At 49.6% G+C, this 52,789-nt stretch overlaps 1 protein-coding gene across 1 annotated transcript; it reads right to left on the bottom strand.

Moving 5' to 3' along the window:
* Positions 1–6,873: 6,873 nt before the first annotated feature.
* On the bottom strand, positions 6,874–50,301 carry LRRC74A (leucine rich repeat containing 74A). Its single transcript, XM_007459791.1, has 15 exons — positions 50,265–50,301; positions 48,388–48,516; positions 44,650–44,822; positions 42,272–42,379; positions 41,208–41,304; positions 36,617–36,666; positions 36,185–36,266; positions 32,690–32,775; positions 32,128–32,322; positions 28,712–28,807; positions 26,071–26,217; positions 21,848–21,955; positions 20,782–20,864; positions 7,519–7,621; positions 6,874–6,909 (listed from the first exon to the last, which is right to left on the bottom strand). Exons 1-15 carry the CDS (start codon positions 50,299–50,301, stop codon positions 6,874–6,876), a joined length of 1,530 nt encoding a protein of 509 aa, XP_007459853.1.
* Between the last annotated feature and the right edge of the window lie 2,488 nt (positions 50,302–52,789).

Raw genomic sequence — 52,789 nt, 5'->3', positions numbered from 1 at the left:
GTGTTCAGCAGAGGTCTCGCTTCAGCTGGTCCCGTGAGGAGCTCTGGAATATGAATGGTACTGCAAAGTTTGCCCCTTCCTGAAACACGGAGATTGGCTTATTGTACCCCAGTATCATTTGATTGCTGCTTCTGTCTGGAAACAACCAGCATTTCCAGCCAGGCGTCTCCAGTAGGCTGGGGCAATTCTCAGAAGAAGGAGTCAGCCGAGAGCAACTCACACCAACAGCAGCTGGGGGTGGGTACCTGGCACAGGGAAGCTGGGGCACTATGCCCAGCAACTTGGATGTGCCGCTCCTGGCCTGAAGCTGCCCCTCTGGGTCCACTGGCCCCAAGGTTTAAGGCTGCCTGAAACCTCTGAGGCTGGGGCTTGGGAGCCCAAAGCAGGCCTCCAGTCTGCCTATGGAGCTGTTTATGAAGGAAGGTTTGTAGTGGGTTGAATAACGACCTGCCCCACTCATGTCCATCTGGAACCTGAGAATGTGACCTTATTTGAAAATAAGGTCTTTGCAGATGCAGTAAGTTGAGGATCTCAAGGTATAATTATCCTAGATTTAGGGTGGGCCCTAAATCCAATGACTAGTGTCCTTATAAGAAGAGGAGAGGACACAGAGACACACAGGGCAGAAGGCCATGTGTCGACAGAGGCAGAGATAGGAGGGATGTGTCTACAAGGCAAGGAACACCAGGATCCTCCAGCAGCTGGAAGAGGCAAGGGAAGATTCTCCCCTGGAGGCTTCGGAAGGAGTGGGGCCCTGTGGGCACCTTGATTACAGACTTCTGGCTTCCTGCACTTGGGGAGAATAAATTTCTGTTGTCCTAAGCCACCCAGTTTGTGGTAATTAGTTAGGGTAGTCCTTGGAAACTAACTAAGGTCTGGTGCAGTGGGAAATGCACCACCCTGCTAACCCCAGGCTAGGAGTTTCCCTGACACTCACTTCTTGTGTGACCTTGGCAATTGTTTCCCCTCCCTGAGCCTCAGTTTCCTCACTTGTAACTAGAGAGGAGTAAACAACCTGCCAGGGCACAAGGCTCACCTGAGATTACCAAGCTGAATTTGTTCAATTTATTTAAAGAAATACGGATTCCCAGGTGCCCTCCCACTGACCCCTGCCAAGGTGTGGTCACGTGTCAGGTAACTCTGACCCAGCAGGCAGGCGCCCGCACCTGAGTGCCCATTTGGGCATCCCTGGAAGAGCAGGTTTCTGAGGAAACTTCCAGCTCTGGATCTATGCGAAAGAAGATTCTGAGAGAAGTCCATGAGGGTGGGTGGCTGCCTGCAGATCTGCTGTTGAAACAGAAGAGGCTAAGTGCCAAAGGGGTTTGTGCTGTGTTCTCACAGATGTGAAAACGATGACAGAGATGGACACAAAATACTCGCAGATGCACAGACATCTTCGAAGGGAGGGGAGGAGTGGTTGTCTCCAAAGCGGGGGCGGGGGGAGCGGGGGGGGGGTCCTAGGGGTCTGGTGGGCGGCACACACCCTATCTGATGTCTATTGTCTGTAGGTTTCACATTTTTTTTACCTTGTGAACGTATGACTTAAAAAAGAATCAGGGCTTCCCTGGTGCCGCAGTGGTTGAGACTCTGCCTGCCGATGCAGGGGACACGGGTTCGTGCCCCGGTCCGGGAAGATCCCACATGCCGCGGAGTGGCTGGGCCCGTGAGCCATGGCCGCTGAGCCTGTGCATACGGAGCCTGTGCTCTGCGGCGGGAGAGGCCACAACAGTGAGAGGCCCATGTACTGCAAAAAAAAAAGAATCAGTATGTTTTAAAACAAAAAGAAAAAAACCCTGGTGCTTGGAAATAAATGTTGAAGAAAGAGAAAGGCGTTCCTTTGCTCCTCCCTTCCCCCACTCACTGCCAGCTCCCCGGCAGCAGTTCTGCCACTGGCTCTATTTGTGTATTTGTCTGTGTATTTGTCTATTTGTCTGCTGCCTTTGGTGCCCTGTGCCCAGCGGGGGTAGGGGGGTCCCAGGAGGGTGGGCTTGCTGCCCGGGATCCTCAAAGCTAGGAGTGGAGGATTCCGCACACAGCGGTCAAGTGTCTGCAGCAGAGGCTGAAAAGTAGCCCCAAGAGACAACACAATGGAGATACATGTTTAATGTGACAGCACAAAGCCTTGCACTCAATTATTATTATTTTTATTAGCTAAAGTGCCAAATGAGTGGTGGAGACAGAAAGTCCTATGGATTCCAGGAGAGGAGAGAGAGCTGTGAACTGGATGGCAGGGAGGGCTTGATGGAGGAGGGAGGTTCCAAACTGGACAACTAAGGTCGGGGAGCTGACCAGGGAAGGGGGCGTTTGGCGCCTCCTGCGCACGGTCTTTCTAAGCGGCACATTTTAATGTAATATGCTGATGTGACGGTTGCTAAGACCAAGATGAAAAGACATCTGGAGCAGAGCTTCTCCAGCTCTTTGTGGTCAAGAGCCAATTGTTTTTTTTGTAATTTCTAATCAACAACGGGCCCCTATCAGAATGGCCATCATTTAAAAGTCTACATATAATAAATGCTGGAGAGGGTGTGGAGAAAAGGGAACCCTCCTACACTGCTGGTGGGAATGTAACTTGGTGCAGCCACTGTGGAAAACAGTACGGAGGTTCCTCAAAAAACTAGAGTTCCCATATGATCCAGCAATTGTACTCCTGTGCGTATACCCAGACAAAACTATAATTCAAAAAGATACAGGCACCCTTATGTCCATAGCAGCACTATTTATAATAGCCAAGACATGGAAACAACCTAAATGTTCATCGACAGATGAATGCATAAAGATGTGGTATATATACACAATGGAATACTACTTAGCCATAAAAAAGAATGAAATAACGCCATTTGCAGAAACATGGATGGACCTGGAGATTATCATGCTAAGTGAAGTAAGAAAGAGAGAGACAAGTATCATGTGATATCACTTATATGTGGAATCTAAAATATGACACAAGTGAACATATCTACGAAACAAAAACAGACTTACCGATATAGAGAACAGACTAGTGGTTGCCAAGGGGGAGGGGGTGGGGGAGGGAAGGACTGGGAGTGTGGGATTAGCAGATGCAAACTAGTATATATAGGATGGATAAACAACAAGGTCCTACTGTATAGCTCAGGGAACTATGTTCAGTATCCTGTGATAAACCATAATGGAAAAAATATGAAAAAGAATATATATGTGTATAACTGTGTCATTTTGCTGTACAGCAGAAATTAACACAACATTGTAAATCAACTATACTACAATAAAATTTTTAAAAAATGACGGCTGTCTTCTTTTGTAAAATATAACACAAAAGAATTGCTGAAAAAAAATGAAACGAACAAGAAATACAATTTTTTTTTATTGGATTCAACTGACGTAAATTGACAGTCGAATTGCTAGGAAAGTATCTAAATGCTTGCAGACACTTTCTGTACTTGTCCCTGGATCTGAGCAAGCAGTTTGCAGAAGGGCCCCCGATGGCACTTTGAGCCGCCCTGCTCCAGAGAGGGTCTCACAGGGCAAGAGGAGGAAAACTTCAGAGAAGATGGCTAGTGTGGGACCTTGAAGATGTGGCTTCCCAGCCCCCATCCTGCCCCTCCCACTTCCGGGCTTCTCCCCCAACATTTTATCTGACTACACTTCTGCTTGGAGCAGCCCCTGGGGAGACAGGAGGCCCAGGCAGGGCTGTGTGGCATCCCGGCCTGTTAATAATTCAGAGTGCCTTCACACTGTGTTCTTTAAATATTTTTTGACATTAGTCTGAAGGAGAGGCAGAGCCCTGAGTGGTGGGTGCAGGGTAGAGGAGGGGAAGATGGCGGCAGCCTGTTTCTCCTTTACTCTCCGGGGAAATTTAGCCCTGCCCCGAGTTGCTGACCCCTCTCCACCAACAAACATTCTGCCAGTCACCAGCCCGTCCTCTTTGGAAGGTGCTTAGCAAACAGCTCTTGTATTGAGCATATTCCTTGGCGAGGGTCTCTCTCCAGCCCCCAAGCAGCTTGTCAAAGTGGGTCCTCTTACTGGGAAGTGCTGGAGAGCACAGCTATCCAGTCCAGTTATAGGACCAGTGATGTTATAACACCCAGCATTTGAGCCTCCTCCTGGGTTAGTACCTGGACAGCTGCCCAGCAGGCCTCCCTTAACTGGCTCTGTTAGGGAACAATTTTTTAACTTGTTTCCCTGCTATGATGGGGACAATGACAGTAAGAATAAAAATAACTACCCTCTCTTGACTCTGAACCAGGCACTGAGCTCAGCGCTCGACAGCCATCCTCTTATCTAATTCTCATAACCCTTGGAAGGAAGTGTATTATTCCCATTGTACAGACAAGCAAGCTGAGGCCCAAAGTTTTAAGTGGCCTGCTGAAGTCACACAGGTGGTCCGCGGTAGAGGCAGGTAAAGCCAGTTCTACCCGACTCTAAGCTCCCCTTCTGGACCAGGGCGTGGAGGCCTGGAGTGAGCAGGGAGGAGGAAGAGCCAGAGCAGAGGCTGCAGGTGAGCTTCTCTGAAAGGGGTTGGGCCAGGGACAGTGAAGAAAGCCAGGCTGCTGGGCAGCTGGGCAGCTCTTTCTGGTCTATGGGGAGAAGTTGGGGCTGAGAGCAACCACCATCTGCTCTGTTTCCTTGGAAGAGGAAGGAGGCGTCTCTCAGGCTCTCCCGTCCTCAGCTCTGGGCCCCAGCTCGCAGCAGAGGACACTGGAGGTTACGACCTCAGCACTGGCTCCTGAGGGAGGGTTTTACACTCCACTCTCTCCCTGGGGCCGGGAGACAACAGTCAAGCACTAGCTGACCAAGGAGCCCTAGGACACTCCTCAGCATTCGAGCTGCAAGATGATGAATATTGATGCAGGCTTGAAGCTTTTACATTGTTTTAAAGGTTAAAGATGGGACATATGATCAGGCGAGACTAATTACCGCCTTCCTTTGCCCCCTTTTCCCATCACCCCCAGGACAGAGAAGGTCACTGGGTCAGGGAGGAAGAAGTTTGGGCACGAGGTGGAGAACTTGTTGTGGATCTTCTCACCTCCCCATTGGCTGGGCTGAATCATTGGGGCCCAGACATTAGAAGCCCCAGTTACGTTTGAACGACTAAGAGTAGAGGGACCAGCACCCTGCTTTCTGGCTGTAGCTCTGGGAATGCAGACAGTGCCAGAAATCTAGTGATGGTTCCATGGGGTCCTGTGCAGCCCCACTGGGAGTCCCCAGACCCCTCCATGGGATGCACCCCTAGGTCTTTCTGCAGGAGCAAGGATGATGCAGAGGTGAGGCTAAGGGCTGGCGGGGCCTGACATGGGAGGCAGGCCAAAGGACAGAGTGTGGACCGCACGGGGTAGACCAAAATTGAGCCATGGACCCCAACACACCCATCCTGGGAAACTGCCTGGACCCCAGCGTTAGAACCAGCCCTGGAGGGGATGAGGATATGGAGGGATATCCTGATTTAATGGAGTTGAAGCATGAAACAATTTAGAAATCACTACAGTGACTGGAAGTTTATCTGGAAGTTATTGAATTAAATTCTATGTTATCTGAGATGATAGAGGGGGTGAATGTGACTTATGATAAAAATTAAGCTTAGTAATAGGAAAAAGAAAACGTACATGTTTGTGTGTCAGAGTATAAGGAATGTGGAATAATGTTCCTGGAAAACTGAGTCCAGCCTTCCCCTGGAATTTCTGCGCTAAGGATCCCGGGAGGCTCAGCCTTCCTGCCCTTCCCGGGATGACCACCCTGGGATCTTCACGGATCTCCTGAAGCAAAGGGACCTTACGGGGTGACAACCTAAGATTCACCTTCATGGTTCTTCCCTGCTAAGTACAGGGTGTTCTTTTTGGCTCCTTCTGGGGGATGGAGAGAGAGACAAGCCCATGGGGGATGTATGTCCTCATGGTACCCAGTGCAGGGAAACCTAACACATATTGAACATCTGCTATGTTTCCGAACCTTGTTAGACATGCACACGTCAGCTCAATTCCGCATGAAGAATAGATAGCACGTGCACATAAATGTGACGAAGCGTAACTGACAACTGACCATGCTTGAACCCACTGTCGCTCAAGGACTACCCACGGCACTCACTCCTTACCGCAGCCTGTGAGGTGTGATTGTTCCCAGTTTACAGAGGAAGAAACGAATGCCAGTGAGGTCAAGGTCACGGACCAGCTGAGTTAAGATTTACGCGCATTGGTCTGACACCAAACACCCTGCCCTCTCTTTCCTCAGCTCTCATTCAGGGTCAGAGTTCCCCACCCAGTCAGTCCCCCTGTGCTCTCATCCTTAGGGCTGTAGACTCACCTCACTGCGAGGTGCCTGCATTCAGCTAATCTCAGAGCCAGGAGGGACCCCAGAGCTCAGAGGCTGAGCTGGTCCCCCCTCCCCCCAGGCTCCGGGAGACCCTGCAGAGCCAGGGAAGCGAGGAACCAGCGCGGGGTCACTCTGTACCCTCCAGCAGCCAAATGTGAATGCTGTGACCCCCAAGGGGATGATGACCCCCATTTCTTAAATATTCTTTATTTATTTTCTTTATTTTTCCGTCTGCGTCGGGTCTTAGTTGCGGTATGCGGGGTCTTCGTTGAAGCATGTGGGCTTCTCTCTAGTTGCGGCACGTGGGTTCCAGAGCGCGTGGGCTCTGTAGTTGCGGCACGCGGGCTCTCTAGTTGAGGTGCGACCTCAGTAGTTGTGGTGCGCAGGCTTAGTTGCCCTGCGGCATGTGGGATCTTAGTTCCCCAACCAGGGATCGAACCCAGGTCCCCTGCATTGGGGGGTGGATTCTTTACCACCGGACCACTAGGGCAGTCCCGGCAACACCCGTTTTTATCAGCTGTTTCTAAGCTTAACACACAAGGAGACTAGCACTGGCTGGTGTCAGGGAGACCAGGTGACTGGTGGGAGTGATCAGCGGTCAAAGGTGTAGAGCTCATGGCTGAAGGTCTGGGGCCAAGAGTCAGGCCTCAGGCAGGAACAGAGGTCAAGATAGGAGGGGAGTACAGTTGCGGGGAAGCTGTGCTCAGGGAAAGCTGAGTCAGGGGTTTCTGAGAAGCAGGCAATGGGGGGGCAGTGGAGGGCAGAGTGTCGTCTGGTCAGGTGGGAGTGGCTGGCAGAGTCGCCCTCCAGGGAAGGCAGAGAGGACTGTGCTTGGCTTTCAGACTTTAAAGGCCCTGTGGATGTAGAGGCCCTTCTGGGGGACCCTCTTATTCTTCAAGGAGATGAGGAATGAAGCCTGGTGTTCTGCAGGTTTGTAGACTTGGTGAACCTGGAGGTGAGTCAGGGTATTCCTGGATTCTTTTGACAACGTTAGGCTGGGATCAGGGTCCTTCAGCGAAGGTTCACCTGGCCTCTGGGAATGTGGTGAAGACATGGTACCGAGAAAGGCAAGGGAAGAAGCCTGCCTCCACCGTGCTGGGGGCCTGGCGAGCTCTTCCCAGGACACGTCCACACCCAGCTTGCTAACACCCCGAGTCTGAGAACCAGGCCTGGAATTGCTGCTGGGCCGTGGGAACGTGGGGCAATGAAGCTCGGGCCGGGGGTGGGCAGAGTTACCGCCGTGGAAAAGGGCAGAGTCGGCATCGGGAGTGCATCGTCGCAGCCAGGCATGGTGCCAAGCCCCTCCGAGTACCTGGTGACGACCGCGTTCACAGCGACCCTGGGAGGGGGCGATCAGCTCCCCATTTACATGTCACGCTCTGATCAGGATCCTGCGGCCAGTCAGTGGCAAAGCTGGGCTCTGACTCCTGACCCGCTTTGTGCCGTTGGCGCCCTGTCCGGGATGGGCCTCGCAAAGCTGGAGGCCCTGGTAGCAAAGCCCGCCCGAGACATGGTTTTGAAACTGTCCTGTGAGCAGAGTTCATCTACCCTTTTTGCCCCCTTCCTTCCTCCCCTGCAGAAGCAAGTCTTGCTGCCAGCAGTTTGACCGAATTCCCTCTCTCGCCCTTTTCTCTGGGTTTTACTTGAGGTCAGCTGGCCACAGCTTCCCACAGATGTGAAAAATGAAAGGCTGCCATGAGTCCCAGCCTCTCCCGGCATCTGAGAAAATTTGCATCTTAATGGAGAGGGGATTAGCGGCCTGGGATCCTGGGAGATGCCAGGGAAGGAGTCTCTGGTGGCCCAGTTCTCAGCCTCGGGGACAGAAGATGGGGGTGCTGGGGCAAGCCCTGCCCGGGGCTCCTGGCTCACGCCTGGCCGACTCTGCCAGGGAGGGCAGACTCCGCTGGGCTGGCTTCTGAGAACTGGGCCAGGCTCCAGGCTGGGCCTCAGCAGATCCCCAAGGCTCAAGCCTCGCCGCTTCCCCCATGACACACACAGGGCTGGGCCTCCTCTCCACCCTCTTCCGTGGAGCCTGGCCCTGGCTGGGGACCCACAGCCAGCCCCTCTCCTGCTAGCTCATTTCCCGGCACCATCTGCCCCTGGACCAGCTGGGAGCGAGGGCGCTGTGTGTGTGTGTGTGTGTGTGTGTGTGTGTGTGTGTGTGTGTGGGCGCGGGAGCGGCTGGTCAGCCTCTAGGAGGTGGAAACCAGGCGTCGGCGGGCCCCGCAGGCTGGCTCAGGCTGGGACAGCGAGGCAAGCAGGCGGGGCAGCATTCTGGAGGAATTTCTGAATTACCTGCTGGCTGGAGCCCAGAGGCCAGAGCGGGCCTGGGCCGGCCCAGCTGGCCGAGGCCCCTGAAGAGCTTTCTTCCTGGCTCTGAGGCCTCACCGCCTCCCGCCGGAGTCTCTGCCCGCCTGCCTCTGAACCACCGCGTGAGAACTCCAACCCGAAGCCAGGGGGTGGGGTGGGGGTGGGGTGTCAGTGCTCCCCCTCCCCTCTCCCGGGGAGACAACCAGGGCCTAAGGGGGAGGGACGTATGCTTCCCTGACCCCTGCTCTCACCTGCAAGCTTTTAAGGTCAGGGCTGTTCTTCATCTCTCCTTTCTTCCAGAATCACATATTCCATCTGGCCAAAGTCAAGAGGAGGCCTCTAGTCTCATGTCCACTGGAGCTGTTGCGGGGAGGTGATGGGTTGGCTGCTACAGCTCTCCCCAGTTCTGTCCCCCAGACAGGAAGGCCCTTTGTGTGTCAATGTCCTCTCCCTCAGATGGGACGGGCCACATAGTCTGTGGGGTTTTTGTGAAAAAATTGTTAAGAATTTTAAGAGAGTGACAGCAGAGCATGAAACCAAGCCCCAGGCCCTTCTAAGTCCGGCCCTGTGTGACTGCACAGGCTGCACCCATAACACCAGCCTGGCTCCCAGAAGATCCTTGGCCCTCCTCAGCCCCACCCCATCTCTCTCCTGGACCACGTCTTTGAGAACTTGGCTGGAAGGCGGGTCTGAGCAGACATCCCCCAGTTCTGCTTCTTCACGTCTGACACTGTCCTCAGTGGCACTGTCTGATGCCCCACCCTGACCTTCCTCCCAGGGAAACTGAGGCAGCAGGAAGGCCTGGGGACTCACCATCCTGTGTCCTACCACCCAACCCAGACGACTGGGGAGGGACGGTGGTGGCGGCTGAGTCCGGGGCTTCCCTTAGCCGCCCATGGTGTGCCAACCCCAGGGCTCTGGGTGGGGCTCGAGAAGTCCCCCCCGGCCTTCTGTTCGCATCAGTGCCATCCCCCCCGAGGGGCGGGCGGGAGCGGGGACGTCCAGGGCTGCTTTGCCGGCTCCAGACCAGGCGTCCGCACAGCCAAGCCCCGTTGCTTTGTCCTTTGTCTCCACCGTACAGCGGCTGGCTCAGCCATCACCTGGCAGAGTGACTGCCTTGGGGGACAGTGGGGTCTGGGTCCAGGAGTGTCCTGCTTGGGAACTGCGCTGGGCTCTGCTAGCAGCAGCCAGGCTGAGGTCAGGGAGAAGAGGCAGGAAACCCCACCTCCAGTGGCAGGGAAAGGCCAGGTCCAGAGGGACCACGGCTCTGCCCTGGCAGCCCCTCAGCCCACAGCCTGGGCGAGACACTCCGGCCTGCAGCTTCGTCCCCAGGCTCCCACCAGTCTCAGGGACGAGAAAGCCCACCACCCTCCAGTTAGGGTGCACTTAGTGCTTGGCGAGGGGCCCAAGCAGTCGGTGTGCAGGGTCCCATGTATTCTCCCAAAAGCCATAGGAGGTAGGTCCTATTATTATAAGTGAGAGTCAGATTAGCTGAGAAGCGGGTTCCAGGCCATAGGGCTGCCACGTTTTCCCCCGCGCTGCCCTTCCTTTGCGGAAGTCACCGTGGTGGCAACGTTTGTGTGGCTTGTCTGTTCAACGTGCGCCCCCCTGATCGGGCTTAAGCTCCACGTCACTGAGTAGCGCTGCCCTTTGAATTCACATGTGGCCCATGACACACACAGGGCCTGGCACATAGTAAGAACCCCCATAAAGAACAAGGGAAGGAGGGAAGGAGGGGGTTGAGTCAGGATTGCAACACAGGTTGGCCTGACGTCCAGCCCACACCCCTACCACCTGGCTGCACTGCCTCCGTCTAACCCGCTCTCCCTTGACATACTTCTGCTGGGCCAGGGTAGGGCCGGATGGGGCCCTGCATCCGCCCAGGCTGGGAAGGGGGCAGGACTGAGTTTGGCTCCGTGAAAGGAGTCACCCTGTCCACGCCCCATCAGGGGTCCTTACCACTGAGGCTCTGGGGAGGCTCTCCTTCATGGGAGACCCCACTGGGCTGGCGGGTTCCTGACAGATTTATTGCCTCCCCAGCCCTGTGAGGCTGGGTGGCAGGGAGTGTGTCATCAGGGAGGCCTCTTCTGGGAGAAACACCTGTGTTAATCTCCCAGTGAGCAATCCAGTCCTCAGCTTTCCCGGTGTCCTTGGAACACCTTAGGGTTCTTTCTGATTCCAGAGTTTGACGGGAGCCGCAGCCTCGGGGCCAGTACTCCTGCCGTCTGGAGCATCTATGGGTGTTCACCCTAGACATGTTTGCAGCGGGTGCTGCCAGGCTGCCGGGCGGTGTGTCTGCTGGAACGGTTCTCGGGAAACCCCACGGCTGGGCCACTGAGAGCAAGGATCTGTTCACTCTTTCTCCCATCCTTTGACTGGATCCACTCAATATCTCTGAGGTCCCCCCCACCTCTGCCGCAGGCACGGTGCTAAGCATGGAGAGCCACGCGTGGACAGCTCAGCCCAGACTCCAGGGGCTGACAGTCCAGTTGGGGAGGGCCATGTGTCACCAGTGGACGTGCAGAGTGATGGTGAGCGCAGGGAACCTGGGGAGGGTGGCCGGTACCTCCCAGGAGGCTTTGGGCTGCACGTACCTCAGAGGGTGGAGCCCTGCTGAGAGGCTGGATATTTAGTGGCCACGCCCCCATCCCTTTCTTCTGTCACCTTTGCCCTCAGCCCACCTGTGCTCCCCTCATCCCGCCCCCCTCCACACACTGTTCTTGGGAAAGTCTTGGGGGCGAGTCTTTTTGGCTTGGCCACTTTCCTCAACTGCCTTCCAGAAACCCCCATTCTGGGGCCCCCTCTTCCTCCCCAGTCTCTCCCCCTTGGTCCCCTCTGCTGGTTCTTTTCACAGACGTCGCTAAGGATTCTGGAGCCCCCCAGGACTCAGACCTTTGTCCCTTCACTTCCCTCTGCACTCAGACCCTCAGGGACCTCATCTGGTCTTGTGATGTTCAATATTATCTATATAACGTCCAGGACTTGCAAACACACCCCCGTCCAGGCCCCTTCTCCAAGTCCAGGCTTGGACTCCCAACACCTGCTCCACTCCCCTCTGCAATGTCTAATAGACATCACTAAACTAATTCCCAGTTTTCTCTCTCTCCACCCCCGACACCCAAATCTACTCCAGCAGAGTTCCCCTCAGCCAGCGCAGTGATGAGACTTCATTCCTCCAGCTGCTGGGGGCCTGAGCCTGGGGGCCACGTGATGCCTCTTTTTCTCGCACAGCCAGTGCCCCACCTGATGGGGAGCATGGTTGGTGCCACCTTTAGACACATCCAGGGTCTGCCCACACCTGTCACCCCACCACTTCCTCCTTCAGCTCTTGCCTCCATCATTGCAATAGTCTCTCGGTGGATTTTCCTGATCCCGCCTTTAAATCTCTAAAGCCTATTCTTAACACAGCAGCCAGAACACCCTTTTCAAAGATGTCGGAGTCTGGCCCTCCTCTGCCCCAAACCCTGCAAGGGCCCATCTCACTCACACCCACGTTGCCCACAGGCCTCAAGGCCCCACTTGATCGGGCCCTGCTGCAACCTCACCTCCCGCCATGCTCTCCTTCCCTCTCTGCTCCAGCCTTGGGCTGCCTTACTGACCCTTAGAGGCCCCAGGCTGGCTCCTGTCCTGGGGCCTGTGCTCAGCCTGAAGAGCTCTTCCCCCAGATCCACATGGCTCTCCCTCACTGCCTTCAAGCTGTTGCTCAGATACCGCCCCTCACCCGTTTAAAATCATAACTTCCCTCACCCCTAGCAATGACACTCCTGAACCACCATACGCCACTCTATTTTTTCACCCACAGTATTTATTATCTTTTAACACTGTGTATGATTCACTTATTTATTATATTTATTACTTGTGGTCAGTCTCTTCCTGCTAGAATGTAAACGCTGTGTGAATGATGGGTTTTATCGTTTTTATTCATTGATGTATCCCAAACATACCCACAACAGCACCAGACACATAGTAAGCCCTTAATAAATGTTTATTGAATTTAATTGAAGTCACTTACACTTTAGTGTAAATAAATGTATATGTTTGGGCTTCCCTGGTGGCGCAGTGGTTGAGAGTCCGCCTGCCGGTGCTGGGCACGCGGGTTCGAGCCCCGGTCCGGGAGGATCCCGCATGCCGCGGAGCGGTTGGGCCCGTGAGCCATGGCCTCTGAGCCTGCGCGTCCGGAGCCTGTGCTCCGCGGCTGGAGAGGCCACAGCAGTGAGAGGCCCGTGTACCGCAAAAAAAAAAAAAAAAAGTAACATGTTTTCCCTCCCCCTTACATTGTAAATTTTTCCCCACTAATTCAAGAAGGGTTTTTCCCCTGCATCACAGTGCTCTTGGGAAAAGTATTCGTCGGGGGCGGTGGGGCTGTGAGTTTTATAGTCTTGAAATAACACTGAGTGGATGGAGGACCCACGGTGGAACCAGGACTCATGGAAGGAGAAGCCGGGAGAGCTGCCTGCTGCCTCCCAAAAGGCAGGGTGTGGAGGTGGCAGCCTCTTGGGTGTGACAGAGAGAAAAGCGACAGCGTCTCACACGTGTTCATGGTGTGACTACAAGTGATTGCTCCAAGGACAGCGGTGAGGAGGGAGGTGCAGAGGACCAGACAAGGGTGAATCCTCGGGTTGAGTCCTCCAGCCCGTTTTCATGGCAAGATGGGTCCAGGAAGCAAACTGGACTCTGCGTCAGCAAGGTGTCTGTTCTCTGCGGGACGACCAGCAGAAGCTACTCGGTGGGTCACCCTTGCAAGGCCACGGGGTGGATTTGATGTTTATGCCATTGTCAGCTTTTTAAACTGTGTCATTTATTGTGATTTTTTTCTTCATTCTAAATATACATCCACTTTCTATACCTAACATTATATTTGTAAATTTGTATATATATATATATATATATATATTTTTTTTTAAAGAGGGTCCCCAGATTGTATAAGCTCAGGCTCCAAGAACCTGCATCTTCTCCTGAGGGGGCACATTGAGGGTTCTGGCCCCAGGCTCCCCTGGTGTCGCTGAAGCCAGCTGCATTGCTGCCTTTTTCAGGTACCTAAAAAGAATTCGATTTCCTCGAGCCAGTTTGGAGTCCTGTTTTCTTAGAGCTGAAGCCGCTGTGCGGAGTTAGAGGACTTGTGGGATTGGAGCGCCCTCTTCTGGAAAAATAGAGGTACAGCCGGGAGAGCGGTACACGCCAGGAGTGGCTGCATTGAAACCCCACTGTTAGGATTCTGGCAAGAAAGCAGGCGGGTCTGGGGGTTAGTACGCAGGCAAGCCCCTCCTGTTGGGCATGGACACATTCAAGTACACACACCGTGTCCTGTAATTCAAATGTGAGCATGCTTTTGTGCACACGTGTTCAATTTCCACTGCACCTGGGGTAACACCACCTGGGATCGGCTGCAGTGCCATTCTGACCCTAACCTCCTGGAGGCAGCATCAGACTCCACAGGTTAAGGGCTTGGTCCCCCACAGACTGCTCCCATTTTGCTGCCAGCTACAAGTGGGGTTCCCCCAGGACACCTGCACTTCTGACTAGCCAGCTACAAAGTAGGGGGTTCCCATCAAACTACTCATGTTTGGTAATTCACTGCAATGACTCACAGAACTCACTGAAAGTGCTATACTGATGCTGGCAGTTTTATTATAAAGGTTATGACTCAGGAGCAGCCACATGAAGAGACATGCAGGGCAAGATCTGGGAGGGAGGCAGAGCTTCTGTGCCTTCTCCCTGTGGAGTCGAGGCAAGTCACCTCCCAGGAAGCTCCCCTGGGCCCTGGTATCCAGTGTTTTCATTGGGGTTTCATTACTTTTCATTACGCAGGCATGACTGATTGAACACTGGCTAGTGAGTGAGCTCAATCTCCAGCTTCCTGTCCTTCTATTGGCTGAAAGTCCCAACATCTGCTTACATGGTTGGTGTTTCCAGGAAGCTGTCTAGGTAGGGGCCCACCCTGGGTCACCTCGTTAGCATCACGAAGACACTCCTGTCACTCAGGAAGTCCTGAGGGTTTTGAGGCACATGCCAGGAACTGGGAAAAAGACCTGTTATGCTCTTGATTATACGGTAGCACGTGGACGCATGCGCAAGGGCTAGTCTCATTCAGCCTGGGCACAGAGAAACAAGTCAGCCCCACCCCAGCTCATCCGCAGACCCACTAAGAGGTGGCAAAACAACACAGCAGCCCCCCGCCCCCAGGGGTCACACCACTGTCCCTTCTTAAAAGGCCCCGCGGAGCCCCAGAGAAGCCCCCTCCATCCCACACCACCCTCGGTTTCCCTTCCCCTCCAGGATGTCCGCTTCCTGGAGAAGAGCCGTTCCTTTCCTCTAGTTCAAGGCCACTGGTTGGCAGCCAGTGTTTAGGACACAGGCTTGCCTTGCCAATCATTGTTTTCTCTTGTTTAGAACCAAACCAAGCGAAACCAATACCAAGCCCCTGCTTGGCAGGGCAGCCTGGTCCCCTGAGGACACTGCAGCTGCCACTGCAGCCACATACCAGAAGCTGCAGCGTGCACTGATGACCTGCAGGCCTGGCGCCCAGAACCGCGCCCACCAGCGTCACCGCTGCCACTGCTCAGGGACTCCATCCAGCTGCAAAGCCACAGCTGCTGCACGAAGTTCTCCGTGGTCCTTGCTTCTTCGGAGGCTGGCTCCTGAACCGAGCCCAGAGACTGTGTGTCTGGTGTAGGCATGAGCCTGCGTCCCAGCTGCAAGTCCTAGCTGCCCCTCTCAGGACCTGTAAACTGGGGCACTCCCAGCCCAGGAAGGGGATTCAGACCTCAGGAGCCAAGCAAAAGGCCAGATGTCCACTGCACCCCGGCATTGCCCACACAGTGCTGCTGGCCCCTGGCCCTCCCACCTCCCTCCGATTTTTAAGATTCTGGGCAAATTCTTTCGATTTCATGCAAGTTTTAAGCCAAAGCCCAAGGTTGGAATGCCTCCCACGGTGTTTCAAAGACCCAGTAGTTGGGTGTTTCAAAGATGGCTGCTCAGTTTGGCCCCTAACGCCCTCCTGGACCTCAATCTCCCCGCACTTCTCCCTCATAGGAGAGGAACTCCACTGTCATGAGGTCATGCTTACATTAAGCACTTACTATGTGCCAGGCCTGGGGCTCAGTGTTTCACATGCAACTCTGCAGGGGCAGGGGTACCATTATCATCAATATATACAGAAAAGGAAATTGAGATTCAGGGGGGTTGAGTGACTAGCTCAAGGTCACAGAGCTGATCATTGGTGAAGCCAGACAGAATTCAAACCGAGAACTGTCGAATGACAGAATTTGCATGCTTAACCACTTTATGGTTCTGGAACACAGAGATATTCCACACTCTTCCTTCTCATCTCCCATCTTACCTCCCCTGGCTCAATTTCTGAGCGACATAGTGGGCAGGGAGGGCACAGCGACCTGACCTTGAGAATTCAGTCACATAGAGCATCATCAACTCTGCCTTTTCTTCCCTCCCCACTGGCCAGTCCAGCCTGGCCTGGAGCTCATGCTTGCTTATCAATTGAGTTAGTTTTCTGTTTCTTACAGAAACGATGTAAACAGAGAAAGTGCATTTAAACTTCTCCCTGTAGATACAAAGCTGCGCAGAAACCACAGAGGGGCAGGGGAGAACAGTGGTTAAGACCTCAGGGAACCAGGGTCATATTGCCTGGGTCTGCATCTCAGCCTTGCTGCTTACTAGCAGAAGACTTTGGGTGAGATTCTTAACTTCTCCGTGCCTGCATTTCCCCAGCTGTAAAGTGGGGATGATTACAGACCTCACTGCATAGGGTCCCTGTGAGGATGCATAGAGTTAGTGCACATATATCAGGAGAAAACCATAATTCGAAAAGATACGTGCACCCCAATGTTCATTGCAGCACTATTTACAATAGCCAAGACATGGAAGCAACCTAAATATCCATTGACAGAGGAGTGGATAAAGAAGATGTGGTACATATTGTACCACAATGGAATATTCCTCAGCCATAAAAAAAGAAAAACAAATAACATAGGATATCACTTGTGTGTGGAATCTTAAGAAAATGGTACAAATGAACTTATTTACAAAACAGAAATAGACTCACAGATGTAGAAAACCAGGGGAGAAAGGGAGGGGAGAGCTCATAAGGACCTACTGTATAGCACAGGGAACTCTACTCAGTACTCTGTAGTGACCTGTATGGGAAAAGAATCTAAAAAAGAGTGGATATGTGTATATGTGGATATGTATATGTATATATGTAACAGATTCACTTTGCTGTACACCTGAAACTAACACAACACTGTAAATCAACTAAACTCCAATAAAAATTAAAACGGAACAGAGAGTTAGTGCACAAAGCCAAACTGAGCTGGGCATGCAACGAGGGCACGCCCAGGGTACCATTCCCCTGCACTGCTGCTGACCCCCTTTGGTGCTGGGCTCATGGGCCAGCACCTCTGGGCCATCTCTGACCTGACAGCCTCTCCTACTCCTGCAAGGCTTCTCTCCCTCCGCTTTGGTCTTCAACTCCTGCTGGGGTCCTCCTGCCTGCAGCCTCCTGACGTGGCAAGCAGATAAAGCACGACTCAGCCCATTGTTAGTGGGCGTGTTCCTTGTGCAGTACCCTCACCCGATGGAGCAGGCCTCCTCTGTAGTCTTGCCCAGCCCCAGGGTGGGCTGGCTGAGGGAGGGGACTGAATGTTTATGGAGCTTGTGCTAAGCACCGGACTGTCCTCCTCACAACAAGAGTGCGAGGTAGCTGTGAGTAACTTTGATTCGTAATGAGGACACCAAGCCTTGGACAGGTCTGCCCGGGTGTCAGGCTGCTAGATCCTTTGGGGCTCTGATTTCATGTCAGGCTCCGTGGGGGCAGAAGTTTAGGAGATCAGGGAAAGGGCATAGGAAGGACTGCAAAGCAGTCTGATGGGAGCACAACCTTCAGGTGGATTTTGGAGCTGACGTGACACCTAGTGGCCACAGGTAGAAACTACTCCACAGTAGGGCAGGTTCCAGGGCAACCCGCAGACAGGCAGGGTTCTGGCTGGGCCTACGTGATGGGGGGGTGGCAAGTGTCAAGGGGTGGCCTGGAGGGTCGGGGATGGTGGCTTCCCCATATCTCCATCATTCCCCCAAAGCTACCCAAACAAAAAATAACATTCGATGAGAAAATGTGCTGCTTTTTCTATTAAAGGTGAATAAAAGCATCTTGAGAAAATTTGCTGTTTTTATTGATCCCTAATCATACCCTGATGAGTAGGGTGGACGTGAGTTTCAGCTCACAAACTCTTTGTTGCATTTCTTTATTTTCTTTTCATCATCCTAATTTTGACTGAGTCCATACAACCGTCCAATGAAAATTCAATTTCAAGTTAAGACTTTGAATAAGGGGAGGGAGGGGAAATATGCTGTGGGGAGGGGGACACAGATTATTTCAAATAATGATTCTGCCAGGAGTGAGAAGTCTTAGCATCACCTCCACCCTCGATGAAGAAACAAAGTGAAACCTGAGGGCTGGTGCCTTGATTCCCAGATGCCATTCCAGCACTTCACTGGTGTTCCAAAGTGTGGGTTCCTGGGCACCCCCCAAACTCTCCCAGCTTTCCACCACTTGCCCAAAACAATTGCCAAGTGAATGAGGTTTTTCATTTCACAGGTATTTTTTATTGAGCACTTACTATGAGCAGGCACTGTGCAGGTGCAAAGGAGGCGCACAAGACAGTTCCTGCCCTTGTCCATCCCAAGGGTGACTGGCGAGGTTAATCAAAATCCTTGAAGGTACCCATTCCCCCCACCTGCTCAGTATATGCTGTTCTTGGCTAAACCTTCTCATCTTTTGCTAAGCTCCTCACGCCTCCCCAGTTTTCCAAGGAATTTTACAAAGAGATGCAGAATGGCAGATCCCTAGAACAGATGGGGATCCCTTTTTTCAGCTGTCCCACTTTTCAGGTGGAACCATGAGGCTCCAAGTTCAGGTGGCCAGCTCCTGCCGGGCCACGGCTAGATGCCAGTTCCCTGAGCTCTCTCCACGTGACCCCCTGGCATTTGCTTCTAAAGGCCCCTGTCCTCATTTCCTGAGCATCTGTTCCCTCTGCCACTGCCTCCTGAATCTCAGCAACCTCCCCTTGACACAGTTTACAAGCACTGTGATGACTGCTTTTGTGCACTGAGCTTCTCCCCACTGCTCTCTTCCACCACCTAGCAACCCCACGCTCTCCCAATTTGTTCTTTTGGCTCTTAACGAGGCCACCAAGGACGTGCCCCCTAAAACAGGAGGGTGCTCTCTGGGGGAAGGGCATGCCACCAGCAGCCCGGAGACCCAAGCTAGACTTTATTGCCTCGCTCACAGCCTTGGTGTCTTTCCGCTGAGGTTTCAGCCAGCTCTCCACCTCGTCCCAGCCACCAGCCAACATGCCAGGAGTTCTCTGTCACTGAGACTTCTTTCCAGACCAGATGTGTTGCTATGGCTTCGTCATTTTCAAGAAACTGGTTTGAAAGGTAAGGGGATAATGCTGACCACCAACGTAGCCCCGTGGCTGATCGACAAGAGTGTTGGGACAGGCTCGAGTCCAAGCGAGACCATTTGTAAACCCATCTCTCATCTCGGCAGAGTGTTGAACGTGGTGAGGTTCGGCGTCGGCACAGGGATGGGGATGGGTTTACGCTGTCGGCAGGGCTTTGGTAGCAGACACACTCGATTGCAAGTACGTGGGAAAAGCTATGGAAACGTGCACCTGGGATTGTTCACGAGCACCCTCTGGGAGGCAGCAGGGGCTGTGGGGGCAGGTAAAAGAGGCCCTTCACTTTCTCCCTAGTATACTTCTGTGGATTTAGAATTTTTACAAGTAGATATTATTTGTATCAAAAAATGACAATGAAAAAATCATGCAACAGTAAAAATGACGACCCTGCTCTTCAATTGGAACCAACAGAGCTGCAGCGTGTGACCTGAGGGGAACTTGAGGTGCCCACAAGAGCTCCCCACTTGGGTCCTGAGACCCCAGTTCTGCCTCTCCATGGCCACGTGACCTCATCTGCAAAGCTGGAGGGTTGCTGGACCTGGACCCGGTCTCCTGACCTCTGCCCTGTTCTCTTCCCCACCAGCATCCCAAGGAACAGGAGGCCATACTTCAGGGGGGGCAGGTGGGGAGGTCCAGGACACAGGCACAGAGTAGGGGGGCCTGGGGCGGTGTGCAAGCCTGAGCCACCCTGCGGGTGTCGGGGGTGCTTGCTGGATGATGGTGTCACTCCTGAATGACAGCATCATGTGCCAGCCCCTTATGTGCATCGTCTCCACTTGATTCTTATGAAAGTCTCTCAGGTGCTGTGGTTATCACCCCATTCTAAAGACTTGGAGACTGAGAGCTCTGCACACGGCCGCACCCTTACTAGCTAGAGCAGGGTTGCAGCTGGGTCAGTCTGTGCGGTGGCTTCTCCACACATGAGAGATGCTGATGGGGGCAAGGACGGAGGTATTGGGAGAAGGCTGTGGGGCAGGACCAGATGGGGGCCTCCTCTGACAGACTCCTTAGGGATTCCATGAGACAACAAGCCGCAGGGCCTTATGGACCAGCCTGCAGACCAGCGGGGTCCTGCAGCCTCGGCGAGGAGGAGTGGGTCCTGGGACCACGCAGACCGGGGTGCTAAGGCCACAGCTGCCCCTTTCTGGCCACAAGCACTTGGCTCTGTGCTTTCCTTCTCTAAAGCTCCGATCATTATTCACAGCATGGGCGTGATACTAGTGCCCGTTGGGCGCTGTGAGAATTCAGGCACCCGTCTGGTGACTGGTGGAGCACTTGGCACGTGATAAGGGATCATGGATGTTGGTTGCTGTTATGACCATTATCATGGCCCTTTCCAAGCTCTTCAAGGAGTTCAGCCTAAGTCATAACCTGCCTGGTTGCCTAAACTCCAGCAGCGTTGAAAGACCTGCAGTTCCTCAGTGCAGCATGCTGGCCCACACTTCGGGCTTGGTACTTGCCATCCTCTGTCCTCTTGTCTGTCTGTGTGACACCCCCTTCCCCCCAGTGATACCTCCTCTTTGGGCCACTGTGATACCTGTACACGCCCCCAACTGCCCCTCTCACCACACCAGGGCCTAAACGTTTGCTGCTTGTGTCACCTCCTATCTGCTCCAGGGTGGCCCCAGGAGCCAGGGTGCCTTAGAGGGAACCGGGGGCCTGCCCAGGGCAGAAGGGTAGCCCAGATAGGGCCGGACGGCGGGGCTGGGCTGACCTGAAGTTCACCATATCTGTCTTCTCACCCAGCTTCTTTATCAGCTCCCTGACTTGGTACCGGTTTATGGGGACCTTGTTTTGCTGAGGAAGCAGATAGAACATGCAAGGTCAATGGAGCTCTCTGCTCCCCCCAGACTGGTGTTTGTGTTTATTTCGGGAACTGAAAATTTTTAAAAAGAAACAAACAAACAAAAATCCAATCAAATAAAACAAAGTAACAACCAAAAACCCTTCAAGATCCCCCCCCCCCCCCCCCCCCCCCCAATGCCTCACTGCCCTTGGGACCACGGCTGGCAACAGTTTCCTCAGTTCAGAAGAAATTGAACCCACAACCATGCAGGGCAGGAATAAGCGTCCCCGCCCATGTCTGTGGGCCACTGCCCAGACTCCAGAGCCCCTCTTTTCTCTGGGGAGCAATAGGGGTGAAGGAGATGGGATCCAGCTGGAGTAGGCGGCGACTCTGCAGCATGGGATGTTTACCCTTCCCTCCCTGCTACCGAGTCTGGCTGGCCCTCTTCACCACGGGCCTGGCACCGAGGGTCTTATCCCCTGACCTGGGCCCCCATGAAGTCCTATTCTTGCAGGGCCTGTCCTTCCTAGGGCTGCCCTGGTGACAGACCTCTTCATGCTTGCATTTCAGGCCTCAGCACCTCCATCATACCCCACATGTGAAGATGTGGGATTTCAGGCAAGATGGTAGGACCAAAGGCGAAATACTGGGGTTTCGGGATGTGGTCTCTTCTCCTACTCCCTTTTAAAATCTGCCCAGTAGCCACATGCAATGGGAGAAAGACCTAGAAGATGAGGAATGTGTGTCTTCAGGCAGCATCTTGGGTCACCAGTGGCGCCCAGACACGCAGTACAGAGAATGACTTCAGCAGGCAGTGCAAGGAGGCCTTAGGGGTCCCTCTGGGTCTAGATAAAGCAGTGGATAAGTTGGCTTCTCACAGCCAATCCCAAGGAGCTGTTTGAGGTGCTCACATTGTGTCCTGTCTGTCTCTCTCTCATACACACACCCCTGCGCGTGCACACATAGTGCCTGCGTCCACTAGGAATCCACACACCTGTATCATAGCTTTCCGGAACTCGCCCACAGGCATCGTCGTCTCTCCACTAGGGTTCAAGCTCCTGAAGAAATCCAGGACTGAGATTTTGTGTTGGTCTGCATAGCTCTGAGAGAAGCAGGAGACACCAGGAGCCTTGTAATATCTATACCAACTCCCCCCAACACCCCCCGCCCCCACCCCAGCTTCCCACCCCTGCCCGCCCAGACCGAGGTCTGAGGTCAGGCAGAGCCACACGCCACGATGCTTCTGTGTCTGCCCCACCCACGCTGAGCAGGCTCCCCTCCCATTCCACGTTCCACAGGTGGAGGGACTGGAGTCGACACTGCTGAGCGAACTGTGGGAACAGTTTGGAGGGAATAGGGCGGTGATCATGTTTACATGTATTATTTAGTTTTGAAGTTGTCCTGCTAAGACTAGCAAAGATGGTGCTCTATGTACGTGGGTGGGCTGTTGTTAACTCAGAGACCAAAAGACCGAACCGCAGCCAGGTAGTGGGACAGGCAGGACAGGCTCCTGGTGTTCACAGAATTCTCATCGTTTTATACAAATACTTATATGGAGACATACTGTGTCAGAGTATTTAAAAATAATATTTCACTGTTTTCAATTCAAAGATATTACCTACTCACATTTTAAGGAAAGTATAGATTAATAGAAAGAAGAAAATTAAAAGTAACCCATAAATCCAGTCCCACCATCCAGAGGTAACACCTTGATGTATATTTTTTCATCTACCTGTCTATCTATCTATCTATCTACTAAACATACTGTTTTATAAAGTACACTGTATTAATATATTGTGAACTTTCCAATACCATTAAAATATTCTTTTGGGTCCTTTTTTAGTATCTTTTTGTTTCTTTTCCCCTCCGACTCTCAAAAGGCCGTAGGCAAGGCCCAGCTTTCTCGATAGATATTTCTGATCACAGAGGAGTTCCTTGGGGATCAGTCCCTGGTCCCTGCTCTCCTCTCCCCACACTTCCCTCTCTGGGGTGCACTGCCTACACCAGCCCACCCCGGGGTGAATCCCACCTACGCTTCCAGTTCTGCATCCCCAGCAGCCGCTCACAAGTCCATGCTGAACCCCACCGACACCTCAATCCTACACGTCTAAAGCAAACCTCAGTCAGCTGAATTCTGCAATCTGTTACTGAGTGCTGCGGCAGATACCATGGGCGGGCTCTCAACACCCACTCCGCTTCCTTCACAGCCCGCCTCTCTATAACACAGAGGCTGGAAAACTAAAAACCAGAATTCCCCAAGCCCCCTTGAAGCTACAGGTCAGAATGGGATCGGTTTCGCCAAGCCCTTGGGTGATGCATATGTGTGACCCATGTGATCTGGAGAGAGCAGGCTGCCGGCAGCCATGGGGGTGGCTTCCCAATTCAGCAGGCGATTCCTGATTGGGTGGCTTCCTGACCTAGGCAGAAGCAGCAGCCATCCTGGCTAGCTAGTTGGGGTGTCTGGGGAGCCATTTCTGGAATCTAAACGTAAGAGTCTTTCTTCAGCCGTCCTAATGTCTCTGGGGTCTATAGCTGGTAATAGATCCCTCTTTGCTTAACCTAGCGGAGTGGATTCTGTGGTCAGCAACTAAGAGCCTTGATGAGCATAAGGGCCTGTTACTTTGGTAGGTGCTTTTGATAAGACCCAACGTAGCTCCTGCCCTGGAGGAGTTCAGAGCCTTGCGGTGAAAGGGTGAAGGAGAGGGGCTGCAGGAGCGTGTGGCAAGGGCATATACACTTGACCAGGAAACCTGAGAAGGGTTGCCCGAGGACGTGACACTCCGGTGCAGACCTAGAGAGTGAGGAGGAGTGAGTGAGACACAGAGGAAGGGTGTTTAGGCAGAGGGACTCAGAGTTAATGTTAAGAGAGAACTGTTGCAAAAAGGAATGGGGAGGGACTTCCATGGTGGTGCAGTGGTTAAGAATCCGCCTGCCGATGCAGGAGACACGGGTTCGAGCCCTGGTCCGGGAAGATCCCACATGCCGCGGAGCAACTAAGCCCGTGCGCCACAACTATTGAGCCTGCACTCTAGAGCCCATGAGCCACAACTACTGAGCCCACGTGCCACAACTACTAAAGCCTGCGCGCCTACAGCCCGTGCTCCGCAACAAGAGAAGCCACCACAATGAGAAGCCCGCACTGCAAGGGAGAGTAGCCCCCGCTCGCTGCAACTAGAGAAAGCCCGTGCGCAGCAACAAAGACCCAATGCAGCCAAAAATAAATAAATAAAATTAAAAAAAAAAAAAAAAGGAATGGGGAGAAATCCAGTGGGGCTGAAATGTAGAGGAGGGGGGGAGGATGGGAGGGATGAGGCCAGAGCGGGAGGCGGGGCCAGGGGGCGGTCCCTTTTCCCCATAAGACTTCCCTACTGCTGGCAATGTTTCCATCGTTCTTTTAGTCCACTGGGCTTAAAAATTGGGGGTTATCTTTGGCTCTCTCCTCTCCCCACACACCTCCCTTCTCCCAACACACACACGCACACACACACACACACACACACACACACAACCACTCACCAAGTCCTGGAGATGCTCCATAAAGATATCTCCTACATCTGTACCTCCACTCTCACTGTCATTTTCAGCCAAGTTACCGTTCTAGATCTGGAATACTACAGTAGTGTCCTCATTGGTTTTCCCAGTCTCATATTTACCCCCTCAGTTCATTTCCCTCCCCATTGCCAGAAAAATTACCCCTCAGTCCTGCTGGATTTACATCACAGCCTCTGCTCAACAACTCGCACTGGCTCCCTGCCCCTGTGGACTCAAACCTCAGTCTGAGCCTAAAATCTGAGGACTGCTGCATCCAGCTCTAACCTCTCTTTGCAGCCTTGACTCCCAGGCTTCCCTGTGAGACCAGAGCCACACGGTCCGGTTCCCACGCCCCAGACACACTGCTAGCGACTCCCACTCTGTTCCTTTGCTGGTTGGCATTCTTTTCCCTCCCTCTCTCTGTTGCTCACCTGCATCTTTTCCGCTTGTCAAGGCCCTTGCCCAGCCCCACCTCTGCCAGGAAGCATCCTTTTCTGTTTGCCTGCAGTGACCTCTAGTTTGGATTGTATTTGCTACCTTTGTCACTTGTTTATTATTTATCATATGACACTTTCTATTAGAAATGACTGTATCTGTCCCATCTTCCCAACCCGATTGTCGGACCGCGGAGGGGAAGGACTGTGGTTTACATTGTATGTATTTTTGAGGCTCTCCTCTGGGATCCCTTTTCTACACTGTTTTAAAACAAGGAGCAAGCTCCCACCTTGCATCGGATAACCCCATTCCCACTCTTCTTGCAAAACAGGTTTCCCCTCAGTTCCACTTGACATCATCTTACTTGAAAAGATATAAAGATACTTGATACCGCTTTACCTTCTAGAACTTTTCATACAATGATAATTTTCATGCAAGAGCTCTCCTCTTTGGTTCTGGAAACTCAGGCACAGAGCAGACCAACCAGGGGCAGGAAGCAGCCCCAGTGGTAAACACCATGAAGAACCGTGTTTACAGGGCACCTTTGCAGCCCCTGCTGCCTCAGGTGGTAATGGCCCTGCACCCAGCAGCAGGTGAGAGCTGGTGGTAGAAACACCAGGCCTGGGCAGTCACTGCTCTTTGAGGCTGTCCGACCGGAGGAGCTATAACATCCCTTCCAGCTCTAACATTCTCTGAGTTTTTATTTCCACTGTTACATCTATCTGCCTCCTGTGATTGCCAGACACAATCTAAGACTTGAGCCAGGGGCAAAGTGACCATGAGGTATAAAACACTTGAGGGTTCCTTGTTAGCTGAAGCCACCAAATAGCCATCCTGACCACAGGGTCAGGACGTCTTGGCATCCTTACCAGCTGTTGGAAAGAGCCTGCATGAATTATGTGCTTATTGCCTGCCAAGCATTGTTCTAAGTCATGTGTAGTATAGAATTTAATCTTCACAGCACCCTGCTGGGGTGGGTACTATTATCATGCCCATTTTACAGGCCAGTCACTTGTCTGATTGCAATGGAGGAGCCTGGCTGGTAGAAACCATCCTATTCCAAGGCCCTCCCACTTCAGCCAGTTCTCAGTCCTTCCTCTGGGAGCCAAAAGGAATATTCCACAGCTGAGATGTTCCTTGTCAGCGAGGACTGTGCAGACGCTCTGGGGGAGGAGAAACTCTAGAAAGCTGAGCCAAAGGTCAGCTCTTTCCAGGGGTCCCTGGGGGCTCTTAGAGGAAAGCAGGGCTCACCTGGATCAGTTTCACAGGGCTCGTCCACGGGAAGAGGTTTTTCTTGTTAGAGAGGCCTTGCACTGCTTTGTACATCACGTCCAGCTGGGGGTGGACGGCACACACTCCATCCAATATTTTCACAAACTGCTCTGACACCAGCACATTCTGAAGCAGAGAGAGAGGGGACTCGTCAGGGGGAGGGCACTGCCATAGTGCCATCTCCCAGACCAGCGGACTCTCCCAAGCAAAGTCAGTGTGTTGTCTTTTCTAGTTGGTTCTGCGGAACTGCTCCTAGACTGGGACGGTTCACCGTTTTTAGAGCTTGTGGTTTGACTTGTAAGTTTCCCACGTGATTTTGATCAGATGTCCTAGTTGGGTGCTGGTGGCCTGTCACACACTCAACTCACTCTGCTCTCAGAAGGTGAGCATTAGTGTCTGTGTGTGACAGATGAGACACAGCTGTGGGGTTACGAGACTGGTCCCCAAACAAAGGCCCTGAAAAGCCCATTTCTACACCAGTGTTGGTCTTCAGAGCAGGTGCTGTGGCAGAGAGCATCCCTCATTCCAACCATCCCATCACGGCTCAAAACGCACTGGGAATGCCCCCTGTGGAAGTGGTCTCTGAGCCGGGTTGGAGGCCGCAGGAGAACATGTGATCTGTGAAACAGTGTTTGATCAAACCTGGCCTCCCTCAGTGTGATTGACCTGCTTCATTCCCCAGGTGTGGTTCTCAGTATCTTTTGTCATTTCAAAGAATTAGATCCATGCTTAAGGGCTGAAGACCTACTCCCTCCCCTTTAGAGACATTCTAGAGAAAGTTCTAGAAACATCTACAATGAAGGGATTCCAACACCACTTAGAGTTATGACGGCATCGTTGATAAAAGGAAAGGAAAAGTCCAGTTGAGACCTATTTGTTCTGGAAGGCTGGTGGAGTGGCAGTGAGATCCCAGCTGATGGGTTTATATGCCGTCTTGGGGCCTAAACAGCACCATTTCTAACGTTTCCTCAGACAGGCAGTGCTGGGGTTCATACCTTCCAAACTGCACTGCGGGGGGGCGGGTGGGGGAGGAGCCAAATGCTAACAAACTGGGGACCTGTGGTTGAGATTCAGAGGCAGCTTCACGGGGTGCAGGTCAGAGCTGTAGGAGGAAGGTGGAGAGGGCCTCTGAAGAGGAAGACCCATGAGCGCAGGAAGGAGCCTGGGGCGGGGAGGAAGGGGCGAGGGAACAAAGTGAAAAGAAAAGCAGGTATGGTTTTATAATCGGTGGCAAATTTTACTTATTATTCAGTTCCAAAAAGCTTGGGTTTCAAATTCAAAATATCATCACTGATAGAATTGTAAGGTATTAAAATCTTAACAAAACATCACATTAGTGTGGCATTAAACAAATGTAAAAGGACTTTAACACTGTACCTTTACAGAACTCTAGAATAGGAGGCAGAAGCCCTGCGTTTACTCCTTGCTGTGTTTCTCACTTGCTGTGTGGTCCTGGGCAAGTGACCTAACCTCTCTGTTTCAGTTTCCTTACATGTAAAATGGGAAAATGAGGAAATGTACTTGCTATGGGTTGAATTGTATCCGCCCCCTCCCCCCAAAAATGTTGAAATCCTAACCTCCAGTACCTGTGAATGTGACCTTATTGGGAAATAGGGTCTTGGCAGGTGATCAAGTTAAAATGAGATCATTAGGGTGCGCCCTAATCTGATATGACTGGTGTCCTTATAAAAAAGGGAACACTGGGATATGGAGACAGACACGCCCACAGGGAGAAGCCACTGAGGCTGAAGATAGAGATTAGGGTGATATTTTTACAAGCCAAGGGACAGCAAAGATTGCCAGCAAACTACCAGAAGCTAGGAGAGAAGCAGGAATAGATTCTTCCTCACAGCCCTCTGGAGGAACCAACCCTACCAACACCTTGATCTTGGACTCCTAGCCTCCAGAACTGTGAGGCAATAAATTTCAGCCACTTGGTTTGTGTACTTTGCCATGGCAGCCCTAGGTCATGGATACACTCTACCTACCTCCCAGGGTAGGACTAAATGAACTGGTGTCTATAAAATGACTTTGGGGCTAAAAAAAAGAGTATAGAATAGTAGACAAGTATAGGATATTGTTGGCACCAGCTCCCACCTCTAGGATGATTCCGGCGAGAGCAGCTGGCAGAGTGGAGTCACCTCCTCAGGCTTCCCTCCTCCATCAAGGTTTTTTTACACTCAAATACTACTCTGAGTAGGCTGAGTCATGAAATGAAAACACAGGTCTGCACATGTTTTAATACTCAGAGTCTAAGGATCCTGTGATTCTGGAAGCATTCTAAGGCCCAAAGCCATCCATCGACAAAGCTGACGGTAGACAAGTCTGTTCTGGGGGTCCCCCTGCCTTTGCTTCTGGTGTTCCTCCTCTCTGCCCTCAGGCCCACTGTTGGGGGTGCAGGTCCTGGGTTCCCAGGATCTGGTAAATAATTTCACACCATGATGTTTTTGACCGAATGGCTACTCCTACGGAAAGGACCTCTGGAAGGGGCAGAGTTGTACTCTAAAAGGAGTGGCCTTTTCATGGAGCAGTTCTGTGAGGGCCCTGAGGGCTAGAGCTGGCACAGTGGCCATGGTAACTGGCTTGCTCCCAAGTGCAAGCAAACAATTTGATCACTTACGGAAATGTCAATGTCCTCCATCTTGGATTTGGGGTTCCTCTTGATGGACAGGATAAGTAACACAGCCCCATCCATACTTAGAGGGTTCAGGTAAAGCTGTGGGAGGAAGGGCGAGGCAGAAGGAGGCAGAGATGAGGACAGGAGAGCCTGGCTCAGAGCATGGTTTCCATTTCCTCCCATCAAATCTCAATCTCTGTCTTCCTCCCAGACTTCTCTGTAAGCACCCATCTCCCTGTCTATTTGTCATCCATTCACTTGTCCATCTCACTGCTCATCCATCCATCCATCCATCCATCATCCATCCATCCATCCAAATATCCAGCCAACAAACATCCATGTGCCAGTCACTGGGTTAAGCGCTGAGGGATGCACAGGCGAACATGACAAGATCTCTGCCCTCAGGTAGCTTAAACTCTAGAGGGGGACACAGGCAAACAAGCAAATGACATCTGAAGTGCGATGATGGCAATGACACAGGTACCCACTGGTACCGTAGAAAACGAGGAAAGGGGCATCCAGTATGGTAGAGGGGACACTTGAGCTAAGCCTTGCAGGACTAATGGGGATTAGCTAGGGATGAAGAAGGCAGTCAGGACCAGAGGAGGGAATAAGGTGCATCAAAGAAGACAAGCGGGGCTTCCCTGGTGGCGCAGTGGTTGAGAGTCCACCTGCTGATGCAGGGGACACGTGTTCGTGCCCCAGTCCGGGAAGATCCCACATGCCGCGGAGCGGCTGGGCCCGTGAGCCATGGCCGCTGCGCCTGCGCGTCCGGAGCCTGTGCTCCGCAACGGGAGAGGCCACAACAGTGAGAGGCCCGCGTACCGCAAAAAAAATAAAAAAGAAGACAAGGGAAGGCAAGTGCAAAGGTGCAGAGGTGTGTGGGGAAAAGTAAACGTTTCATGAGCAGGAGCAGAGAGCGTGAGGCTACAGAGCTGTGATGGGTCAGATTGCACAGGACTTTGGGGGATTAGCTAAGTACTCAGGGCTTTATCTCAACAGTACTGTGAGCCACTGCAGCGTGGTATGGAGGTTAACAGCAGGGCACACGGGGCCCATTGGCTCTGCTTACTAGTTTTCTGGTCTTGTGTCAATTCCCTGACTACTGTGTATCTATCGCCTAGGGCTGCACAGGGGAGTCAATACATAACTTCAGGTAAAGCATTCAAAAGAGTGCAGGGTACATAGTAAGCAGCCAATGAATGTTACTTATTATTACTGAAGGCTTTCAGCTGATGGATTCCTGATGAGGCTGACCAAAACTCTATGTCGGTGGTTCCCAGGCTCTTTCAGTACTCCAGTGAGAAAAGACAGCCTGGAGCCCTGCCCTCATAGGGCTTAGCATCTAGAATCTTTGGTTTGACTCACGTGCAGGGGGAATTCCTTATTTTTCCAAGATTAAGAAAAGGAGGGCTTTTATTATCTGTGGAGAGCAACAGATAATTCCTGTGGCAAAACTGATGTGGCTTCCACATATGACCAAACTAAAAGGTATATTTTAAGCTTTTTTCTTTCACTTTTAAAACAATTTAAAAACTTAAAATATTTGGTCATCGTAGAAAAAATTTAAAAAGCAGTAGAAAAAAATGTTAAAATTGCTTATATCCCACTAACCAGAGAAAATCCCTGTTGCCATTTTGCTGAGGCAGCATTTTAGTCTTAAAATTCAGATTCTCTGAACTTTCCTTGGCTTCATTGGCCACCGACAGAGGCTCAGTCCTTTGCAGGCTGGGTCAGTCTCTCTTCTCTGAGTCACACTTGGTGCCCCTCCAGCCAGGCCGGCCTCTGAGCTCCCCCAGTCACTAGACAGCCAGCTGGTCTGGTCTGCAGTCACCATGCTCCCTCCACAGGTTGGAATCTGACTCCCTGTCATCACCTCAGCAGCTCTAAGGTGGCTGTCCTCTCAGATGGTGGCTCACCTTCACTGATTCCTAACTCCCATTCTTCTTCTAAGAGCAGCCCCGTGTCTTTGGTTCTCCCGAGTCATCTCCACATCTTGTGGGAGTTGGAGCTGCAGTGGAAAGCCAGGTAGAGCTGACATCCCTCTGCCTCTTGCTAGCTGCACGGCCTGACAAGTCACACAGCCTCAGTCGTCTCATCTGACAAGTGGGGCTACTGGAGCCCGCTTGGTAGGGCTGGGCCATGAAGAAGGAGGCAAGTCACTTGATATGGAACCTGGCTTGTGGTAGGAGTCCCAGAAAGGGGACCTATTAATAGAAGTCCTCATCTTACATCAGTTCCCAACGTCCCATGAACTTCCATGTTATAAATTAGCATCTATGAGCAAATTGATTTAAAAAGAAATATGTATTCATTCTTTCACTTAATAAATATTCAATGGGCATCTACTCTATGCCCAGGACTCTGCTAGGTATGGGGGATATAGTAATGGGCAAAGCCAAACACATCTTTGTCCTCAGGAAACTTTTGAACTAGTGGTGACAGACAGTCAAATAGTCACTCAAATGAGAGTATAAGGAAAAACTCCGGTGAGTTCTGCGTGAAGGGGCAAACAGGATCTGAGTGTTCCTGCAGGGTCCCTGCGGAATTGCTGCTCCAGCTGTGCTCTGAGGCAGACCAGCAATTAAGGCCAGTGGAGGGAGCACTGCAGGCCCTGTGGGAACGGAGATGAAAAAAGACCCTGAGGCCATGGCTGGAGTGTAGGGGAGAGTGGGGGGTAAACTGAGGCTGGAGAAGCACACAGGGTGAGAGAACGGGATTTGAGCAACGGAGGCCATGGTGGGGGGGCCTAAGTGGGAGGACAGTAGGTGTGGGTGGGGATGGGAGTCAGATTTGCGCTCAGAATCCGCACTCTGGCCGCAGTGTGGAGAAAACCTGGAGGAGCGAATTCCCTGGTGGTCCAGTGGTTAGGACTCGGCGCTTTCACTGCCAGGGCCGGGGTTCAATCCCTGGTCTGGGAACTAAGATCCCGCAGACCTCTCAGCAAAGAAAAACAAAGAAACTGGAGGAGACCCAGATGGGAGCAAGGAAGACCCTACCCTGTGCCAGGTGAGAGCAGAGGGTGACACTGGGTTTACAGCAGAGAGACAGCCAAGAACGTACGCACATATGAAGCACAAGGTAGATTTTCTCTCCAGCAACATCCAGCCCCATCGTCCTGCTGACCCCACGCCAGTACACACAGACACACATGTGCATGCACACACATGGACACACGGACACATACACAGATGCACACACATGGAAGCATGGACACACGTGAATGCACGGACACATACATACACTGATGCACACATACATGGGTGCAGAGACACACAGATGCACAGGTATATGCACTTGGATGCACACACATGGAAACACGGACACACACATGAATGCACGGACACACACACACACACACACACACACACACAAATGCATGCACAAGATGTCCCGTTCCCAGCTCAGGTGAAGACTACCTTCAGAACTTTGAGGCTTTCATTCAACTCCAATCCTTTGCTGATTTTGGACAGCCCTTCATTGTTGATGTTGTTGTTGCTGAGGTCTAGGTAGGCCAGGGAGTTGTTGAGTCTGAGGACCTCCCCTAAGGCTGCAGCCCCCTCGTTCCCAAAGCTGTTCATGGAGAGATCCAGTTTCTTCAGGGACACATTAGCCTGCAGGGAGAAGGGAGAACAGCAGCGGCATGAAGACTGCATGCAACTCATCCAGCCAACGGGCCCCGATTTTTGTCCCCTGCTGTCATCCAGACAGGGTGCTCAGTGGTCCCCAGGAGGGAGATCAGCCAGATCTTTCCAGATCCCTCCCAGCTGGGCTCAGAGTCTCCAGTACTCTTGAGGGTCATTCCCTTTGGGCTGAGGTCATTCCCTACCCCCTAGTTAAACTGCCGCCTTGAAGTACCCCCAAAGATGCCAACTAGGTTTCAGCAGGGTGAATTTACCCCTGGGGAAGGGTTCAAGGTGGCTGACTCAAGGGCTTGGCCGTCCTCACTGGGGCTCAACACACCACTCCCGGAGGGCTTACCCGGAGACCGCTGCACAAGGCCACCACTCCCTGGATGTAGAGGTGATTCCAGCTCAGGTCCAGCGACTGGAGCCCCACGTTGAGGGCTGTGGGAGGGAAGGAGTCATCTCAGCGTCCACCACACCCCAGAGAACCCAGTCTCAGGGTTGGCAGAGGTCCATCACGTTGGGGATAAGGATCGCTCAATCCTCATGCAAAGCAAAACATGGAGGTAATAATTCGTCAGTTATTCATTTAAATACAAAATTCTGAAATGATTCCCAAGGCTGGCAACAATGTAGTAAAATACTCATACATTGCAGGTGGCAAGCAAATCGTATACTCTATTTGGCAAATACTATCTGGTCACAGACATTTTCCTGTTAAAATCTGTTTACTCTATCTCACAGCAATATCACCCCTGAGACTCTTCCTAAGGAGACAGTATAGGATTTAAGAAGAGCGACATGCTTGTAGCTGTTTTCCCTGGCATCACTTATAAAAGTAAGGTTTGTGACTCACAGGGGGAGGGTAAAGCATAACATAAATATCCATCTGGTGGAAAATTACACAACCATTAAAACAGATGGAGAGAGCACGGCAAGCCTTGTATTTACATAGGGACACTATGATGGGCATGGAGTGTGGTATCGCGTGATGTCTTTTTCATGTAGACCTATGGGAGCAGTGGAGGCCCCAGAATTTCCATCCAGGAGAGCTTTAGGGATACAACCAGGTGGAAGTGTGGAGGCATCAGGCTTGTCTAGAAGTTGGGTTTGCACAGAAATTGCACATTTTTTTAACTTAAGATGCTTTTGCTCACGCGCTACATAGGGTTGGGAAAGCATCCTATTTAAACACTTCATCATTGTTATTTTTATCTGGGGAGGGTGGATGTGCCGAGGACAGCACTTGAAGGAGAGACTAAAGTGCTCTTGAAGGATTACTGAGTGGGAGGAATCGCCATCAGGCCCAGGAAAAATGTGTTATTCTGTTTCATTTATTTATTTATTTATTTTATTATTCTTTTAAAAAATCTTTGGCTGCATTGGGTTTTCGTTGTTGAAAGCGGGCTTTTCTCTAGTTGCAGCGAGCGGGGGCTACTCTTCGTTGCCGTGCACGGGCTTCTCATTGCGGTGGCTTCTCTTGTTGCAGAGCATGGGCTCTAGGCACACGGGCTTCAGTAGTTGTGGCTCGCGGGCTCTAGAGCGCAGGCTCAGCAGCTGTGGCGCACGGGCTTAGCTACTCCGCGGCATGTGGGATCTTCCCGGACCAGGGCTCGAACCTGTTTCCCCTGCATTGGCAGGTGGATTCTTAACCACTGCACCACCAGGGAAGCCCCTGTTTTATTTTTTATGGACAGAGCACTCTGTACTGATCGTGTCTTTCTCTTGTGTCAACCACCAGGACAGACTTTCAGGAAAGTGCACAATACCTTCTATTATATTGAGAACAAACTTTTGTCCTGCCTTCATTCTCTCTCCCTGCCTGTCTCCCTCATCCTATTCTTATTTTTCTCTCCTCTTCTATGCCAAGTCCCTCACTGAGGTTAAACCTTTTTTTTTAAAGATTTTTTTTGATGTGGACCATTTTTAAAGTCTTTATTGAATTTGTTTCAATATTGCTTCTGTTTTGTGTTTTGCTTTTTTGGCCACGAGGCATGTGGGATCCTAGCTCCCTGGCCAGGGATCGAACCTGCCCCCCTTGCATTGGAAGGCAAAGTCTTAACCACGGGACCACCAGGGAAGTCCCTTAAGTTAAAACTTGCAAGCCTGCCTCTCTTAAATGGCCACAAAATTAAAATTTTAATTCTGTTCTCAACACTTACTAGCTTTGTGATCTTAAACAGTTACTTATCCCTCCCGTACTTCTGTTTTCTTATTTATAAAATAGAGATGTTAACCAGTACAAGGTTTTTTTTGTGACGATTGATGTAAAAAGCCTAGTATGATGCCTGTCACATAGTAATCATCTTATATTTGGTAGCTTTAATAATACTAAAGATTCTTTTAAAAACTGCATATAGGGCTTCCCTGGTGGTGCAGTGGTTGAGAGTCCGCCTGCCGATGCAGGGGACACGGGTTCGTGCCCCGGTCTGGGAAGATCCCACATGCCGCGGAGCGGCTGGGCCTGTGAGCCATGGCCGCTGAGCCTGCGCGTCCGGAGCCTGTGCTCCGCAACGGGAGAGGCCACAACAGTGAGAGGTCCGCATACAGCAAAAAAAACCCCCAAAACCTTTCTGGACTCTATGCCACCCATCCTTCTTTTCAAACCTTGTCTCAGTGGAATGTCTGGAGTTGCTTATGTGGTCATTTTCACTTCTTTGCATCCCGTTTTCAACTCAACCCAATCCAGTTGGGTTTCCATATTCACCCACTTCCCGAACATGGCACCTGTCAAGGTCACCAATTATCTCCATGTTGCTAAGCCCTGTGGTCACTTTTCTGTCCTCATCTTATTTGACCTCTAAGCATTACTTGACCCAGCTGACCACTTACCCCTTCTTGAAAATACGCCCTCCTATGGCTCCTCGGCTCCTCACTTTTCCTATTTGACTCGCTCCTCCGTCTCGCTCCTCCTCTGCAAACCCTAAAAATGTCGGAGCGGCCCAGGGGCCAGAGGGATGGCCACCTACCTGTCCAGAGCACAGGTTCTGGACGCGAAAGCTCAGCGTCTATGGCTCACGGGCCCAGCCGCTCTGCGGCATGTGGGATCTTCCCGGACCGGGGCACGAACCCGCGTCCCCTGCATCGGCAGGCAGACTCTCAACCACTGCGCCACCAGGGAAGCCCCAATATATACATTTTTGACGTTAGTAAACACTGTCAAATTGTTCTCCAAAGTGCCTTTACCTAGTAGACTTGTGAGTGTTCCTATTTCTTGCTTGTATTAGCCCTTGATATTCTCTGACGGGAAATTTTTACAGCTCTGCTAGATGACAAGGGAGATCTTTTTGTTGTTTTATTTTTCATGTTTCTAAACATGGGCACTTGGCTTTCTTTGGTCACTGTCCATATGCTTTGACCATTGTTTTATTGGGAGTATTTATCACTGCCTAATGGAGCTATAGGAACTTTTATCAATATTCTGAATATATTCTATATTATACAAATGCTGCACATTTCTACTCCTTAACTATTGCTTGTTTTCTATCATTGCCCCAACAATGTCTTTTAACACAAGCAAGTTTTAAACTTACTGTTGTCAAATATATGAATCGTTTCTGTTACAGTTTCTGCCACTATTTTGTTACAGTTTCTGCCCATTTCTGTTTAATAATCCGTAGTCTCCCTGAAGTCAGCAAGTTACTTCTCTCTACGTTCTTCTAATCATTTTAAAGTTTACTTCCCACATTCAGGTGTCTGCTCCATTCAAAGTGTACTTTGGGTGTGGTTTACATCACTTTTTATAATCAGAACATTCAATAACAATAAGAAACCGGAGATGCAGGTCTGACAAGCTATCATACCCCAAGTCCCTCTCCTTTGCTGGCTCCCCCCTCCACAGAAGACTCACCCAGCATCTGCCCCAGGTACTCTCCTGCCTTATCAGAGAATTGGTTGTGACTTAGATCCAGCGACTTAATTCTGTAATTGGTCTAGAGAAAGAAACAGTGCAGAGAGAGGTCATTTTTGTCTTCTTTGTGACTGCAAATACATTTCTTAGAACAGTGTGGGCCCCCATATGCCAAAAATTAAGTAGACTAGCATTCTTAGACTGAGGACAATTTCTTGTTCATTTCCTGCTGAACTGTTGATGACTGCTGTGAGAATTTAGCACCATCCAAACAGTCCTACCACTTGCTGAGGTTTTTGATAGGATTGGCGGAGTCTAAATACTCGCCAGCTCCCTAAATCAGGCAAGTAGCCTCACCTCCCTGTGCTTAGAGCCACCCATCTCCCGGGGCATCTCTCACATGGCTGGCTGCACCCACCCCTTGCTTCTTACCGACAGGGCTTGGCAAAACAGCTCTGCGGATTCTTCCTTGAAGTTATTTCCTGTAGTGAAGGGGGGCATTAGCAATGTTCTCCAGACTACGGCTCCCTTACTCTCCATATCCTAGCCCTGCTAGTCTCTTGCCTTTGGAACAATCAGACATAGAAAAGATGGCAAGTACTTAAAGCAAATGTTTGGGCATAGGCGAACACAGGGGAAAAAAGGCAACCTGTTACCATCTCTTTAACAGTCCTTCCCTTCTCTCTCTGCCATGACTGTCCAGGGAGTTCCAGGGGTTGGTACACCATACCCTGTGCATCCATTGACAGCATCAACCCCTAGCCTAACACCTAAATGTGTAACATTATAAAAATGCTAATCCAAGTCTGAGCAGCAGGGTTGGAACTAGGGGGATGAATGAGGCACTTGAAAATCTCAGTAATCACGATGGGTAATATCTTAATATTTTAAAACCCATATCAATGCAAAAACATCTATGATGAACCAAATTTTAAATAAAAGCAGGCTCTGACCCTGTACTTGCATGGCCAGGCCTCACTCACCTCACCCCAATCTGTCCCTGTTGGATCCTGTTTTTTATAAAGTGCTGATTTTTTTTTTCATCATGGATTTGTTTTTGCATTAATTTTCACTTTCAAAAATGTTGCATTATGATATTATTTACTTGGTTACTGAGTTTTTTTGTTGCCCCTTAAGTTTTGTGGCTGAGGTGAGTGCCTCCCTTATCTTACCCTAGCCCTAGATTGCTAAGCAATCTAAAACATTGGTGATTTCCGGAGAATAAATGACACAAACACTTACCCCCAAATTTCTCCTTTGAAACCTTAATAAGCTCTATGTCTCTAGCACCTAAAAAGTGCTTGGCACATAACAGGTGCTCAGTAAATCCTTACTGAATGAATGAACAAATGAATGAACCCACTGAAACACAAGTATTTCTTTGGCTGTTTCTGATACCAGTGCAATAAAATGAGATAATAATCTAGTCAATGTATAAAATTAAGCAATCTATTATTCAAATTGTTGTGTTTATACCATTGGTTACCAACAGTGCATTAGCTGTAAGAAATCATTTGGGAAGCTTGATAAAACACAGATTCTTAGATCCCTCTCCCTAAAGATTCTGATTCAGCAGGCTGGGATAGGGCTGGGAAATTTGTAGTTTTGCAAAGAGCTTTCTGTATTAATGTTATATTAGAGGTCTTAGCCAATACAACCAGAAACCTCTCTAGGAGCTATAAATATTGGAAAGAAGAGACAAAAACTTCCGTTGTTTGCAGACATGATCACCTACCTAAATAATCCAAGAAAATTAACAAAATGTTAGAACTAGTAAGATAATTCAATCAAGTGACTGGTGGCTCAGTGTACAAAAATTAATAGCTCTCAAACATACCAATAATAAGTATTGCTAATTAGAAAACGTGATAGAAAAACATTCTATTCTCATAAGAATAAAATGATAAAAGACCTAGACATAAGGCTAATATGAAATATGCATCACTTATAATGAAGTAAAACTATAAAATTTATTGAAGAACATAAAAAAGACCTGAAGAAACCATGTTCTTAAATGAAGATATTCAATACTTTAAATATGTCAATTCTTTCCTGAATTTACCTAGAATATTAAATATAACCCCAACCAAAATCCCAGTAAGTTTTCTTTTTAATGGAACTTGACAAAATGATTCTAAAATTCAACTGGAGGAAAAACCACACAAGAATAGCCAAGATTACTTTGAAAAAGGTCAGACTTTGTCCACTCAAACATAAAATATATTATAGCATATCATATAATTATAAAACTAATATATTGAATATTACATACTTGATATATCATTTTAGTTACAACTAATTATTATATTATATAGCATATTATAATTTTAACATTCTAAGCATACTAAAACAGTACAGTGTTGGCATAGTAATAGATTAATGAGGTGGGATAGAGACTCTAGAAAGGAACTTATATTTATATGGGAATTTAATAGACGATGACATTCAAATTAGTTAAGAGTAGATTATTCAACTAATGATGTTGGGGCACCTGGCTATGAGTTTTGGAAATAGAATGTTTGACTCCTACCTAATGCCATGAACAAAAATAAGTTCTAGGTATATTGAAGATCTATGTGGAAAAAACCAAAATTACAAAAATATTTGAAGAAAGTAAAGAAAAATATTTAAAAATCTGAAGTAGGAAACCATTTTTTAAGCAAGACTACAAAAATTAAATCCATAAAAGACTGATGAACTTGACAACAGTAAGTACACAAACTTTCATGTAAGAAAACACCATGAAGAAAGCCATATGTAACATTCAAGTATGAGTATCTGTAGTATATAAAGAGTGCCTAACACTTAAGAATACAAACAATCCCGTATAACAATTGGCCATTTCTTAGAAGAAGAAATTAAAATGAAAATAAGCATCTGAAAAGATGTTCTATTTCAATAGTAATGTGGGACTGTAATAAAGATAATAATAGTGGTGAACAGTTATTGAATACTTGTGTCCTATGTACTGTTCTAGGTGATTCAGATTTTAATTAACGTAATCCTCACAATCACTGCCTGAGATAGGTAACATAATTGTCCCTAGTTTATAAATGAGAAAAGTGAGTCACAGAAGGGTTAAATAAATTGCCTAGTGTCAAAGCTGGGATCTGAACCCAAGTACTGTGACTTCAACACACTTAACTGTCTGGTTCACAAACAGCTTGGTAATAACCCTTCTGGTGGAGATATAGGGGAAACAGACATTCTACTGGTGGAATTATAACCTGGTATAGTCTTCTTAAGGGAAATTTGGAAATTAATTTTTAACTTCACTAAAACAGGTATACCCTTATATTGAATAATTCTGCTCCAGGGTGTCTGTAGAAATACGAGAACATGTGCTCAAAAGATGCATGGATAAGAAAATACTTTAAAAATTATCTGGAAGATTGAAAAACTAGAAATGACCTAAATGCACTCCCCTTCAAAAAGGGGGATATTAGATAAATTATGCTATAATCATACCATGAAAAACTACCCAGGAGTTCAAAACAATGAGATAAATCTATTGTTTCTGCCATAGAAAGAAATCCAAGATATATTTAGAGGGGGAAAAAAGGAAAATTGGAGAATAATATCTAATATGTAGTAAAATTTATATTAAAAAATACATAACCTCTGTTTCTGTATTTTCTCTCTGGATACTTTTAAGATCTTTTTAGCTTAGGTGCTTTTACTATGATACACTCAGGTGTGGATTTCTTTTTACTTTACTGTACTTAGGACTCACTAGGATTCCTGTATCTGAGAATTCATCAGTTCAGGAAACATGTCAGCTATTATTTGCTGTTCACCCATTCACTTCTTCTGGACCGCCTATTAGCTATATTGAGTCTATTCATTCCTTTATATTTTTATCTTTTATATTCTCTATATCTTTATCTTTCTATACTGCAAAGATAGATAAAATATCCTTTTATCTATTTTCCAGGTCACTAATTTTATTCACTGTATCTAATTTGCTGTTGAATTTATGCATTGAGTCTTTAATTTCAATAATTATATATTTTTCATTTGTAGAAGTTCTATTTTGGGGGAGATCTATTAAAAAATAGTGATTTGTTCTTGTATGTTTTATGTTCTTAATCATATCAAACTTGATTTAGAGTTGGGTGCAAGATATCTATTTATTAGAAGTTTCAGTTAATTGATAGTGCTCTTGTGCAGTTTGATAGATAAGTTTTATGGCCACTCAATTTACAGTCTATATAGGATAATGTTATTTCCTGAAGTTCTCGAGAGTCCCATGCTATTACTTGTTGAGTCTGACAGCTCTCATGGTGTTTCCTTGTTTTGCAATTTTGGACTGTGAGCCCATCTTTAGCGGAGCTTTATCTGTGGGAATCCCCAACAGCCTGGAGCCTGTCAGAGGTTTATGTTTGTTTCTGTTGGGTGCCCCAAGGTATTACCAACATAGGACCACTTTGCATGTTCATTTCCTGCCATAGGGATTCCAGGACCCTGCAGATAGTATAAATGCAAACCATAAACCTGAGTGAGGGCAGGTCTGTGGGTAATAGAGTTCTCAAGTGACTTTTTTTTTTTCTGTGAGCGAGACTGATAATAAGCTAATTTAAAATTAGTTATACTACAGGGGGTCAGGTAGTAATAAGTGCTGTTAAGAAAACCAGGAAGAGAAACAGGTTAGAGAGTGATGGTGACGGGGAGGTGCTGCTTTGATAGGTCAGAGAAGTCCCCTTAAGGAGGTGACCTGTGAGGGGAGGCAGGAATGAAGGGGGAGTGGGAGCTGTGCAGGTATCTGGGGTAGAGACTTTCCAGCAGAGGTGGGAATATTGCAAAGTGAATCAGAAGTCGCTTGTCCAGGACAGCCATGAAGCCGGTGTGGTTGTGGAGAGGGGACGAGAATGGCTGGAAGAATCTAGCAGGGTGTAGACACAGTGTTCTGGTCTCTGAAATCAGTAGGACCTGGTCTGGCTCAGTTAGACCCTGGATCTCTCTGCTCTGACCCTTCTCTCCATTACATTCCCAATGTCCTCCCCACCCTCCTTCATAGGCTCACCTGAAAGCTGAAGACTAAATAGCGAAGAGGTGTTTTTCTGGAGGAACTCAGAGAGGATTCTGGCCCCCTCCAAACCAAGATCATTGTCGGAAATATTCTAAAAGGCAAGAGAACACTTAAGTATGTGACAATCCCACCAAAGGGCCCTCATTAACAAATGATGGCGGTGGGGGCTTACTTGAGGCCTACCCTGAGGGAGTAGGGGTGGAGTGGGGAGAGCAGGGCTGGGGTGAAAGGATGGGAAGGGTTAGGGTGGTGCAAAGGGGAAGAGGAGGAGGAGAGAAGCCCTGGCTTTTCTGATGCTTCACTGTGAAGCTCTCAGGCTGATCTCAGTTCTCTGAAGTTGACCTCAGTGACTTCCCACCTCCCCAATTTAGCCCTGGTATTTTAGATAAGCACATTGTATTATTATTATTTTTGAAACCTAAGACAACTTTCTTTGGAGGGTTTGGCATGAAACAATTAAAAAATGAATTTAGAGTAAGCAATCATTGTAATTCGCCTCATTGGTTCACGAGCATGAATCACTGTGCTCAGTAGTAGTAGGACATGGTCCTTTCAGGTGCGTGGGAGGGACTTTATATAAGCCAGCCATCATCATCTTGTCTTTCCCCTTCTTTTTTTAATTTTTAAAATTGTGGTAAAATAGACGTAACACAACATTTACCATCCTAACCGTTTTTAAGTGTACAATTCAATGGGCTGAAGTATGTTCACATTGTTGTGCAACCATCATCAACATCTGTCTCCAGGCACACCGTATTTTATGAAATTATTTCATGGCTTTATTTTCTTTAAGAAAGTTTACATTAAGGCAACTCTAAAGAAGTAATGGAAATGGTTTCTCAGGGTTTCCTAAGGCCACAGGGAACACAGTGCCCCTGGCCAGGCTCTCATGTGCAGAACCTCCTCTGAGAAGTCGCTTCCAGGGGAGGGGAGGCCCCAGACTGACTGCAGAAAGCCTGGAAGCTGGTCTGGGCTCGGGCAGGGGACGCTGGCTTCTCTGAAGTGGGTTCTGAGACTCTAAGCATGGTTGTAGGAACTGGTAGAACAGGGCACAGTACCATCTCCTGCAGGTAGTAGTTCTCCTGTAGCATCTCCACCAGGCTCAGGATGCCCTCCTCCGTGATACAATTGTCTGCCAGCTCCAGCGTGAGAACAGTCGTGTTGGACTTCAGCCACCACAAGGGGAGGGGGAGAGAGACAGAGGTGGTTGGTGACCTAGTCAGTTCCCCCCTGCCCTTGCCCAGAGCCCATCACCCCTCTCAAACATCCCAGCCACGTCAGAGGGTACAGAGATGCAGGCTAGCAATTCTGGAGGAGTGGCTAGGAACAGGAGAATAGCGCAGGGGACAAGCCATCCCAGTGAGTTTTGCTAGGATGACATGCTTATTCTGGGCACCTCCCTCCCCAAAAGGGGTACCAAGGGGGATTTAGAAAAGAAACATTAAAATAAAGTCCTGAAAAAGATGAGGCACAAGGGTGAGCTGAACAGATTTTAACTATTTAGCTTTAAGGAGAGAGGCCTGTGACCTACTCCAAGTTTAAGGAGAATGTGCTATTTAAGAAGGGTATTTAAGCATAACGCCTTTACTGTGCCTACTTCCTTCAGAGGCCTTTCTTGTAGTTCAGGCTTAAGGGTTGTCTGGTACTCTCTGATAGTCAGGATGTTGCCTCAAGGCTGTTTAGAAGGAGCTGGAACTTAAATCTTAAATAAATATCTACATCCAAGTTAGTCTGCATTCCCACAGGGAACAAGACAGGTGGAAATGACTGGCATTACAGCATGAGGGACTGGGGTTAGCTCTAACCAGAACTTTTGTCCTTCCCTTCCCCACCTCGTTCCCTGTGCAGAAAGGCACAGGGAACAGACATGTCTTTGAATTTGAGCGGTTTTCAAAGCACACAAAGCAGTGAGAGAAGTGCTCTGGTTTCAGGCAAAGGGAAAGTGTGATAGTGTGAATTACTGCCAGGCAGAATGGTCCCCCAGGGCCTTCATGAAGTGTCTTCTGGCCTCCACTCTCTTGTGGGGGTGGGAAAATTCAGTCATGCTCAAAGGCAAGCGAGATGGCTCAGGGGGCCTCCCAGTCTAGGTGTCATTTAGCAGAAATAGGGGCTGAAGGACCACTTTCAGAGTCATCCTGGGGACCAGCACAGTATGTGGTATAGCAGGTGGCCTGATCACCAAATCCATTCACATTCATTTCACATGGGTGAGTATCTGTTTGTCACCCTCTGTGCTAACTGCCGAGGAAACAGGGATGAACAGAGACCATTCCTCCTCTCGAGGGGCTCATAGCCCACCAAGTCCGACGACATGGAGATAGGTGGAGGAGGGACAGACCCAAAGAAGTATGAAAATGATCCCTCCTATTGGAATATTCTTCCTCTAAGCCAGGGAAACACAACATGTGAGAAGTTAAACAGTACCAAAGATAAATAAAAGTTCAGTCCATCGGAATGTCACAATGATTGTCAAATGGATGATACAAAGAATCAGAGAAGAAAAACTCCCTCTAAACAGAAACTGCTGTTACTGAGAGACAAGTGGCCCAAGTCCTGAGTGGATTTTATTATTATTTCCATGAAGCTCATGAGGTAATGGTGAATTCCTAACACTTCATTAATCAGTCTTGCAACACTCCATAAATTTCAAGATGGCTTTGTTCTTTCTCTGCCCTTCCCTCCCTTCCCTCCCCCTCCCCAGAGAGCAGCACAATCTCACATCATGTGACTTCTTAATGGGCATGCGCTAAGTGCAAATGCAGTTATGGTTCCAAAAATGGGTGCTTTTTTTAAAAATCGAAATTTTTCTTTACTGTCCTAAGTGAACAGTGTTGTGCTGACATACACCTGTTACATTTTCTGTTTTCCTGGGATGGAGTCAGTTTTGTATATAATCAATTATAATTATAGAAAGCTATGAGTTCAAGGACAAGTCTTATCATTCAAGCCAAGCCGGGAGAGAACATTCTTCCTGTGGGAAAACATGATCCACTCTACAGTGTGGTCTTGAAGATTTACATAAAATATTGCAAAAGGCAGATGTCACATGGAATGGCTCAGTAGTGAACTCATTTATGGCAAAGGTGAGCTTTGGAATTGAGATCTGGCTGACATTTTGCATTGTGTTCTCACATTAGCGTTTGGACCCAAGCCCAGACCAGTTGCTTTTCCAGGGCCCACAGGCTGGTGGCTTTGCTTTCTGAATAGGAAACAGCACAGACTTCCAAGGCCCAGGTCTCTACCAGCCTCCTTCCCAGGAGCTAATGGGCATCCATGCCTGTTGGGGAAAGCAACTGTCACGCAGAGTCTAGGGCAAGGTGGGCATAGAGGTTGCAATGCAAGGTCCCAAGGTGGGGCTCTCTGACTCTTGGGCCTACCACCCTGTCATGTCCCCACTTCCGCCAGCCTATTCACGTGCCCACACTGGTATGCTCACCACCAGGGCTATAGCAATAGCCTTGGTACCCCTGGGGCCCAGCCCATGGTGGTTGAGATTCACATAGGACTCCTCCATGTTCCGGATGCAGTAGGAGACAGGCACTACGCCCACAAGTCTGCAGGCCTCCAGGTACAGCTCCCTTTGTCCGGTGGTGAAAAATTTCTCCGTATCTGCAGAAAAAGATGCAAGTGGATAAAGCAGAGTTTCTCTTTTACTTTTGCCTTATCTCCCTGTTAACCCAGACCCCATTCGATTCTGACTGGTGTCCCCTCTTGTCTGAGGCTCTGTCCCTATGGGGGTATGTTCCAGCTCCAACAGGAAAGTCAGCCAGTGGTGGGAGACCCTAAATCCAGAAAGCCCCACGTGGACATCTCCCTTTGGGTAAGAGAGAAGGCCCCTGGTTTTAGGCTCCACGCTACCTAGGAGAAACAATATGCTCCATCCCCACCTTCCCAGGTTGACTGCATCTAGTGACTGAGCACAAGGGTGTGTGAGCGCATCCTTGCCCACCTCAGGACAGCTTTGAAAGGCCAACCAGACAAAAAGCTGGTGATTGGTGATGGCTGAGGGAGTCTCCACTGCAGTTTTAGTTTCACTACCACTGTAAAAATGTGAGCCACAAACAAAGTTTTACTAAAGATTTAGAGAAGTACCAACTAGAAAAAGCCCAAGTAGGACACAGTGGGCTTCTGAAGGTGGCACATCAGTGCAAGATGGAGAGACCCCCAAATCCGTCGGAAACAAACTTGCATTTGTGGGTTTGCTTCTTTCAAAGACTTGCATGTCATTTTTCCTCACAATAAGGACTGTCATTCCTACTTTACCGATGATCAGATCTAGCCCCAAATCACACACAGCTGATAAGTGCTTAAACCAGCGAACAGAATGGGGGCTGCTCCTCTCCATTCTAACCTCTTGGGGGCTTTTGTTCCTTGGGCTTTAGGCCATCCTGACTCATGGTCGGTGGGCAGAGGGCCTCCCTGGGTTCTGGATGCCCCACAGTCCTGTCCTCATTAAGCAAGCTCTGTTGACACAGGGCTTTCCATGGCCAGCGGGGGTCTAAGCCGGCATCTGTTTTTTTCCTTCAGATCTTAAAGTCTTTGGCCAACCCACCCCAGACATTTCTAAGACGGACAATGAAAGCTTTGTTGGTGAAAGGACAAGGTCTTTGCAAGGAAGTTGATTTTGCAGGCACAGCTACAAATTGGCCTTCTTTTCCCGGTGGTTGCAGACCAGGATTTTTCAGCCGCGGCACTAAGGACATTTTGAGTTGGTTAATTCTCCGCTGTGAGGGGCTGTTCCGTGCAGTGTAAGATATTTGGCAGGATTCTTGGCCTCTGCCCATGAGATTCTAGTAGCATCCCTCCACCCCTCACCCCACCCCCAGTTTGCCAAGTGTCCCCTGGGGTGCAAAATCGCCTGTTGTATAGGAAGAGCAGCACTTGGTGGCCGAGCAACTTCCCCTCTTCCGTAGCCTCACCACCAGCTTGCTATTCCTGCCTGGCTCATGTCTCAGTTCATCCCACGAAGCCCTTCCTTTACCATTCCCAGCATCTCAGCACCAGCTGTAGAGGCACCGGAAGCTGGAGGAGCTGAGCCCTGGGTGTCCGTCCGGCACAGAATAGTTGGTGCCAGATTCAGTCGTCAGAGGCTCCTGTTTGCTAAAGCAGAGTAGGTAACCCCCAGCTTTGTCCTTGGCACTCACTCTGCTCCGGTTGGTTCTGCAGATGCCTTCTAGCTGTATTCCCTAGGTTACTTTTTTTTTTTTTTAACATTTTTATCGGGGTATAATTGCTTTACAATGGTGTGTTAGTTTCTGCTTTATAACAAAGTGAATCAGTTATACATATGCATATGTTTCCCACCCCTCCAGGCGGTCACAAAGCACCGAGCTGATCTCTCTGTGCTATGCGGCTGCTTCCCATTAGCTATCTACCTTACGTTTGGTAGTGTATATATGTCCATGCCTCTGTCTCGCTTTGTCACAGCTTACCCTAACCCCTCCCCATATCCTCAAGTCTGTTCTCTAGTAGGTCTGTGTCTTTATTCCTGTCTTACCCCTAGGTTCTTCATGACATTTTTTCTTTTTTCTTAAATTCCTTAAATTCTTAAATACGGTATTTGTCTTTCTCTTTCTGACTTACTTCACTCTGTATGACAGACTCTAGGTCCATCCACCTCACTACATATAACTCAATTTCATTTCTTTTTATGGCTGAGTAATATTCCACTGTATATATGTGCCACATCTTCTTTATCCATTCATTCGATGATGGACACTTAGGTTGCTTCCATGTCCTGGCTATTGTAAATAGAGGTGCAATGAACATTTTGGTACATGACTCTTTTTGAATTATGGTTTGCTCAGGGTATATGCCCAGTAGTGGGATTGCTGGGTCATATGGTAGTCCTATTTGTAGTTTTTTAAGGAACCTCCATACTGTTCTCCATAGTGGCTGTACCAATTCACATTGCCACCAGCAGTGCAAGACACCCTTTTCTCCACACCCTCTCCAGCATTTACTGTTTCTAGATTTTTACGTTTTAGAGGCAGCTTGCAACAATGTTATCACTTGCGGGGAGTGGCGGTGGGGAGGGACAATGAGCTAGAAGCTGGAGTCTGGGACAAAATGTCCGGTGTTTCCATCTGCCACCCTGCCAACCAGGTAAAATGCAGTGTCGCAAGCAATATCACCAGCAGCCTTGAAGCGGAAAAGACGTTTGGAAGCAACAACAGGCTCCCCGGGCCGTGGCAGGGAGGAGGTCTGTGTTGAGGATGAAGTTGTGTGTGGACCCTGGGGGGCGGTGACCATGGAGACGAGCGACACAGCTGAACTTGGCAGAGCAGCTTCCCCTGCATCTCTGCTGCCACGGATCACAGCCTACCACCTAGCGCCGGGACACAGGAGGGAAAGGGCCACTGGGCAGGCTGGCCTCAGCCCGGGAAGTTTGGGGCCAGCCCACCAGGTGGAGCCAGCACTGTTCTGGCCGTGCTTCCCAAGTGTCCTTTTTGGCACTTCCTTCCTTGGGGAAACTGGAAAGATGAAGAGGGTGGAGGTGTTGTTTGCTATAACAGAGTCTTTGCTCCAACTCAGCTTGCACCCCTCCCCATACCCAGACACGCTTGGATTTGTTGGAGGGAACAAACACGGAGAGGGAAAACACAGGGCTCACAAGCTGGGGAAACAAGAACTCTAATGTGAGTAACGTCGCCAGGATGCAAGATGGGCCATAAATCCTCCAGGGGCCCCTGGAATATGGAATAGGGAAGGTAGATCGACAAGGTGGGGGGAACATGGGGTCGGCAGACCTTGGCAAACTCTCAGTGGCCTTGGGCAACTCACACAATCCTTCTAAACCTCAGTTTTCCCCCTCTGTAAAGGGCAGGTAATAATGCCTACCTCCCGGGACTATTGCAAAGGTGACATAAGATGCCACATGTGGAAACGTTCAGAAAACCAGAAGCCCCTGTTCACTTATTGCTCCAGCTTTCAGCAAGCTGATGGGACCCCTCTGCTCGAGTCCAGCCACGAGCATGGGGCAGCAGAGACTGCGGCCCCCGGGCCAGCCTCGGGGAGGTCGTGGCATAAAACTGAGCACAGGTGTTTCTGCCCCATTCCCTCTGCAGCACATCCCACCAGACAGAGCCTTGGCGAACTGCGAAACCGATTTCTCCAGCTTCTGAGGAAGGAGGCAAGCCCCCCCCTCACCTGCCAAAGGCCCATGCTCGCTCACCTTCAATCTCAAGGTCTGTTTCTGAGCTCTCCCCGGCTGGTTTCTCTTTTTCGACAGCCATGGGGGCTTCAGCCTCACAGTAGAGTGTTTCGTCACTGCTCTGCCCTGCCGACACAGTGTCACTCTCATCTGAAAGAAAAACTCATCTCCTTGATTCTGGAAATGAAACCCGCTGACCTTTCAGGTGGAGCCCACCACTGGCCGCCCTGCGCCTCTGTTTCTCTCATCTGCAACCCGAGTCCTGGCTGCAGCCTTTGTCCCTCAGCCTCGCGTGGCTCAAGGTGCCTTCCTTCAGCCCTGCCAGGGGGTCTCCCCTCTACTAGCCCTGTTTCCCTGACACAGAGCTGCCTCCTGGCTGAATTGTCTGTGCTAAACTCCCTTCGTGTTCTCTGGAGGCCTCGCTCCTGTCCCACGCCCTGTGTTGGGCCAGACTTGGATGTTGGCTGCTTGCTCCTTCTTTTTTTTTTTTTTTTTTCTTTTGCGGTACGCAGGCCTCTCACTGTTGCGGCCTCTCCCATTGCGGAGCACAGGCTCCGGATGCGCAGGGTCAGCGGCCGTGGCTCACAGGCCCAGCCGCTCCGCGGCACGTGAGATCTTCCCGGACCGGGGCACGAACCCGTGTCCTCTGCATCGGCAGGCGGACTCTCAACCACTGCGCCACCAGGGAAGCCCTGCTTGCTCCTTCTTTTCCTTCTTATTAGCTCGGATGGGGTTCAGGGTCTGCTTTACTCTTTCAGGGGAAGGACGTGTGCTGATGCCTAGACTTCCTCATTGGCAGGCACAGATGATGCTGGGAGGGCAGGGGGCAGGGCAGGTGACTTGGGTCAAGTGTAAAATAAAGCGGAACAGAAGCAGTTCCAGAGAGTGAGAGGGATAACTTGATTCCTAAGGACCTGACCTAGCTTCTCTTCCTTCCAGTCCAAATTTATGACCACGCAAAAGGAAGGGCTTGCAAATCTCCCTGGGCTTGAAACTAATTGCTATGATTAAATACAAGTGTCCTGGGCTTCCCTCACACTAGTCCCCTGCACTTGCTAGATGTGATTTTTCTGCCATTGGGCCACTGATCTGGAACCAGCCCTGGGCTCCTGAAAGCCACACAAAGTCCAGGGCTAGTCCTCCCACGTCAGCGGGATGCAATGGTTTCAGGAAGCCAGGCTGCACCACTGGATGGCCTGTCAGAACTCAACCGACCTTCTCTCTTTGGGTGGGCTGAGCATTCATGGCATGGGTCGCAAGTTTTGACCACCCAGTTTCTAAGATAGTGGAGTTCCTAATGATTCCATGCAGGCTTGTGTCCTTCTCAGCCCTTGTCCGTAGACCCAAGCTCCAACATTTATTTCCCAGCCTATAAGACAAGGCCTGTGTGACAAGGGGTGGAAGTAGCAGTGGTCAGACATTTAGAAGACATACAGCAGCTTAGCCATCAGACGTAGCCCTCAAAAAGTGATGATTTCTTAATTTCCTCATTAGATAAACAATTTTAGAATTCCATCCAACCAGTGGAATGTTGGTAACTGCTTAACTGGCTCTCCAGAAAAAAAAAAAAATCCTGCTTTGTAATGTTAGCCAATTCAGGTGGTGTAAATATTCCTAACATGGCTGATTTCCAACTACCAACATGACATCGGCCAGCTCACAGAATGAAAATTAAAGTCAGCCAGAGCTTGTATGAGCCAGTTCCAGCACAGCGTTGCAACCAACTCTCTCACTCCCTGTTTGGCAAGCCCCGAAGTCAAGTCAATGTCACACATCACCCCAATTCTAGAGGGTCCCAGGAGAGGAGGGACGGGGGCTTCCAGGCCTACGTGGTCACTAGGCATCACACTGAGGCAGCCAGAAGGGCCTGAGTGGTGAGAAATGGGATTTATTTTCACCTTTTGTCTCAGGCTCAAGAGGGTCGCCATTGTCCATGGTGCCGGGGCCCTCTCAGGGGCTGCTGCCAGCTTCTTGCCACCTTTCTGCTGCTTCCCTAAGAAGCTATCTGTAGGTTCACCTCTGTCTCAAACTTTGCATACCCTGACCTCACCTAGACAGATCCTGGGGGCTGGGGGCTGTAGTTATCCTTCCATCCCAGCAAGCCCTGGGGAGAGTGGGTTTTGGTGGGACATGTCTGGATTTGCCCCCAGCTCTGTCTGGGAGAGGTAGTTACTTCCTGGGATCATCAAGGTGAGAGGTACAGCTCTATTCCTGGGAGCCCTGTTGAAAGGATGCCCACCCACCTGCAACTTTATGACTTAGGACCCACTTTAATTTCATCTTCAACATTCCATGACCTCATGCGGTCATTATGATCCACGTGGGTGGACCTGGCAACAGCAAGCCTCCCACCCTCCTGGTGGCTCTGGTAGTCATCTTTTCTCTTATATCCGCTGGGGCCAAGCCCAGGCTTGGCTGTGAGTGTGCAGGTGCTGTGCGGGTGGCCTCTAGGTGGAGTTGTATTTCCCTCTGAGTCAGGACCAAACCCAAGCCCCTTAATCAGGTGACTGCTTTGAGCTGCCACCATGTTCTTCTCTCGAGGTGCTTCAGGTATGAAATATTTCATTGATGGGTGAGGTCAGTTTTCTTCTTCCCAGTTCATCTTGCTTTTTTCTTTACCCCTCAACCTTGGAGCAGAAGATCAAAAGCAAAACACGACAAACATATGTTCTATCACTACAATTTGTTGCAGCCAAAGCATTGTTCAAACTACCAGCCTGCCTAACTTGAAACCACTCAACCATCATTCCCACCCTTGGCTGTTTTCACGTGTCTTGGAGTTGAAGTTCACTTGCAGTTTACTGTCAAGAGAACCTGGAGGCGTGTTTGTTCCTTCTTGATAAACAACTATCAGCACATCAACGGACAGGTCAGTGACTGGAGGGCTTGGGGACATGAAAATCCCTCTTTGCCACTCACAAGAATGATGAAGATCTGGGAATTTGTGTAGGAAAAACAGTTAGAACCTTGGATCAAAAGAAATATGTAAATCTGAGATATTACTCATTCCTCCAGGTATTCATTCTGAAAAATATTTATGGAGCATCTATTACATACAAGGCACTAAGATAGGCACCATCGTGGGGAGGGGAATGCAGATATGGTTAAGACTTGGACCTTTCAACACATGTATAAAACAAGATAGAAATTGACAGGGCCTCTCCTAGGTTGTGAGGGTCCTGGGCAAATAAATACTTTTGGCAGAGCTCCTGTTCAAATAAACAATTTGAGTCATCCTAAATCAGCATGACAGCATCATTCTAGTGGTCCAATGTCACGTGGTTCTGTGAAAGAAATACTGAACAAGCCAGAGAGAGTGATCAACTCCTAGGATGACTCGGTAGGCACAAGTCCTGGAGACCCTTGGGATATCTGGTCAACCCCATGCTGGTGCAGAGGATAAGAAGGTGTACTTAAAGGAGAAAAATGGTGACCGGAGAGTATGTAGATCCTGGTCTAAGTTTGGGGTGCTCTGCCTGGTGCTCTGTGGTCTCAGGTACCAAGGACAAATTAGAAAATTTGGAGGAAGACACTCCAAATAGCCACTGGGCAGCGACACTGCTTGCCTGGGTCTAAGGGCAGTACTGGAAATTGATAAGGGTCATGCTGGGGAGCATTCATGGGCTCACAAAGAGTGATGCTGGATTGGAGTCAGAGCTTTCCGTGTAGATTCATGGGTTTGGGTTTTGCTTAATATACATACACAGATAGATGGGTATAGAAATAAATATATATATGAGTTATGGGTTATATATGGGTTATGCATGGGTTGTTATACATACATATATTTCCTAGCTTTATCCACTGAAAGGGACCAGAAGCAGTGACAACCCAGTGGTGATGAGCATGCCAGTGCCCAGGTCTAGGTTTCCATTTTCCTTGGAAAGGTGGTTAATTCCTGTGGTGCCAGAAAAGAAGGAAGGGATCAAAAACAAAAATAAAAAAGAGGGGGCGTGTTGAAAAGGCCCAGGAGCCAACCTGAATGAGCTCCCATAGCCAGGGTTGGAACTTGAACAGCAAAATAAACAGTGGTATCATACTGTAACCCAAAGAATAAAATAGACATCTAGGAGTCCATATTATTTGTGGGCTCTGGACAAGTAAGGTGTGGGGAAAAGGCATTTCTGGGAATGTGCCAAGTTGTTATTCAAAGCAGCTGTACCGTTCTGAATTCCCACTAGGAATATATGAGAGCATCAGTGCTTCACATTCTCACCAATCCTTGATATTGACAGTTTTGTTTTGGTTTTGCCAGTCTAATAAGTGTGTAGTGGTATTTCGTGGTGGTTTTAATTTGAATTTCCCTAAAGACTAATGATGTTGAGCATCCTTTCATATGTTTATTGGCCATTCCTATATCTTCTTTGTTGTTTGTTCAGATCTTCTGCCCATTTTAAAATTGGATTGTTTATTTTCCTGCTGA

Source organism: Lipotes vexillifer, unplaced genomic scaffold, assembly GCF_000442215.2.
Source record: "Lipotes vexillifer unplaced genomic scaffold, Lipotes_vexillifer_v1.1 scaffold39, whole genome shotgun sequence".
NCBI lineage: Eukaryota > Metazoa > Chordata > Mammalia > Artiodactyla > Lipotidae > Lipotes > Lipotes vexillifer.
Note: the sequence above shows the minus strand (reverse complement) of the source record. Positions and strands in the feature narration are given on the sequence as shown.

What these genes read in the sequence shown, in the direction of transcription:
- LRRC74A (XM_007459791.1), bottom strand. Translation starts at nt 50,301, where the DNA reads ATGGACAATGGCGACCCTCTTGAGCCTGAGACAAAAG. An exon ending in AACAGACCTTGAGATTGAAG is followed by an intron (nt 44,823 to 48,387) that starts GTGAGCGAGCAT and finishes CTTTTTCTGCAG; the next exon opens with ATACGGAGAAATTTTTCACC. An exon ending in GCCCTGTGAAACTGATCCAG is followed by an intron (nt 21,956 to 26,070) that starts GTGAGCCCTGCT and finishes TGCTTCTCTCAG; the next exon opens with AGCTATGCAGACCAACACAA.